Raw genomic sequence first — 64,378 nt, 5'->3', positions numbered from 1 at the left:
TAGTTAATGTACACATCACCATTTAGCTGTTAGTTAATGTACACATCACCATTTAGCTGTTAGTTAATGTACACATCACCATCTAGCTGTTAGTTAATGTACACATCACCATTTAGCTGTTAGTTAATGTACACATCACCATTTAGCTGTTAGTTAATGTACACATCACCATCTAGCTGTTAGTTAATGTACACATCACCATTTAGCTGTTAGTTAATGTACACATCACCATCTAGCTGTTAGTTAATGTACACATCACCATTTAGCTGTTAGTTAATGAACACATCACCATTTAGCTGTTAATTAATGTACACATCACCATCTAGCTATCAGTTAATGAACACATCACCATTTAGCTGTTAGTTAATGTACACATCACCATCTAGCTGTTAGTTAATGTATACATCACCATTTAGCTGTTAGTTAATGTATACATCACCATCTAGCTATTAGTTAATGTACACATCACCATCTAGCTGTTAGTTAATGTACACATCACCATTTAGCTGTTAGTTAATGCACACATCACCATCTAGCTGTTAGTTAATGTACACATCACCATTTAGCTGTTAGTTAATGTACACATCACCATCTAGCTGTTAGTTAATGTACACATCACCATTTAGCTGTTAGTTAATGAACACATCACCATTTAGCTGTTAATTAATGTACACATCACGATCTAGCTATTAGTTAATGAACACATCACCATTTAGCTGTTAGTTAATGTACACATCACCATCTAGCTGTTAGTTAATGTATACATCACCATTTAGCTGTTAGTTAATGTATACATCACCATCTAGCTATTAGTTAATGAACACATCACCATTTAGCTGTTAGTTAATGTACACATCACCATCTAGCTGTTAGTTAATGTATACATCACCATTTAGCTGTTAGTTAATGTACACATCACCATTTAGCTGTTAGTTAATGTACACATCACCATTTAGCTGTTAGTTAATGTACACATCACCATTTAGCTGTTAGTTAATGTACACATCACCATCTAGCTGTTAGTTTTTTTATTTTTATTTTTTATTTATTTCACCTTTATTTAACCAGGTAGGCAAATTGAGAACACGTTCTCATTTACAATTGCGACCTGGCCAAGATAAAGCAAAGCAGTTCGACACATACAACAACACATAGTTACACATGGAGTAAAACAAACATACAGTCAATAATACAGTGAAAAATAAGTCTATATACAATATGAGCAAGTGAGGTGAGATAAGGGAGGTGAAGGCAAACCAAATATATATATAAATAAATAAAAATATAAAAGGCCATTGCGGCGAAGTAAATACAATATAGCAAGTAAAAAAAGTAAAAAAACTAGAGATAGTAGAGATAGAAAAAAGTAGAGATAGAAATAATGGGGTGCAAAGGAGCAAAATAAATTAATAAATAAATACAGTAGGTAAAGAGGTAGATTGTTTGGGCTAAATTATAGATGGGCTATGTACAGGTGCAGTAATCTATGAGCTGCTCTGACAGCTGGTGCTTAAAGCTAGTGAGGGAGATAAGTGTTTCCAGTTTCAGAGATTTTTGTAGTTCGTTCCAGTCATTGGCAGCAGAGAACTGGAAGGAGAGGCGGCCAAAGGAAGAATTGGTTTTGGGGGTGACCAGAGAGATATACCTGCTGGAGCGCGTGCTACAGGTAGGTGCTGCTATGGTGACCAGCGAGCTGAGATAAGGGGGGACTTTACCTAGCAGGGTCTTGTAGATGACCTGGAGCCAGTGGGTTTGACGACGAGTATGAAGCGAGGGCCAGCCAACGAGAGTGTACAGGTCGCAGTGGTGGGTAGTATATGGGGCTTTGGTGACAAAACGGATGGCACTGTGATAGACTGCATCCAATTTATTGAGTAGGGTTTTGGAGGCTATTTTGTAAATGACATCACCGAAGTCGAGGATTGGTAGGATGGTCAGTTTTACAAGGGTATGTTTGGCAGCATGAGTGAAGGATGCTTTGTTGCGGAATAGGAAGCCAATTCTAGATTTAATTTTGGATTGGAGATGTTTGATGTGAGTCTGGAAGGAGAGTTTACAGTCTAACCAGACACCTAGGTATTTGTAGTTGTCCACATATTCTAAGTCAGAGCCGTCCAGAGTAGTGATGTTGGACAGGCGGGCAGGTGCAGGCAGCGATCGGTTGAAGAGCATGCATTTAGTTTTACTTGTATTTAAGAGCAAATGGAGGCCACGGAAGGAGAGTTGTATGGCATTGAAGCTCGCCTGGAGGGTTGTTAACACAGTGTCAAAAGAAGGGCCAGAAGTATACAGAATAGTGTCGTCTGCGTAGAGATGGATCAGAGAATCACCAGCAGCAAGAGCGACATCATTGATGTATACAGAGAAGAGAGTCGGTATCACCATCTAGCTGTTAGTTAATGTACACATCACCATTTAGCTGTTAGTTAATGTACACATCACCATCTAGCTGTTAGTTAATGTACACATCACCATTTAGCTGTTAGATCAGGATGTGCGTCCTGTGTTTAATGTGTGAGTCTTGATATGAGACAGACAGGGCTGTGGACGGGGGCTTCCTCAGCCAGAGTCAGTGGAACTGAACAGGCACATTCATTCATCCTGCTCCGCTGTGAGGTTTTAATGTCTGAATGTTTCCAGACTGGAGCCATCCAGCTAGCAGCCCAGGCAGCGTGTTCCAGCCCGTGTTACTGCTCAGTGCTGCTCACACACTGCTAACACTGTTACTGCCGGGGAGTACGGTTAAATCGCAAATAGCAACCTAATCCCTATATAATGCACTACTTTTGACCATGGCCAATAGTGTCTGGTCAAAAGTAGTGGGCATAGGGAACTAGTAGTTGGATTAGGGAATAGGGTGCCTTTTGTGACGTTGCATAGGACTATTAAATGAATGGTCTTTCCTTCACCTCACCTCACCTCCTTCCATCTTTCCTGATCTCTCTCTCTCTCTCTCTCTCTCTCTCTCTCTCTCTCTCTCTCTCTCTCTCTCTCTCTCTCTCTCTCTCTCTCTCTCTCTCTCTCTCTCTCTCTCTCTCTCTCTCTCTCTCTCTCTCTCTCTCTCTCTCTCTCTCTCTCTCTCTCTCTCTCTCTCTCTCTCTCTCTCTCTCTCTCTCTCTCTCTCTCTCTCTCTCTCTCTCTCTCTCTGATAAAGGGCCAACACGTCTTCAACACATACAGTATACAGGTATTTTAAATGCCTGGCTCCTCTCATTTACACAGAGAGAGATATCATCCTTCTAAAATATACCTAAGAAATCATTTCAAATTCTTTATATAAAGCAAACCAGATGGCATCATTTTCTTGTTTTTTAAATTTACGGATAGCCAGGGGCACACTCCAACCCTCAGACATAATTTACAAAGTAAGCATATGTTTAGTGAGTCTGCCAGATCAGGGGCAGTAGGGATGACTAGGGATGTTCTCTTGATATTTGTGTGAATTAGGCAATTTTTCTGTCCTGCTAAGCATTCAAAATATAACGAGTACTTTTGGGTGTCAGGGAAAATGTATGGAGTAAAATGTACATACTTTTCTTTAGCAATGTAGTGAAGTAAAAGTAAAAGTAGTCAAAAATATAAATAGTAAAAAACCGACTTAAGTAGTAGTTTCAAGTATTTTTACTTAAATACTTTACACCACTGCTTTGGACCCTTATGTAGATATAATAGACAGGCACCACAGGAACAAATGATGTTCCAGAGGCATGCAGCGTTGCATCCACATGTCGATCAATAAGCTCAATCCCCAAAAGCATTATTTTCCAGAGCTCAATATCTAGCCTAACCTCAAGCTAAGGGGTCAGTGAGTCAACGAACGCTAACAGCTAATCGAATCCTATTGTGATGCAGCGAGGGACACCATTTGGCAAGAGGACACTATTTGGCATGACAAGCTCCGAAGGCTGCATGAAGAACACAGCTTCTATGCTCTGGATCAGATTATAACAGAGGAACTTTAACACATGAGCTATTAGAAGTGACTACTGCGTTCTGCATGGCTATATAATAGATTGTAGATTCAATAACTTCTGCTATTTATTCATTCTCAAATGGGAAAGCATGCAGTATGTATAGTATGATTTCTGGTTTAATACTAAATCTTAGCTGTTTTCACAAGATAAAACAAAAATAGTCAATGATGTTTTCCAGGCTGTAGTCATAGTTACTGTATAAAGACATTGAAAGCTATCATGTTCAGAAACACAAAACAAATGCAACTCTGAAAAATAACAAATATATTACTTCATGGGCATTGCTTTATTTCTCTCTGTAAACTGCATTTTTTTTGTGGGGACATGGTAACCAAAATATTGCATGTGCTTATTCTACCTTTTCTAACCACAGTTGACAACCCTGTGTACACAAACTGTCACATCTTGACAATATTCAGTGGCGGCCACTGCAACAACATATTTGACAAGCCATTTAAAACACAACCTGGTATGTACCCACAGAAACACACTAACTAACAGTGACAGTCCCACGATAACGTTTGTAAAATCCTTGCAGCAATTCTGATCGTATATAAAGCCTATATTGAGAAAAACATATAAAATATGAAGCCTACATATTAGGCTTTTACATTGTTCAAGTTCAAGTCTATTCTTCATATACACATGATATACAGAACATGGCGTACACATTTGATACAAAGAACATGGGGTACACTTAGATAAAAAATGATTTAAGATCATTTGTATTTATTTATTTATCTTGCTCCTTTGCACCCCAGTATCTCTACTTGCACATTCATCTTCTGCACATTCTACCACTCCAGTGTTTAATTGCTATATTGTAATTACTTCGCCACCATGGCATATTTATTGCCTTAACTCCCTTATCCTACCTCATTTGCACACACTGTATATAGACTTTGTTTTCTTTTGTTCTACTGTATTATTGACTGTATGTTTTGTTTATTCCATGTGTAACTCTGTGTTGTTGAATGTGTCAAATTGCTATGCTTAATCTTGGCCAAGTCGCAGTTGTAAATGAGAACTTGTTCTCAACTAGCCTGCGTGGTTAAATAAAGGTGAAATAAAAAAAAATAAAAGAAATGATAGCGGACGATATTACCACTCCTAATTGCCATCTCTTCAGTCTAAGTCTATAGGAAAGTGGGTGCCCTCAGGCCTGGAGGGAAGCAAATGTCATTCTGCTACCCCAGAATAGTAAAGCACCCTTCACTGGCTCAAACAGTCAACCAATCAGCCTGTTACCAACCCTTAGTAAACTTTTGGATTACTTTTTTTCACCAGATACAATACTATTTCTCAGAAAACAAATTAACAACAGATTTTCAGCACAATTTTGGGGAAGGGCATTCAACATGTACTTACACAAATGACTGATGATTAGCTGAGAGAAATTTATAATACAAAGATTGTGGGAGCTGTTTTGTTAGACTTCAGTGCAGCTTTTTACATTATTGATGATAATCTGCTGCTGGAAAAACGTATGTGTAATGGCTTTACATCGTCTGCTATATTGTGGAACAAGAGTTACCTGTCTAACAGAACACAGATGTTCTTCTTTAATAGAAGCCTTTCCAACATAATCCATGTTGAGTCAGGCATTCCCCAGGGCAGCTGTTTAGGCCCCTTAATTTTTTCAATCTTTACTAATGACCTGTCACTGGCTCTGAGTAAAACCTGTGTGTCGATGTATGCTGATGACTCAACACTATACATGTCAGCTAACACAGCAAGTGTTATAACACAGCAAGTGTTATAACACAGCACTGCAACACTTAACAAAGAGCTGCAGTCAGTTTCAGAATGGGAGACAAGAAATAAGTTAGTCCTAAATATAAAAAATATTAAAAGCATTGTATTTGGGACAAATCGTTCACTAAACACTAAATCTGCATTCTTAACAATGCTATTAACAAGGCAGGAACTACAGGCCCTAGTTTTGTCGCACCTGGACTACTGTCCAGTCGTGTGGTCAGGTGCCACAAAGAGGGACTTAAATTACAATTGGTCCAGAAAAGGGCAGCCTGGCAGGCCCTTAAATATATATGGGGAGCTAACATTAGTAATATGCATGTCAATCTCTCCTGGTAGAGGAGATATTGACTTCATCACTACTTGTTTTTGTGAGAACTATCGACGTGCTGAATGCACCGAGCTGTCTGTCTAAACTACTAGCACACAGCTCGGACACCCATGCATACCCCACAAGACATGCCACCAGAGGTCTCTTCACAGTCCCCAAGTCCAGAACAGACTATGGGATGCGCACAGTACTACATAGAGCAATGACTACATGGAACTCTATTCCACAGTACTACATAGAGCCATGACTACATGGAACTCTATTCCACAGTACTACATAGAGCAATGACTACATGGAACTCTATTCCACATCAAGTAACGCAATAAAATCACATTTAAAAAAGATAAACATACACCTTATGGAACAGCGGGGACTGTGAAGAGACACACACACAGGCACAGATACACACACACACACACACACACACACACACACACACACACACACACACACACACACACACACACACACACACATTATAACATACGCACTATACACACACGTACACATGGATTTTGTGTTGTAGATGTGTGGTAGTAGAGTATTGGCCTGTGTTGTGAAATCTGCTGTGAAATGGAATGTTTTTAATTGTATATACCTGCCTTCATTTTGCTGGACCCCAGGAAGAGTAGCTGCTGCATTGGAAGGAACTAATAGGGATCCTGTCACGTTCCTGACCTGTTTTCCTTTGTTATGTATTTGTTTTAGTTGGTCAGGGCGTGAATTGGGTGGGTTAGTCTATGTTTTGTATTTCTATGTGGGGTTTTGTGTTCGGCCTGTTATGATTCTCAATTAGAGACAGGTGTGTATCGTTTGTCTCTGATTGAGAGTCATACTAAGGCAGCCAGGGTTTCACTGGTGTTTTGTGGGTGTTTGTTTCCTGTGTCAGTGTTTGGGCCACACAGGACTGTTTGAGGTTAGTCACGTTTGTTGTTTTGTATTTTGTAGTGTTTTCTTGTTATTTACATTAAACATGTACAATTACCAATCCGCATCTTGGTCCGATCCATGCTCCTCCTCGTCTGAGGAGGAGAACGACATTGACAACCTTAACAGATCCATAATAAACCCCAGGAAGAGTAGCTGCTGCTTTGGCAGATACATAATAAATATGAATACAGTGCAATGAAATGCGTACTTGCAGGTTCACCTCTCGACAATGCAACAACAATAGTCGAAGTAAGTTAGTGAATATAAAGAGTAACACAAATAAAACACTCAGGAGAAACACTTCTCTATAGTACAGTACAAGAAGGCAGTCAGATGAACTGAAGTAGGATGTTTACACATGCAGGGAGATTGTGCAATAGATTGTGCATTGATGTATCAACAGAGATAGCACTAGAACAGAATACTGTGATGTCTCATTGGGAAATTAGATTTCAGACAAAATACAGGCATAGCTTGCTACATGGTTTCCCAAACTGGTTTTTGCCCTAGAACTACACAGCTGATGCAAATAGTCAAAGCTTGAAGATGATTTGGTTATTTGAATCAGCTGTATAGTACTAGAGCAAAAACCAAAAGGTGCACCCAGGGGGGGCCTCAGGACCCAGTTTGGGAAACCCTGGCCTACTTGGTATACAGACATAGACACTGCAAGACATAAAGGCAAGACACACTAAATAGCACACAGTTCACTTTTGCACATCTATACTCTTATGACTCTTCTATGTATGTATTAACAGTGAAATAAAGCCTCCCTTGCTTCAATGAGCAACACTCACCGGTCCAGTGTCTGGGGGTAAGAAGGCAGACAATTAGGACAGGGTCGTAGTTCAGAGCAGTGTTTACATCTCTGATGAATGAAAGCCTCTGTTCTCCAAAACCTCATACAGAACCAACCAGGTCCAATCAGCACAACACACCAAGGTGCAGCCGTCGACCAGGCTACTTGTTATTGGGAGTGTGTGTGTGTGTGTGTGTGTGTGTGTGTCCACACCAAACTTGAGTGTGTCATGACATTCTATGACCTGCAAATTACAGCAGTGTTTTGTTGATAAAAGGCAACATGAAACTTCAACTCACCTGCCGTGCCGTGAACTTGGAGAAGTGGAGAAGAGAAATATACACTTCTCATTTAGCTAAATAACCCCCCGGACTAAACGCCCCCTCAACTACCATCATGCTGTTACCCCTCAACTACCACCATGCTGTTACCCCTCAACTACCACCATGCTGTTACCCCTCAACTACCACCATGCTGTTACCCCTCAACTACCGTCATGCTGTTACCCCTCAACTACCACCATGCTGTTACCCCTCAACTACCACCATGCTGTTACCTCTCAACTACCACCATGCTGTTACCCCTCAACTACCACCATGCTGTTACCCCTCAACCACCACCATGCTGTTACCCCTCAACTACCACCATGCTGTTACCCCTCAACTATCACCATGCTGTTACCCCTCAACTATCACCATGCTGTTACCCCTCAACTACCAACATGCTGTTACCCCTCAACTACCATCATGCTGTTACCCCTCAACTACCACCATGCTGTTACCCCTCAACTACCACCATGCTGTTACCCCTCAACTACCACCATGCTGTTACCCCTCAACTACCACCATGCTGTTACCCCTCAACTACCACCATGCTGTCTACCCCTCGACTACCACCATGCTGTTACCCCTCAACTACCACCATGATGTTACCCCTCAACCACCACCATGCTGTTACCCCTCAACTACCACCATGCTGTCTACCCCTCAACTACCACCATGCTGTTACCCCTCAACTACCACCATGCTGTCTACCCCTCAACTACCACCATGCTGTTACCCCTCAACTACCACCATGCTGTTACCCCTCAACTACCACCATGCTATCTACCCCTCAACCACCACCATGCTGTTACCCCTCAACTACCACCATGCTGTCTACCCCTCAACTATCACCATGCTGTTACCCCTCAACTACCACCATGCTGTTACCCCTCAACTACCACCATGCTGTTACCCCTCAACTACCATCATGCTGTTACCCCTCAACTACCACCATGCTGTTACCCCTCAACTACCACCATGCTGTTACCCCTCAACTACCACCATGCTGTTACCCCTCAACTACCACCATGCTGTTACCCCTCAACTACCACCATGCTGTTACCCCTCAACTACCGTCATGCTGTTACCCCTCAACTACCACCATGCTGTTACCCCTCAACTACCGTCATGCTGTTACCCCTCAACTACCGCCATGCTGTTACCCCTCAACTACCACCATGCTGTTACCCCTCAACCACCACCATGCTGTTACCCCTCAACTACCACCATGCTGTTACCCCTCAACTATCACCATGCTGTTACCCCTCAACTATCACCATGCTGTTACCCCTCAACTACCACCATGCTGTTACCCCTCAACTACCATCATGCTGTTACCCCTCAACTACCACCATGCTGTTACCCCTCAACTACCACCATGCTGTTACCCCTCAACTACCACCATGCTGTTACCCCTCAACTACCACCATGCTGTTACCCCTCAACTACCACCATGCTGTCTACCCCTCGACTACCACCATGCTGTTACCCCTCAACTACCACCATGATGTTACCCCTCAACCACCACCATGCTGTTACCCCTCAACTACCACCATGCTGTCTACCCCTCAACTACCACCATGCTGTTACCCCTCAACTACCACCATGCTGTCTACCCCTCAACTACCACCATGCTGTTACCCCTCAACTACCACCATGCTGTTACCCCTCAACTACCACCATGCTATCTACCCCTCAACTTCCACCATGCTGTTACCCCTCAACTTCCACCATGCTGTTACCCCTCAACTACCACCATGCTGTTACCCCTCAACTACCACCATGCTGTCTACCCCTCAACTACCACCATGCTGTCTACCCCTCAACTACCACCATGCTGTTACCCCTCAACTACCACCATGCTGTTACCCCTCAACTACCACCATGCTGTCTACCCCTCAACTACCACCATGCTGTTACCCCTCAACTACCACCATGCTGTTACCCCTCAACTACCACCATGCTGTTACCCCTCAACTACCACCATGCTGTTACCCCTCAACTACCATCATGCTGTTACCCCTCAACTACCATCATGCTGTTACCCCTCAACTACCACCATGCTGTTACCTCTCAACTACCACCATGCTGTTACCCCTCAACTACCACCATGCTGTCTACCCCTCAACTACCACCATGCTGTTACCCCTCAACTACCACCATGCTGTTACCCCTCAACTACCACCATGCTGTTACCCCTCAACTACCACCATGCTGTTACCCCTCAACTACCACCATGCTGTCTACCCTTCAACTACCACCAAGCTGTTACCCCTCAACTACCACCATGCTGTTACCCCTCAACTACCACCATGCTGTCTACCCCTCAACTACCCCCATGCTGTTACCCCTCAACTACCATCATGCTGTCTACCCCTCAACTACCACCATGCTGTCTACCCCTCAACTACCATCATGCTGTCTACCCCTCAACTACCACCATGCTGTCTACCCCTCAACTACCACCATGCTGTTACCCCTCAACTACCACCATGCTGTCTACCCCTCAACTACCACCATGCTGTCTACCCCTCAACTACCACCATGCTGTTACCCCTCAACTACCACAATGCTGTTACCTCTCAACTACCACCATGCTGTTACCCCTCAACTACCACCAGGCTGTTACCCCTCAACTACCACCATGCTGTTACCCCTCAACTACCACCATGCTGTTACCCCTCAACTACCACCATGCTGTTACCCCTCAACTACCACCATGCTGTTACCCCTCAACTACCACCATGCTGTTACCCCTCAACTACCACCATGCTGTTACCCCTCAACTACCACCATGCTGTTACCCCTCAACTACCACCATGCTGTCTACCCCTCAACTACCACCATGCTGTTACCCCTCAACTACCACCAAGCTGTTACCCCTCAACTACCACCATGCTGTTACCCCTCAACTACCACCATGCTGTTACCCCTCAACTACCACCATGCTGTTACCCCTCAACTACCACCATGCTGTTACCCCTCAACTATCACCATGCTGTTACCCCTCAACTACCACCATGCTGTCTACCCCTCAACTACCACCATGCTGTCTACCCCTCAACTACCACCATGCTGTTACCCCTCAACTACCACCATGCTGTTACCCCTCAACTACCACCATGCTGTTACCCCTCAACTACCACCATGCTGTTACCCCTCAACTACCACCATGCTGTTACCCCTCAACTACCACCAGGCTGTTACCCCTCAACTACCACCATGATGTTACCCCTCAACTACCACCATGCTGTCTACCCCTCAACTACCACCATGATGTCTACCCCTCAACTACCACCATGCTGTTACCCCTCAACTTCCACCATGCTGTTACCCCTCAACTACCACCATGCTGTTACCCCTCAACTACCACCATGCTGTCTACCCCTCAACTACCACCATGCTGTTACCCCTAAACTACCACCATGCTGTCTACCCCTCAACTACCACCATGCTGTTACCCCTCAACTACCACCATGCTGTCTACCCCTAAACTACCACCATGCTGTTACCCCTCAACTACCACCATGCTGTCTACCCCTCAACTATCACCATGCTGTTACCCCTCAACTACCATCATGCTGTTACCCCTCAACTACCACCATGCTGTTACCCCTCAACTACCACCATGCTGTTACCCCTCAACTACCGTCATGCTGTTACTCCTCAACTTCCACCATGCTGTTACCCCTCAACTACCACCATGCTGTTACCCCTCAACTACCACCATGCTGTCTACCCCTCAACTACCACCATGCTGTCTACCCCTCAACTACCACCATGCTGTCTACCCCTCAACTACCACCATGCTGTTACCCCTCAACTACCGTCATGCTGTTACCCCTCAACTACCGTCATGCTGTTACCCCTCAACTACCACCATGTTGTTACCCCTCAACTACCACCATGCTGTTACCCCTCAACTACCACCATGCTGTTACCCCTCAACTACCACCATGCTGTTACCCCTCAACTACCACCATGCTGTCTACCCCTCAACTACCACCATGCTGTCTACCCCTCAACTACCACCATGCTGTTACCCCTCAACTACCACCATGCTGTCTACCCCTCAACTACCACCATGCTGTTACCCCTCAACTACCACCATGCTGTCTACCCCTCAACTACCACCATGCTGTTACCCCTCAACTACCACCATGCTGTTACCCCTCAACTACCACCATGATGTTACCCCTCAACTACCACCATGCTGTTACCCCTCAACTTCCACCATGCTGTTACCCCTCAACTACCACCATGCTGTTACCCCTCAACTTCCACCATGCTGTTACCCCTCAACTACCACCATGCTGTCTACCCCTCAACTACCACCATGCTGTCTACCCCTCAACTACCACCATGCTGTCTACCCCTCAACTACCACCATGATGTCTACCCCTCAACTACCACCATGCTGTCTACCCCTCAACTACCACCATGATGTCTACCCCTCAACTACGACCAGGCTGTTACCCCTCAACTACCACCATGCTGTTACCCCTCAACTATCACCATGCTGTTACCCCTCAACTACCATCATGCTGTCTACCCCTCAACTACCACCATGCTGTTACCCCTCAACTACCACCATGCTGTCTACCCCTCAACTACCACCATGCTGTTACCCCTCAACTACCACCATGCTGTTACCCCTCAACTACCACCATGCTGTTACCCCTCAACTACCGTCATGCTGTTACCCCTCAACTACCACCATGCTGTTACCCCTCAACTACCACCATGCTGTTACCCCTCAACTACCACCATGCTGTTACCCCTCAACTACCACCATGCTGTTACCCCTCAACTACCACCATGCTGTTACCCCTCAGTTACCACCATGATGTTACCCCTCAACTACCACCATGCTGTTACCCCTCAACTACCATCATGCTGTTACCCCTCAACTACCACCATGCTGTCTACCCCTCAACTACCACCATGCTGGTACCCCTCAACTACCACCATGCTGTTACCCCTCAACTACCACCATGCTGTTACCCCTCAACTACCACCATGCTGTTACCCCTCAACTACCACCATGCTGTTACCCCTCAACTACCACCATGCTGTCTACCCCTCAACTGCCACCATGCTGTTACCCCTCAACTACCACCATGCTGTTACCCCTCAACTACCACCATGCTGTTACCCCTCAACTACCACCATGCTGTTACCCCTCAACTACCACCATGCTGTTACCCCTCAACTACCACCATGCTGTCTACCCCTCAACTACCACCATGCTGTCTACCCCTCAACTACCATCATGCTGTTACCCCTCAACTACCACCATGCTGTTACCCCTCGACTACCACCATGCTGTCTACCCCTCAACTACCACCATGCTGTCTACCCCTCAACTACCACCATGCTGTTACCCCTCAACTACCACCATGCTGTCTACCCCTCAACTACCACCATGCTGTTACCCCTCAACTACCACCATGCTGTCTACCCCTCAACTACCACCATGCTGTTACCCCTCAACTACCACCATGCTGTTACCCCTCAACTACCACCATGATGTTACCCCTCAACTACCACCATGCTGTTACCCCTCAACTACCACCATGCTGTTACCCCTCAACTATCACCATGCTGTTACCCCTCAACTACCACCATGCTGTCTACCCCTCAACTACCACCATGCTGTTACCCCTCAACTACCACCATGCTGTCTACCCCTCAACTACCACCATGCTGTTACCCCTCAACTACCACCATGCTGTTACCCCTCAACTACCACCATGCTGTCTACCCCTCAACTACCACCATGCTGTCTACCCCTCAACTACCACCATGCTGTTACCCCTCAACTACCACCATGCTGTTACCCCTCAACTACCACCATGCTGTTACCCCTCAACTATCACCATGCTGTTACCCCTCAACTACCACCATGCTGTCTACCCCTCAACTACCACCATGCTGTTACCCCTCAACTACCACCATGCTGTCTACCCCTCAACTACCACCATGCTGTCTACCCCTCAACTACCACCATGCTGTCTACCCCTCAACTACCATCATGCTGTTACCCCTCAACTACCACCATGCTGTTACCCCTCAACTACCACCATGCTGTTACCCCTCAACTACCACCATGCTGTTACCCCTCAACTACCACCATGCTGTTACCCCTCAACTACCACCATGCTGTCTACCCCTCAACTACCACCATGCTGTTACCTCTCAACTACCACCATGCTGTTACCCCTCAACTACCACCATGCTGTTACCCCTCAACTACCACCATGCTGTTACCCCTCAACTACCACCATGCTGTTACCTCTCAACTACCACCATGCTGTTACCCCTCAACTACCACCATGCTGTTACCCCTCAACTACCACCATGCTGTCTACCCCTCAACTACCACCATGCTGTTACCCCTCAACTACCACCATGCTGTCTACCCCTCAACTACCACCATGCTGTTACCCCTCAACTACCACCATGCTGTTACCCCTCAACTACCACCATGCTGTTACCCCTCAACTACCACCATGCTGTCTACCCCTCAACTACCACCATGCTGTTACCCCTCAACTACCACCATGCTGTTACCCCTCAACTACCACCATGCTGTTACCCCTCAACTACCACCATGCTGTTACCCCTCAACTACCACCATGCTGTTACCCCTCAACTACCGTCATGCTGTTACCCCTCAACTACCACCATGCTGTTACCCCTCAACTACCACCATGCTGTTACCCCTCAACTACCACCATGCTGTTACCCCTCAACTACCACCATGCTGTTACCCCTCAACTACCACCATGCTGTTACCCCTCAGTTACCACCATGATGTTACCCCTCAACTACCACCATGCTGTTACCCCTCAACTACCATCATGCTGTTACCCCTCAACTACCACCATGCTGTCTACCCCTCAACTACCACCATGCTGGTACCCCTCAACTACCACCATGCTGTTACCCCTCAACTACCACCATGCTGTTACCCCTCAACTACCACCATGCTGTTACCCCTCAACTACCACCATGCTGTTACCCCTCAACTACCACCATGCTGTCTACCCCTCAACTGCCACCATGCTGTTACCCCTCAACTACCACCATGCTGTTACCCCTCAACTACCACCATGCTGTTACCCCTCAACTACCACCATGCTGTTACCCCTCAACTACCACCATGCTGTTACCCCTCAACTACCACCATGCTGTCTACCCCTCAACTACCACCATGCTGTCTACCCCTCAACTACCATCATGCTGTTACCCCTCAACTACCACCATGCTGTTACCCCTCGACTACCACCATGCTGTCTACCCCTCAACTACCACCATGCTGTCTACCCCTCAACTACCACCATGCTGTTACCCCTCAACTACCACCATGCTGTCTACCCCTCAACTACCACCATGCTGTTACCCCTCAACTACCACCATGCTGTCTACCCCTCAACTACCACCATGCTGTTACCCCTCAACTACCACCATGCTGTTACCCCTCAACTACCACCATGATGTTACCCCTCAACTACCACCATGCTGTTACCCCTCAACTACCACCATGCTGTTACCCCTCAACTATCACCATGCTGTTACCCCTCAACTACCACCATGCTGTCTACCCCTCAACTACCACCATGCTGTTACCCCTCAACTACCACCATGCTGTCTACCCCTCAACTACCACCATGCTGTTACCCCTCAACTACCACCATGCTGTTACCCCTCAACTACCACCATGCTGTCTACCCCTCAACTACCACCATGCTGTCTACCCCTCAACTACCACCATGCTGTTACCCCTCAACTACCACCATGCTGTTACCCCTCAACTACCACCATGCTGTTACCCCTCAACTATCACCATGCTGTTACCCCTCAACTACCACCATGCTGTCTACCCCTCAACTACCACCATGCTGTTACCCCTCAACTACCACCATGCTGTCTACCCCTCAACTACCACCATGCTGTCTACCCCTCAACTACCACCATGCTGTCTACCCCTCAACTACCATCATGCTGTTACCCCTCAACTACCACCATGCTGTTACCCCTCAACTACCACCATGCTGTTACCCCTCAACTACCACCATGCTGTTACCCCTCAACTACCACCATGCTGTTACCCCTCAACTACCACCATGCTGTCTACCCCTCAACTACCACCATGCTGTTACCTCTCAACTACCACCATGCTGTTACCCCTCAACTACCACCATGCTGTTACCCCTCAACTACCACCATGCTGTTACCCCTCAACTACCACCATGCTGTTACCTCTCAACTACCACCATGCTGTTACCCCTCAACTACCACCATGCTGTTACCCCTCAACTACCACCATGCTGTCTACCCCTCAACTACCACCATGCTGTTACCCCTCAACTACCACCATGCTGTCTACCCCTCAACTACCACCATGCTGTTACCCCTCAACTACCACCATGCTGTTACCCCTCAACTACCACCATGCTGTTACCCCTCAACTACCACCATGCTGTCTACCCCTCAACTACCACCATGCTGTTACCCCTCAACTACCACCATGCTGTTACCCCTCAACTACCACCATGCTGTTACCCCTCAACTACCACCATGCTGTTACCCCTCAACTACCACCATGCTGTCTACCCCTCAACTACCACCATGCTGTTACCCCTCAACTACCACCATGCTGTTACCCCTCAACTACCACCATGCTGTTACCCCTCAACTACCACCATGCTGTTACCCCTCAACTACCACCATGCTGTCTACCCCTCAACTACCACCATGCTGTCTACCCCTCAACTACCACCATGCTGTTACCCCTCAACTACCACCATGCTGTTACCCCTCAACTACCACCATGCTGTTACCCCTCAACTATCACCATGCTGTTACCCCTCAACTACCACCATGCTGTCTACCCCTCAACTACCACCATGCTGTTACCCCTCAACTACCACCATGCTGTCTACCCCTCAACTACCACCATGCTGTCTACCCCTCAACTACCACCATGCTGTCTACCCCTCAACTACCATCATGCTGTTACCCCTCAACTACCACCATGCTGTTACCCCTCAACTACCACCATGCTGTTACCCCTCAACTACCACCATGCTGTTACCCCTCAACTACCACCATGCTGTTACCCCTCAACTACCACCATGCTGTCTACCCCTCAACTACCACCATGCTGTTACCTCTCAACTACCACCATGCTGTTACCCCTCAACTACCACCATGCTGTTACCCCTCAACTACCACCATGCTGTTACCCCTCAACTACCACCATGCTGTTACCTCTCAACTACCACCATGCTGTTACCCCTCAACTACCACCATGCTGTTACCCCTCAACTACCACCATGCTGTCTACCCCTCAACTACCACCATGCTGTTACCCCTCAACTACCACCATGCTGTCTACCCCTCAACTACCACCATGCTGTTACCCCTCAACTACCACCATGCTGTTACCCCTCAACTACCACCATGCTGTTACCCCTCAACTACCACCATGCTGTCTACCCCTCAACTACCACCATGCTGTTACCCCTCAACTACCACCATGCTGTTACCCCTCAACTACCACCATGCTGTTACCCCTCAACTACCACCATGCTGTTACCCCTCAACTACCACCATGCTGTCTACCCCTCAACTACCACCATGCTGTTACCCCTCAACTACCACCATGCTGTTACCCCTCAACTACCACCATGCTGTTACCCCTCAACTACCACCATGCTGTTACCCCTCAACTACCACCATGCTGTTACCCCTCAACTACCACCATGCTGTTACCCCTCAACTACCACCATGCTGTTACCCCTCAACTACCACCATGCTGTCTACCCCTCTGTTGTAGACATGCTGTAGACACTTCAGGGTCAATGCCAAGCACAATCAGCTGGCCGGAGATTCACTGAGTGGGACAATATTCAGTCTTCCGTGTCTATCTGCATAGAGAGACCATAGTTGAACAGGCGCACGCATACACACACACACACACACACACACGCACGCACACACACACACACGCACGCACGCACGCGCACACACACACACACACGCACACACACACACACAACACACATCACTGCTCAGACAGTGCTATTATGGTGGTGAAGTCAAAGGAGTTCACAGACACTCCTGGGCAATTCAGGCCCGTATTTTAGGTTAAGAGATGCTATTCAGTATGTGAAGAACAGGGCTGACACAACATCCCCTAGTTAAAACCCATTCAGGTGGTTGAGAGGGAAGTGTCTGAGGCCCAGGGATGTAGGCTACAGGCTCCACGAGGGCTGTTGAGTTCAGGCTAGTTAGCGGGACATTCACATCTCACTGCCAAGCAGGACACACACACAGACAGAACCATCCCAGTTCAGACTTCAAACCCCAAATCAAAACTCCACATACAACCAAGACTGCTTGATGGTTGACCTCTAAACACCATGTAGTCACTTAGGAAAGGCTCTCCAGTTGTACTAGCCTGTAGGGAGGTGTACCACCACGCTATTAAGACGCTATGACCCATTATGTAGCCTTATGTCAGCCTGTCATATCCAAAACAACACCTTCCACGTCCGTCTATTCCCTCCAAGGCCTTGACTTGCAACACATCAGAGGTTCTGAAAGATAAATAGATCCCATTGTTCAGGGGAAAAGTCAGTACAGAGGCTATTCAGAAGCCACATTTCATTTGAGATTTCCTCAGGAGGAGTTAATACTGTCTGCTGTACACTCCTTCTGGCACTCAGACTCTCTGCCCTACCCCGACAGGCAGGTACTCACCAAACGCTGCTTTGGCCTGAGTCTCGACTACAAGTCAGAACCCACAACCCCAAACTCAGACATACCACACTTACTCTCTAACAGTAAGGTTTTCACATCACTAACAGAAGCTAAAAATGGAAGTGAAGAATCAAATGAAATGATTCATGACAGAAATTTGATATGGTCCTGCCTTTAAACAAAATCTAGTCTGAAATCTACCAGTGACCCACAGGAGAAACGCTGTCTGTCCCAAATGATATCCTATTCCCTTTATAGTGCACTGCTTTTGACCAGAGCCCTGGCACTATAAAGGTAGCAGGGAGCTATTTGAGATGCTGCAAAGCTGTCTGAATTTTATTTAGATTTCAGAGGGCCAGCCAGAGGCTGGAGCACGATGAGGGGGAGAATTATATTATATATATAGGGTTTATGCTTCATTACATTTCATATTAGTTCCCCTGAATATTCCCACAGCTGCTGTTACAATATTATTTTCATTTAAAGATTAGCATAGCAATGACTTGTTGGGTACGGACAGACATAGACTTAGGAATCAGTTTATGAGAATTGGTATCTGATAGAACCTGTTCTATCCGATTAAATTATCATTATCCTACTATAGCTTGGCAAGAGTTTGTCCAGTACTGGCATCTAAAGAGAGACAGACTAGTGTTAACATGTTTAACTCAGTTACTGTACCTTCAAGTAGGTAGGAATTCACTTGTTCACCTGATAAATAACTCATGAGGCACCATCAATCTCTAGTGGCCATGCTGTGAAGGCTGAGATCACCCTCTAGTGGCCATGCTGTGAAGGCTGAGATCACCCTCTAGTGGCCATGCTGTGTAGGCTGAGATCACCCTCTAGTGGCCATGCTGTGCAGGCTGAGATCACCCTCTAGTGGCCATGCTGTGTAGGCTGAGATCACCCTCTAGTGGCCATGCTGTGAAGGCTGAGATCACCCTCTAGTGACCATGCTGTGTAGGCTGAGATCACCCTCTAGTGACCATGCTGTGTAGGCTGAGATCACCCTCTAGTGGCCATGCTGTGAAGGCTGAGATCACCCTCTAGTGACCATGCTGTGTAGGCTGAGATCACCCTCTAGTGACCATGCTGTGTAGGCTGAGATCACCCTCTAATGGCCATGCTGTGAAGGCTGAGATCACCCTCTAGTGGCCATGCTGTGCAGGCTGAGAACACCATCTAGGGCCATGCTGTGTAGGCTGAGATCACCATCTAGGGCCATGCTGTGTAGGCTGAGATCACCCTCTAGTGGCCATGCTGTGAAGGCTGAGATCACCATCTAGTGACCATGCTGTGTAGGCTGAGATCACCCTCTAGTGGTCATGCTGTGTAGGCTGAGATCACCCTCTAGTGGCCATGCTGTGCAGGCTGAGATCACCATCTAGGGCCATGCTGTGTAGGCTGAGATCACCCTCTAGTGGTCATGCTGTGTAGGCTGAGATCACCCTCTAGTGGCCATGCTGTGCAGGCTGAGATCACCATCTAGGGCCATGCTGTGTAGGCTGAGATCACCCTCTAGTGGTCATGCTGTGTAGGCTGAGATCGCTCTCTAGTGGCCATGCTGTGTAGGCTGAGATCACCCTCTATGTGGCCATGCTGTGTAGGCTGAGATCACCCTCTAGTGGCCATGCTGTGTAGGCTGAGATCACTCTCTAGTGGTCATGCTGTGTAGGCTGAGATCACTCTCTAGTGGTCATGCTGTGTAGGCTGAGATCACCATCTAGTGACCATGCTGTGTAGGCTGAGATCACCCTCTAGTGGTCATGCTGTGTAGGCTGAGATCACTCTCTAGTGGCCATGCTGTGTAGGCTGAGATCACCATCTAGTGACCATGCTGTGTAGGCTGAGATCACCCTCTAGTGGCCATGCTGTGTAGGCTGAGATCACCCTCTATGTGGCCATGCTGTGCAGGCTGAGATCACCCTCTATGTGGCCATGCTGTGTAGGCTGAGATCACCCTCTATGTGGCCATGCTGTGCAGGCTGAGGATCTTCTACATTCACACAACTAAATTCACTTCAACATTCAATGTGATTCTACCTCTAATCCACTGTGCAGAATTCTCATCCAGTCAGTAAATTAACAAAGCATTTTTTATTAACCACATGTCTGACAAATCAGGCAACGAATCGGCAAACTGATCACAATACTGTAGCAGTATCCTACATCTACACAAGAGGCCACACTGTGTACACAACACAATACTGATCACAATACTGTAGCAGTATCCTACATCTACACAAGAGGCCACACTGTGTACACAACACAATACTGATCACAATACTGTAGCAGTATCCTACATCTACACAAGAGGCCACACTGTGTACACAACACAATACTGATCACAATACTGTAGCAGTATCCTACATCTACACACGAGGCCACACTGTGTACACAACACAATACTGATCACAATACTGTAGCAGTATCCTACATCTACACACGAGGCCACACTGTGTACACAACACAAAACTGATCACAATACTGTAGCAGTATCCTACATCTACACAAGAGGCCACACTGTGTACACAACACAATACTGATCACAATACTGTAGCAGTATCCTACATCTACACAAGAGGCCACACTGTGTACACAACACAATACTGATCACAATACTGTAGCAGTATCCTACATCTACACAAGAGGCCACACTGTGTACACAACACAATACTGATCACAATACTGTAGCAGTATCCTACATCTACACAAGAGGCCACACTGTGTACACAACACAATACTGATCACAATACTGTAGCAGTATCCTACATCTACACAAGAGGCCACACTGTGTACACAACACAATACTGATCACAATACTGTAGCAGTATCCTACATCTACACAAGAGGCCACACTGTGTACACAACACAATACTGATCACAATACTGTAGCAGTATCCTACATCTACACAAGAGGCCACACTGTGTACACAACACAATACTGATCACAATACTGTAGCAGTATCCTACATCTACACAAGAGGCCACACTGTGTACACAACACAATACTGATCACAATACTGTAGCAGTATCCTACATCTACACAAGAGGCCACACTGTGTACACAACACAATACTGATCACAATACTGTAGCAGTATCCTACATCTACACAAGAGGCCACACTGTGTACACAACACAATACTGATCACAATACTGTAGCAGTATCCTACATCTACACACGAGGCCACACTGTGTACACAACACAATACTGTAGCAGTATCCTACATCTACACACGAGGCCACACTGTGTACACAACACAATACTGATCACAATACTGTAGCAGTATCCTACATCTACACAAGAGGCCACACTGTGTACACAACACAATACTGTAGCAGTATCCTACATCTACACAAGAGGCCACACTGTGTACACAACACAATACTGTAGCAGTATCCTACATCTACACAAGAGGCCACACTGTGTACACAACACAATACTGATCACAATACTGTAGCAGTATCCTACATCTACACACGAGGCCACACTGTGTACACAACACAATACTGTAGCAGTATCCTACATCTACACACGAGGCCACACTGTGTACACAACACAATACTGATCACAATACTGTAGCAGTATCCTACATCTACACAAGAGGCCACACTGTGTACACAACACAATACTGTAGCAGTATCCTACATCTACACAAGAGGCCACACTGTGTACACAACACAATACTGATCACAATACTGTAGCAGTATCCTACATCTACACACGAGGCCACACTGTGTACACAACACAATACTGTAGCAGTATCCTACATCTACACACGAGGCCACACTGTGTACACAACACAATACTGATCACAATACTGTAGCAGTATCCTACATCTACACAAGAGGCCACACTGTGTACACAACACAATACTGATCACAATACTGTAGCAGTATCCTACATCTACACACGAGGCCACACTGTGTACACAACACAATACTGATCACAATACTGTAGCAGTATCCTACATCTACACACGAGGCCACACTGTGTACACAACACAATACTGTAGCAGTATCCTACATCTACACACGAGGCCACACTGTGTACACAACACAATACTGATCACAATACTGTAGCAGTATCCTACATCTACACAAGAGGCCACACTGTGTACACAACACAATACTGTAGCAGTATCCTACATCTACACAAGAGGCCACACTGTGTACACAACACAATACTGTAGCAGTATCCTACATCTACACACGAGGCCACACTGTGTACACAACACAATACTGTAGCAGTATCCTACATCTACACAAGAGGCCACACTGTGTACACAACACAATACTGTAGCAGTATCCTACATCTACACAAGAGGCCACACTGTGTACACAACACAATACTGTAGCAGTATCCTACATCTACACACGAGGCCACACTGTGTACACAACACAATACTGATCACAATACTGTAGCAGTATCCTACATCTACACACGAGGCCACACTGTGTACACAACACAATACTGTAGCAGTATCCTACATCTACACACGAGGCCACACTGTGTACACAACACAATACTGATCACAATACTGTAGCAGTATCCTACATCTACACACGAGGCCACACTGTGTACACAACACAATACTGTAGCAGTATCCTACATCTACACACGAGGCCACACTGTGTACACAACACAATACTGTAGCAGTATCCTACATCTAGACACGAGGCCACACTGTGTACACAACACAATACTGTAGCAGTATCCTACATCTACACACGAGGCCACACTGTGTACACAACACAATACTGTAGCAGTATCCTACATCTAGACACGAGGCCACACTGTGTACACAACACAATACTGTAGCAGTATCCTACATCTACACACGAGGCCACACTGTGTACACAACACAATACTGATCACAATACTGTAGCAGTATCCTACATCTACACACGAGGCCACACTGTGTACACAACACAATACTGTAGCAGTATCCTACATCTACACAAGAGGCCACACTGTGTACACAACACAATACTGATCACAATACTGTAGCAGTATCCTACATCTACACAAGAGGCCACACTGTGTACACAACACAATACTGATCACAATACTGTAGCAGTATCCTACATCTACACAAGAGGCCACACTGTGTACACAACACAATACTGTAGCAGTATCCTACATCTACACAAGAGGCCACACTGTGTACACAACACAATACTGATCACAATACTGTAGCAGTATCCTACATCTACACAAGAGGCCACACTGTGTACACAACACAATACTAATCAAAATACTGTAGCAGTATCCTACATCTACACAAGAGGCCACACTTTGTACACAACACAATACTAATCAAAATACTGTACACACAGTAGTACATACAGCATCTGAGACTCCAGTCTAAGGGTCACATTTCATGACCTCTCTGAGGCAGACGGTAGCGTAGCAGGAAGAGTCCAGGTCAAAGTTCAACGTCAAACTAGGTGTGTCTGTGTCAGGGTACTGCACCGTTGACTCCCCCTGTCCATTACCCTGCACGCTCTCCCCTCCTCTCTGCCTCTCCAGACCTCCATGTCTAGTTGTGTCTGTGTCAGGGTTCTGTGGTACCGCTCCACTAGCATGCGACTTTCCATTACAATCCTGTTGCCTCTCCCCAGCTCTCTGGCTCTGCTCCAGCCTGTAGGTCAGGCTATGTGGGATGGCCAGTAAGGGGCGGTAGCAGCCAGGGAGGTTCAGTTTGAGAGGAGTGACTCTGAAACGACAGCTCTGTAGTCCGTCCCTCGCCAGTCTCTCCTGGTACCAGCCCCCTACAGGGTTCTCTGGGTACTTCACACTGTTGCCAAGCATGGGAAGAACCACCTGATGGAAGAGCACAAGAGAAGTGAACGATGGATTGAATAGAATCCTAATCCATGTGATTTGAGTAGTGTTTTGTGGATGTAGGTTTCACCGGGCTCGGCAACGCACTCAGACAACACACCCATGTTCGCAGAGTAGATGAATAGTTCAAATGGTACAAGGTACTGTACAACAGGGGAGTGGACAGGTGTGTGTGTGTGTGTACCTGTCCTAGTGAGTAGACTTCCTCCTCTGCAGCAGTAACAACATGAATCTGGGGGAGTAGAGAGTACAAAGGTCCATCTCAATACCATCTTTATGACTGGTTCAATCTCAGTGAGAGAGTATCACCGGGTGTCATACTCAAAGATAGAGCCTAGTGGCCAACTGTCTGCCGATGAAAAATGATTTACACAAGTGACTTTGACTGTGTATTTGACTGTGTATTTGACTGTGTATTTGACTGTGTTAAGTCATCCTGTAACTGAACTACCTGAGGTAAGCTGGTTTCTCCCGCCTCTATCCCCTCCTCTCCCCTCTGCTTCCAGACCAGATCTCCCTGCCTGGCCCTGTGGCCCAGCGTGGCCAGCCTGTGTGCAGCCGCCTCGTTCCAGACCCGGCTGCAAATCAAAACAATCTTTATTGATATAGTATACTTCAAACAAAGTGGGTGAAGAGGAAGTAGGAATACAAATGGAACCATAAAGAATAAAGGATTCAGAATATTGAAAGCAATAAAACAGGTGATATAAATCCCAGACCTGCAGTATGCGTGGGGGTAGAAGACCCTCATCCCATGGGGCAGGCTGAGCCAGGCACGGGTGCAGCCCTCTGGGCCCGTCCCATAGCGATGTAGGGCCCTCAGCATCATCCTCTCTCTGGCCTTGGACATGGGCATCAGAGACAGGGCCTCCTTGGCATTATCTGAGGAGAGGGAGGAGAGGGGTGGAGGAACAGGGTTAGAAGAGAAGAGTAGAACATGAGTAGAACATGAATTTCATGTACTGATTTCCTACTGTATTATTGACTGTATGTTTGTTTTATTCCATGTGTAACTCTGTGTTGTTGTATGTGTCGAACTGCTTTGCTTTATCTTGGCCAGGTCGCAATTGTAAATGAGAACTTGTTCTCAACTAGCCTACCTGGTTAAATAAAGGTGAAATAATGATTTTCAAATGGTTTTCATCTGAAAAAGGTTGATAAAAACAGAGAACATGATAAACAGGACATGGTGACTAGTGTAAGCAGGAACTTCTCACCAGTCTGGAGGAAGTGTCTCTTGGCAACACTCTGAGGGTCATCACCCTCTTCTGGTGTGAAGAACAGACGGACAGCTGCCACCTGAGACACATGAAAGACAACCCACACCACAAGTCAGACAGAACAAATAGAAACATTGACATCCACTGTTTTCAGTTTCTTGTAATATAAGAAGACAGAAGATGTAAATGTACCATTTCCCCTTTGAGCAGGGCCAGTCCGACGCGGTCAGACTGAACACTCTGTCCAGTCCCAAACCTCTGAGGTCCATAGTAGTTCACAAACCCCTTGACCTAAAAGAACTGACATTTAATAACTTCTCACTACAGATCAGAGAACAACACTCCTCAAGTACTCACAGTGCAGTGGAAATGACTATCAAAGTGCACAGAGAAATCTACATTTGTATCCAAGTTTGCGTCTGGGGACCAACAGGGTCTGATGTTTTTATTCAGCCAATCAAGCGCTTGTTGATTAGGTTGATTAGTTAAATTGAGTGTTTCAGTGCTGGACTGGACAAAACCCTGCATCTCTCCAGGACCAGGGTTGAATGGAGGCCACAGAATAGGAGTGTCTCACCTTTACGTTGTCCACAGCCTCCTGCACCAGTGAGTCCAGCTCCATCAGTGTGCCATGACCCTGGTGTGGTCTCAGGTCCCGTACCACCAGGTCAAAGTGGTTCCCCTGGAGTCTACCCAGATGAAGAGGCTCAGAGACGGAGCGGACGGAGGAGAGGACCACCCCCCTCTTCTCAAACTCACTGGCCTTCTCTCTCAGCCTGACAACACACATCCCTCCCATCAGCACTAGTCTGACCGGTCCCCATGATGAGGACAGGATATGCATCAGTGGACAGTGAACTCACTGGACTAGCATGTTAGAAATGCATGAATGTGGTGGTGGATGAGATGAGTTTGCCCCTAACAGAATGTAGCACTTTGTAAATATCCATCATTATCATCAAACCATAGCCAAGGATAGCCTGGTGGTCCAGTCTGTTAGTGCTTTAGTCAACTCTCTGTTTGTAGTCTAGGGGAGTTGACCACAGCACAAAGGCTAAGCCAAGGACTTAGAATGTGTTGCTGTTTCCATTCAATCTAACAACTGTACTGTATCTACCGTTGTGGTGAGATCTTCTTGACCACCATGGACTGGTAGGTGACGGCCCTCTTGTCCTTGATGCCGGCGTAGGTGAAGTCAGAGGGCAGCACCCCCAGGACAGCTGCCATGTAGCTGATAGCCTCCAGAGTCTCTAGGTTCTCCTTCCTCAGAGTGAACGCTGCAGGGGGAGGAAACCCATGGCAATAGTATCCACACTAACTTCCTAGAATACATGCCCAACACATTGCTGCATTCTAAGTAGTATGCAAGTATGGCCAAGGGAATAGTGTTATGAGTGGGATGAGGTTGGTCTTAGACACTGATTTAAGGTCAGTTTTGTGGGGTCCATGTTCAGGATTTGGGGACGATAAATCAAAGGATACGTTTATTTGTCACGTACAGTTTAAAGCAGATATATTAATGCTTACTTGCAATGCTTACTTGGGCTAATAACATTCTTCTTGCTGTACATACAGCATCATAAGAGAAAAATATATCAAGTAGGAGAGAGAAATAGAAGAGAGAGTAAACAGAGAGAGAAATAGGAGAGAGAGTAAACAGAGAGAGAAATAGGAGAGAGAGTAAACAGAGAGATATAGGAGAGAAACATAGTCTGTGAAGTTCTCTATAGACCTCTCACCTGTATAGACCTCTTCCTCTTTACTGTCATCAGCCGTCCTCTTCCTGGGTTTCCCTTTTTCTCTCAACCTGACCGTAATGGCCGTAGTCTTCTGCTGCTGGTCACTGAAGCTCTTAGTCTCCACCAGTTTACCAAACCGTCTACTGAGGAAGTGGTGCACTGCCGTCCTGTGCTCCTTACTGTCATCACCCCTGAACGTGTACACAGAGTTAGGCATCTTGGTGTCGATGAACCTGATAAAGTCTTCGGCCTCCTCCTCGGAGACCAAACCTGATAGGAGCTTAAAGTCAGGGTCCTCCTTAACCCTGATCTCTGATTGGTTGGTTACTGTCAACAGGAAGGGAAAGTTGTGTCGAACAGCACGGTGGACATTAGCTCTTTGGTGTTTGTCTGGGAATGAACCCAGGGATAACTCTTGACTGGCCATCTTCTTCTCACTGCCATTGGATGATTCTTGGTTGGCCAGATTCTTCTCAACGCCATCATTGGGACTTGATGACGCCTCTCTCAATAAAGCAGTGAACTGCTCTAGCTCTTCACAGACATCCTGACCCAGTATCGTGCTCAGGTCAAAACAGTCTTGGCTGGCGGTGGATGTGATGTCACCATTCTGACCGGGTCCAGGTACTGAATCCACACCCTTTACAACCGGAGGACAATTCTCTTCTTTGAGGTTGTGTTGATGTTTTGGGCTAATAATATTTGTCTTTCCTTCAGACTTGGCACCTGGGCATGCCTCAGTAATGTTGGATGATTGAGGAACATCAGATACACTGGGTTTAGTAACCATCTGGCCATGGATGTCTATCTCTGTGACTACAAAGTCTCTGGTGGAGTTCTTGATGGTTCCATAGAACCCTTCATGTTCTGAGATGTAGCACTCAGGGACACTCGGTGCTTCCTCCTTCATAGTCATGGTAGATAGACTGTCCTGTCGCAAAGAAAGGGATAAAACCAATATTATACCCCAAGTTATGTAAAATCAATGAATTGAACATCAGAAGCCATGTGTTAAGCCAGAGTAACGGTTTTACCAGTTATGTAATGTGTAGAGTGAAGCGCCCGTGCTACAAATATTTCATTTTCTAAACGAATCAATGTGACACCATAACACACTATAACATTGTAGCTAGCTAGCTAACACTGTTAGGATACGCTACTGTTTACCAAGCTCAACCAACAGCAGAAATCATAGTCTTTAAGCAATTTGTCATTTCACTTATATCATCTAATTATAAATGAATGCAATAATAAATGTCCTAAAACGACATATTTCTTGCAATACATGTCTAATAAACAAACACATGTGCAAACTGTAGCATGAGATTGTAATTCTTCCGCATCATGTCATGTGACGACAAGTTCTTAAAGGGAATGTGCTCTTTTATTTGTCTCAAACTACTGTTCTGGTCTTCTGATGACTAATCAGAATGCTAATCAGAATGCTACCTGTTAATAATTATATTGCACAGTATAGACTAGAGAGATATATCATAAGTAAATCATTAGTATTTTTTGACAAACAATTTGCATGTAAATGGTCATTTCTGATTTGCTGAACTGTATGAATAGGCTACTGTATTTAAGTTATGTGAGTCACAGTAAAATAATGTTCTGAGATAATTGGAAATACATTTTCATTGAGGTCTACATTACTACAACGTTTTATTACAGATTACGCATGCAGCAGGTATGGGTTTAAATTGTATCATCTGACAACAGCTGATCTGCAGCCAGCCAACATTACTTATTAATTGTAATCTTTTATGTGCCAGGCCAAAGGTTTACCCTTACCACTGGTGCCAATGAGTGGGATTACAACGTGATGGGAAATGCAGATTTGGCCTACTATTTCCCCCTTCACTGCCAACTCTATTCAGAGAGCAATGCTTTATTCAGTAAACTCACACCTCTCAGTGGTCAATAGGCTTGCATAGTCGTTCTGCCACTGCTACTACTAATAATATTAAATCAGCCAAGAAACACATTAGTGAATGTAATTTAAATATTTTCATTTATTTCATTTCCTTACACAATTTAATTCATAGAAAAAAAAACATTTGAGACATGACATAACATGATAGTTTCAACGTACTAGGACTCCTTCAGAATGACGTAATGTCATAGTAATCTAGTACAGGACGAACATGTCATAGTGGTTTGCCTTTTCACGGAATCAGTAGACAGATCCTCCATGACCTTTTACCTGGGAATCACAGTCCCTTCCCTTCATTGTGGTTCTAATAAACATCACATGCATACACACATTGTCACGTGGGGAAAAACCTGCAGCATTGTGGTTGAAAAGCATTGCATATTATGTGGGATTAATATCACTGATGTGAAATGCACAAACGAGCAACCCTGATTGACAAACAGGTCTGCGTCTGAAATGGCACCTGGGTCAAAAGTAGTGTACTATATAGGGAATGGGGTGCCTTTTCCGATGGGCCCTGGTCAAAAGTAGTGCACTATTTGGGAATGGGGTGACATTCCCGGATGCACCCAGGCACTCTCTCTCTCTCTCTCAAACAGACTGATAAACAGATAACGGTTGACACTCAACTGAACTCTCAATTGCAGAACGTCATACACACATACAGTACATCACAGACCTAGAAAAATACTTTCTATAGGATTTTTCATTCTTCAGTAAAATAACATGGAAAGAGAAATCACAAACTAGAATTTGGACTGACTTGTAATCATATAGTTGTTATGGACATGGTATTGGTAGTACAAATTAGATGCATACAGTAAAATGTATACAAAAGCATTAGGCTTTTTAACAACATCCACAGACTCACACATGGCCTCTCTTCTCTCCCAAATCAAGCTTCTACATCAGCATGGTGCTATTCATTAGGCACACCATAGCAAAACGTTTTCAAACATTTATCAACGGAAAGCGAAAACAAGCTATTCTTACTGGACAAGTCTAGGTGGTCCCTCTCTGGTTTCTCCATGTAGTGTCACATGAATAAGACCCAGTCCTCAACGCTGATCCTGAAGGGCTAGCGGTTGTGGAACAACATTCTCTATTGATTGACTTTACACAACGCATTACAGAACTGCTGAAACATGGTGGGCATTGGATCAGCACTAATAACAAGGTCACGTGGTCAGATCAGTATCACATTCTCACTAGAACAACCACAAGGTCTTTCCTCTCACACACCTCCAGAACCTCCAGCTCCCCAGAACCTCCAGCTCTCCAGAACCAGGATTGGGAACCATGTATCTTAAAAACACATCCAGCTCTCCCGAACCTCCAGCTCTCCAGAACCAGGATTGGGAACCATATATCTTAAAAACACATCCAGCTCTCCAGAACCTCCAGCTCTCCAGAACCAGGATTGGGAACCATATATCTTAAAAACACATCCAGCTCTCCAGAACCAGGATTGGGAACCATATGTCTTAAAAACTTTGTCAAAAATAATAAAAAAATAAAAAAATGTAGCTATAGCTCTAAAGGGAAATGTTCGCTGTCTCTCTCATTATTAAAACACAGCACCTACTGTCTGTCTAAATAACAAGCTACTAATGTAAGTAAGTTCACAGGTTTGAGTGTCATGGCTTATATTATATTAGTGTGGTGGTCTGTGTGTGCATAGTTCATATAGTCTACAGGCTGGTTGTCTATGAGGTTAAAGGGCATTAGGAGGGATTCATGTCAATGGTCTATATCCTACATGGAACCCTATCCCCTATATAGTGCACTCCTTTTTACCAGAGCCCTATAGGCCCTAGCTCAACAGTAGTGCACTATAAAGTGAATAGGGGGGCCATTTGGGACTCAAGCAGATAAAGGGTTCTTATATACTAAGCGGAATGTTCCATTGTGGACTAAAACGGAGGGGTGTTTTATTAGTCTTCTTCCCCATCCCCTGGTGGTCTAGTGATCCGGCGCCCCCCTTTCTTCCCCGCGGGGCCTTTAGGTTTGGGGAAGGCCTGCTTGTGTGCGTGCTGCTTAGGGTGGACCTCTTCGTACATGAATTCTGCGGTGAGCTCATCACCATTATCAATCTCCAGCTAGGGAAGGGAATCAGAATGCATCAGTTAGTAGGGATACTTATACTAATAGGAATACAATCAATCACATCACTGAGGGGCAAACTAGACGTATTCTATAAAAAATACATTGCAGCAAAAATCCAGTCTACATTGGCATAATGTTACAGTATTTTCACAGGATTGTTTTAAACTGTTGAAAGTCACCCTCTCATGTGACTCACTGCAGTGAACCTGAGTTATATTATTTGGTACCTAATGAATACGAGTTAACCAGAACTAAAACCCCACGTATTTTTGGTCAGATGCTTGTTTACGCAGTGTGTCCACGAGAGATCAGGTTCCAAATGAAAAGAAAACAGACTGAAATGGATGGACTATCTGACTATCTGTTGCAAAACATTTAGCTACAGTGTGATATAATGAACACAGCCACAAGGTAAGAGCTGGGTTATCTGGATGTGCAGGTTGTATAATGAACATGTCCCAGCTCTTACCTATCTGGATGTGCAGGTTGTATAATGAACGTGTCCCAGCTCTTACCTTTTTGGCTATCTGGATGTGCAGGTTGTATAATGAACATGACCCAACTCTTACCTATCTGGATGTGCAGGTTGTATAATGAACATGTCCCAGCTCTTACCTATCTGGATGTGCAGGTTGTATAATGAACGTGTCCCAGCTCTTACCTATCTAGATGTGCAGGTTGTATAATGAACGTGTCCCAGCTCTTACCTATCTGGATGTGCAGGTTGTATAATGAACGTGTCCCAGCTCTTACCTATCTGGATGTGCAGGTTGTATAATGAACGTGTCCCAGCTCTTACCTTTTTGGCTATCTGGATGTGCAGGTTGCTCTCCACAGTATCGATGAGAGGGTTCTTACAGCTGGAGTAGAGCATCCTCTCTCTGATGCTACATTTATACCCCGGCATGGAGTAGATGAACACTGCAACACACATAGGAAACCACTTTAAAATACCACCTTATCACATTGTTATTACATTAAAATAACACAATACAATTATGAATAAAAGTAGATCAAGCTAAAAAATGATTGTGTGGTATAATATCAACTTATTAAAGAAACATGCCGTAATATGTTTTAATGTGTTGTCTTTACCTGTAGACTCGAGGTAGTCTCCCTCGTGGGAATGCTTGTACAGGAAGAAGTGGTATCGGGCTGCATCCTTGGGGATCCTCTTGGGCAGGTCCTTCAGTTCTGTAGGAGTGGTGCTGGACAGCTTGATACACTCATTCCTAAAATCGATCTCCTGTTGATACAGATGATGATGATGATGACGGTGATGCATTTTTTCAAAAACAATCCTCAATAAGCTTTGTAATGTAAACCATCCAATACAATAAGGCTTTGAGTATCATGTTTCATGCAATGGTGATGTTTAGTTTGTGTTTTAGCTATCACATTGTAGTCTTCTCTGGCAATTATATGACATTGTTGAATCCAGAGACATGCTAGTCAGAGACTCCTACTGCTAATGAAACAACACCGTGATTGTCTGTCCCTGTGCTCTACTAAAAGGAGGGGAGACTGCCAGACAGTACTGACACTCTAGACTATGATGTACTATACTATATTATTTTATACAATATATATATAATATAGTATAATATAGTATAGTTATAATTATAATATAACTAATATTATAATATAATATAGTATAGAATGTTATATATAACATTCTATACTATATTATTATATACTATATTATTATATTCTATATTATTCTAGACTATATTATTCTAGACTATACTGTATTATTCTAGACTATAATATATTATTATATACTATGTACTATAATATTCTATACTGCACTATATTATTATATACTACATTCTACACTATATTATTATATACTACATTCTACACTATATTATTATATTATATATTATGATATTATGATGATTATGGTGATATTATGATGATATGATATTATGATGATTATGATATTATGATATACTATGATGTACTATACTATTCTATATCATTCGATTCTGCAATTCTATAATATACTATATTATTATATACTATGATGTACTATACTATAGTATTATATATCATTCTATTCTGTACTATTATTTTATACAATACCATTCTATACTATTATATCCTACCTAATATTGTACTATTATATACAATAATATGATGTAGTATACCCTATTATTCTATACTATGATGCACTAAACTATATTATTCTATACTAGTATATACTATTGTTCTATAATGGTGTACTATACTACAATATATCCTATATTATTCTACACTACTCTATGATGTACTATACTTTGATGCATTATACTATATTATTATACACTATGATGTACTGTAATATATTATGATGTACTATGCTATATTATGATGTAGTATACTCACCAGCTGTACATAGTTGATCTTCTTCTCTCTGAACTGTTCCAGAGCCTGGATGGCGTCTCGCTGCATAGGGAAGGCCACGCCCGTCAGAGTCTGCTGCTTAGTGTCCACGCTGATGTCTGTCTGTACCTGGACGAACACACATGGTCACTTGGTGTTGTTTTAACTAAATCACCAGGCTTTCTTTCTGAGAAGGGCCTAGGCCCAGACTAATGGTCTGAAACTAAAATAACACAACAATAAAACCATTAGGTGTCACAACCCCAACATTGGTCACCAGGCGGTGGTGGTCTGAGAAGGGCCCAGGCTAGTCTAGACTCACTACTATAACACTACTATAACAGGAAGTCTATCCTTACCCCAATTTTGTATTTGTGTCACCAATAATTTGCAAAAGATAAACAGAAAGATACATTCTTGAAATGGCACAAAAAAAAAACACATTTAACTTGATAAAATGAATTGATAAAGCTTGCGGTTACATTTCAAGTCTTACATGGAACTAAAATAACAACATTTACAGAACGATCTCAATGTAATATGAGATAAACTGTTCTGAATAATATCCAAGAACAATATAATGATAATATAATCCAATAATAGTATAATGACAATTTTATCTAATATAATATCCAATAATAGTATAATGATAATATTATCCAATATAATATCCAATACAAATAATAATACTTGAATAACATCCGTATGTAATAGGTCTACACTGCCCTTTCATGTGTTAGTACAGCCCTCATAACATTCACACTCCTGACATGCGATGTTCGGTTTGACTGAATCAGATCGCCACTGACCTGTTAATCTCTTGTACCTAAAGGATTGGGCTGCTACTTTTTCATCCATCTACTTATTACAAGCAACGGGTCTCTCAGCAAATGAATAATAAATATCTGAAAGCCTCTTTACTCACATGCGGATTAGTGGATAATCATCTTGCCCATACAGCTGGTGACTGGGAAGGGGATCTCAATATAAACCTCCCCAGTTGGTTGAGGCTACTGTATTTGTGAGGGTGGCTCTATGAAATAGGCCTACAGGGCAGAGGAAGAATGACCCTGTCCTTTTATGGAGTCATGATGGTGTATACACATCAAGCAATATAGTCTACAGAGACCCTGGATTCCACATTGTGTTATGTTACAGCCTTATTCTGAAATGTATTAAATCATTTTTTTTCTTCTCATCAATGTACTGTACACACAATACCCCATAATGACAAAGCAAAAACATGTTTGTACTTTGTTGAAGCACCTTTGTCAGCGATTATGGCAGAGTCTTCTTGGGTATGACGCTACAAGCTTGGCACACCCGTATTTGGGGAGTTTCTCCCATTCTCCTCTGCAGATACCTTGAAGCTCTGTCAGGTTGGATGGGGAGCATTTCTTCACAGCTATTTTCAGGTCTCTCCAGAGAACTTCAATCGGGTTCAAGTCCGGGCTCTGGCTGGGCCACTCAAGGACATTCAGATACTTTTCCACGCCAGTCCTGCGTTGTCTTGGCTGTGTGCTTAGGGTCCTTGTGCTGTTGGAAGGTAAACCTTCGCCCCAGTCTGAGGTCCTGTGCACTTTGGAGGAGATTTATCAAGGATCTCTCTATACATTGCTCCATTCAGCTTTGCATCGGTCCTGACTAATCTCCCAGTCCCTGCTGGTGAAAAACATCCCCACAGCATGATGCTGCCACAACAATGCTTCATCGTAGGGATTGTGCCAGGTTTCCTCCAGACACAATCCTGTCTCGGAGCTCTACAGACAATTCACTCGACCTCATGGCTTGGTTTTTGCTCTGACCTGCACTGTCAACTGTGGGACCTTATATAGACAGGTGTGTTCCTTTTCAAATCATGTTCAATCAATTGAATTTACCACAGGTGGACTCCAATCAAGTTGTAGAAACATTTCAAGGACGATCAATGGAAACAGGATGCACCCGAGCTCAATTTCAAGTCTCATAGCAAAGGGTCTGAATACTTATGTAAATAAGGTATTTCTTATTTTTAATACATCTGCTAAAATGTAAAAAAAAAAAAAAACGTTTCACTTTGTCATTATGGAGTATTGTGTGTAGATTGCGGAGTAAAAAAAAAACTTTTAAAATCAATTTTAGAATAAGTCTGTAATGTAATAAAATGTGGAAAAAGTCACAGGGTGTGAACACTTTTCGAAGGCAATGTAGGTATATTGACATAGGTAGACTCCATTCCACTGATACAGGTAGCTCCGCTCCACTGATATAGGTAGCTACACTCCATTCCACTAATACAGGTAGCTTCACTCCACTGATACAGGTAGCTCCACTCCACTGATATAGGTAGGTACACTCCACTGATATAGGTAGCTTCACTCCACTGATATAGGTAGCTCCACTCCACTGATATAGGTAGGTACACTCCATTCCACTGATACAGGTAGCTCCACTCCACTGATACAGGTAGCTCCACTCCACTGATACAGGTAGCTCCACTCCACTGATATAGGTAGCTCCACTCCACTGATATAGGTAGCTCCACTCCACTGATATAGGTAGCTCCACTCCACTGATATAGGTAGGTACACTCCATTCCACTGATATAGGTAGCTACACTCCACTGATATAGGTAGCTACACTCCACTGATATAGGTAGCTACACTCAACTCCACTGATGTAGGTAGCTACACTCAACTCCACTGATATAGGTAGCTCCACTCCACTCCACTGATACAGGTAACTACAATCCACTCCACTGATACAGGTAGCTCCACTCCACTGATATAGGTAGGTACACTCCATTCCACTGATACAGGTAGCTCCACTCCACTGATATAGGTAGCTCCACTCCACTGATACAGGTAGCTCCACTCCACTCCACTGATACAGGTAGCTCCACTCCACTCCACTGATACAGGTAGCTACACTCCACTGATATAGGTAGCTCCTCTCCACTGATATAGGTAGCTTCACTCCACTGATATAGGTAGCTCCACTCCACTGATATAGGTAGGTACACTCCACTGATATAGGTAGGTACACTCCACTCCATTGATATAGGTAGGTACACTCCACTCCATTGATATAGGTAGGTACACTCCACTGATATAGGTAGGTACACTCCACTCCATTGATATAGGTAGGTACACTCCACTGATATAGGTAGGTACACTCCATTCCACTGATACAGGTAGCTCCGCTCCACTGATACAGGTAGCTCCACTCCACTCCATTGATATAGGAAGCTACACTCCATAAATATAGGAAGCTACACTCCACCGATATAGGTAGCTCCACTCCACCGATATAGGAAGCTACACTCCACCGATATAGGAAGCTACACTCCACCGATATAGGAAGCTACACTCCACCGATATAGGAAGCTACACTCCACCGATATAGGAAGCTACACTCCACCGATATAGGAAGCTACACTCCACCGATATAGGTAGCTACACTCCACCGATATAGGAAGCTACACTCCACCGATATAGGAAGCTACACTCCACCGATATAGGAAGCTACACTCCACCGATATAGGTAGCTACACTCCACCGATATAGGTAGCTCCACTCCACCGATATAGGAAGCTACACTCCACCGATATAGGTAGCTCCACTCCACCGATATAGGTAGCTCCACTCCACCGATATAGGTAGCTCCACTCCACCGATACAGGTAGCTCCACTCCACCGATACAGGTAGCTCCACTCCACCGATACAGGTAGCTCCACTCCACCGATACAGGTAGCTACACTCCACCGATACAGGTAGCTACACTCCACCGATACAGGTAGCTACACTCCACCGATACAGGTAGCTACACTCCACCGATATAGGTAGCTACACTCCACCGATATATGTAGCTACACTCCACCGATATAGGTAGCTACACTCCACCGATTTAGGTAGCTACACTCCACCGAGATAGGTAGCTCCACTCCACCGATACAGGTAGCTACACTCCACCGATACAGGTAGCTACACTCCACCGATATAGGTAGCTACACTCCACCGATATAGGTAGCTACACTCCACCGATATAGGTAGCTACACTCCACCGATATAGGTAGCTACACTCCACCGATATTGGTAGCTACACTCCACCGATATAGGTAGCTACACTCCACCGATATAGGTAGCTACACTCCACCGATATTGGTAGCTACACTCCACCGATATAGGTAGCTACACTCCACTGATATAGGTAGCTACACTATATAGGTAGCTACACTCCACAGATACAGGTAGCTACACTCCACAGATATAGGTAGCTACACTCCGCCGATATAGGTAGCTACACTCCGCCGATATAGGTAGCTACACTCCGCCGATATAGGTAGCTACACTCCGCAGATATAGGTAGCTACACTCCACAGATATAGGTAGCTCCACTCCACAGATATAGGTAGCTCCACTCCACAGATATAGGTAGCTCCACTCCACAGATATAGGTAGCTCCACTCCACAGATATAGGTAGCTCCACTCGACTGATATAGGTAGCTACACTCGACTGATATAGGTAGCTCCACTCCACAGATATAGGTAGCTCCACTCGACTGATATAGGTAGCTACACTCGACTGATATAGGTAGCTACACTCGACTGATATAGGTAGCTACACTCCATTCCACCGATATAGGTAGCTACACTCCATTCCACCGATATAGGTAGCTACACTCGACCGATATAGGTAGCTACACTCCATTGATATAGGTAGCTACACTCCATTGATATAGGTAGCTACACTCCATTGATATAGGTAGCTACACTCTTAGAAAAAAGGGTTCCAAAAGGGTTCTTCGGCTGTCCCCATAGGATAACCTTTTTTGGTTCCAGGTAGAACCCTATGTGGAAAGGGTTTTACATAGAATTCTTTGGTGTTCTATCTGGAACCAAAAGGGTTTTACCTGGAATTAAAAAGGGTTGTCATATTTAATACAATTCTTTTTCTTTTTACATTTAACCTTAATTTATCATATAGGAACATCAGAAGAACTCTTTTAGGTTCCAGACACACTCTCAGAAAAAAAGGTGCTATGTGTTTTTGGTGAAGTAAATTTACATGCTACTTTAACTACGCTTCACAGTGTGAATGTTTATTTGGGAACGATAAACCTTTTAGTATGAAGTCTGAAATCTGATGGGTATCCAGGGATGAAGAAATAAACCAAATGGACTGGCAGAGAGGAGCTATCTGGTCTAGTCTCCTCCAGCCTACAGGGACAACCCATATCAACCTGCTGAGACTGTTTGTTTTTCCATCTCTCAGGGAGAGAGTGTGTGTATATGTGTGTGTGGGGCGGGGGGGGGGGGGGGGGGGGGGGTTCTTCTATTCTTGTGGTGACCGGAAATCCCCCAAAAGACCCCACAAGGACAATAGAACAAGGAAAATTCTCCCTCGTCGGGATATTTCCCACATCCCCATGAGGACAAAGGCTATTTTAACCTTAGGGGTTAGGTTTAGGGTTGCAATTAGGGTTAGGTTAAGAAGTTGGTGGTTAGATTTAGGAGCTAGGTTTACGGTTCAGGTTTCAGGTTAGGGAAAATAGGATTTTGAAGTGTTGGCCCCCCATGAGGAAAGAAGAACAAAATGTGTGTGTGACATCATCACAACAATATAAACCGAAAAATGCCTCATAGTATTATTATGAATGCATGCAGCCAAGGGAATCTGGGGCAGAAGTTGTTTAGTCTAGTGTGCAAACATCTTTCCACTTCATTGATCTGTTATTGATTGCCTGCTGTAAATTGCTCTATGCCTCTCTCTCTCCACTAAAGCCTAATAGATAAAAAAAATAGTCCAAACACGTCAGCTGCAAAGTCCTTGGGTTTGTTGTGGAAATTATTTTGTGTGTGTAAACTCTTAGAAAAAAGGATTCCAAAAGGGTTCTTCGGCTGTCCTCATATGAGAACACGTTTTTGGTTCCAGGTAGAACCCTTTTGGGTTTCATGAAGAACCCTCTTTGAAAAGGGCTCTACAAGGAATCTAAAAGGGTTCTACTTGGAACCAAAAAGGGTTCTTCAAAGTGTTCTCCTATGGGGACAACCCTTTTAGGTTCTAGATAGCACCTTTTTTCCTCAGAGTGTATGTACTTCTGTGTGTGTGTGTGTGTGTGTGTGTGTGTGTGTGTGTGTGTGTGTGTGTGTGTGTGTGTGTGTGTGTGTGTGTCTCTACCTCACTCAGTTTGATCTGCCTCAGCTCCTCCTCAGCAGCGGTCAGTGGTTGTGGAGCAGCCTGTGCTATCAGGTACTTCCTGTACCCGCTCAGAGACACATCATCCTGGGGAGAGAGAGGACCGTGAGAGAGGTGGACTGGAGCTCAGGGTCCGCATTTAGAGTAGCAGTGCATATATAGGATCCTCTCTTCACTCCCTCCCCAGCCTCTCCCCACTGCTGCAGAGAGGGAATTTATTAAATCACTTCCTTGTTGTTAAATGACCCCACAGATCTCCAAGGCATACGTAATATTAATAATTAAAAGAAAGTAAAAAAAATAGCATTTCTCAAAAAGCTATCTCCTCTATTTTTTGTGTGGTGTTTAATTATTTAAATCAGTTCCTTTTTGTTGTCCTTAAATGATTCTTTTTCGTTTTGCGTTGGATAATTTGTCATGAGAGAATGAGGGACAGCATAAACATGTCATGACGTCATCTAGCGACAAATGGAGCAACCAACAGCGACTTTCCTTGAAACATTATTGCCAAAACTGCAAGCCCACTTAGGCCAATAAGCCATAAAATAATGATGAGTTTCTTCAAAACTTGTCAACATACCTCCACTGTGCCAAATATTTCATCTTTAATGTGTCCACCCCCAAACTCCTTCTTCAGTGTAGCTCTTGTAGCAGCATATAACATCTTCTGTCTAACCTATAGAAATGGAAGGAATTCATGTTTTTAGTACTGCACTAACTGCTAAATATGACAGTAGATTGCAATCTAAACAAGAACACAATGCCATTTCATACAGACATCTCAGAAACATCGACCATTTTGGCTGTTTCATTGGGGTTTGAGATGGAAGCCAGGTTAATGCTTCCTGTCAGCTAACATTAGAATTGCAAATATGCTAGTTTAGCACAACAATTAGCTAGCCTTTTTGCTCAACAATCTCTTCAAAATGTTGGCATTAGCTAAGCATAAATAAACACTTTTTCAATGGGGGGCAGCTTTTGACATACTTATATGAACCATAATAGGATTTTCCCTCATCTAAAAACCTGTTTGAAGTAAACAGTTCTCTCACCCTGTGGTAAGGGTTCCTACTCTATAGTTAGCCAACCACAGACCAGATGTGTGTTTGAAAGCAGCACTGTGTGTGGCCTGTTACATTCTCCCTGTTGTGCTTTACCTGTAGTGTGGACTAGACTGTGTGTTCGTAGTTCTCTAAATAGAGTCTTATTGTATACAGTATTCTGGCTTATTAGACTATGGAATAAACAGAGAGACTTTTAAATGCCCTAACTGACACCATGACAGTTGTGTTAAGAAGGTGAAACAGTTGCTTAAGTGAAGTAAAAACTGTCATGTCTATGGCATTCCAGAAGTAGTCTTAACTAACAACAAAAAAATGAGAGAATTGTCTCCCGACCAATATATTGATAAATGAATAAAGTCAGAGAGAAACAGAGAAACATATCAACATACAGGTGAGCGGTCAGGTGACCAGGCCAGGAAGATCCACTCATATCCCTGGTTGTTAGTAGAGTCCAGCCTGTACAGGAGGTAGGAGGGCATGTCCTCCTGTAGGAGAGGCAGCACATAGGCATCATACTCCTGGTCCCACTTCTTAGACACATGCTTGGTGCCTCCCAGCACCAGAGTCTCTGGAATAACAACAGGGAGGGACATGGTGGATTTATTACAGTCATATACAATATGGAACTATGGGAACAGGGAAATATCAACATACATCAATTCAGTTCTATCTTTTCAGGTAAGATACACAGTATCTGAGATTGCAGTGAGGTAAAGGCAACCAACCAACAGATATCTTACAAATGACATGAAGTGTAATAACTAATACAGTACAATACAATAAAGCACAATACAGTATAATAAATGCAATACAGTACATTGCAAGACAGTGCAATACAATTCAGTACAATACAGTCTACTTTTCAGATCACACTATGTCTTCAACATCACAGTAAATATAACCAATCAACAAACTACTGAACTTATCTTTTGACCCATTGATCATGTTGCATACAGCGATGAGTAGGGCTCATCTCTGATCAATAGGTGTGATTGAGTTGATCAGCTGTAGACTAGGCAGGCTACATACTCACCCATCTCAATGACGACCTTCAGCAGGCGATAGGCTCCGTTCCTCGCCTTAGCAAAGATGTCTTTGACTTCGTCCGCAGCTGTGAAGTCAAAGCAAGCCAAGCGGTCACATTTTTATACACACACTCAAGAGAGACGTCAGCTATTCATACAACAGGGACATTCAGGGAACACAAGCATGGGGAATAGCCTATTACTTAACAATCAAGTGTAGAATATACTGGTCAAATGAAATAAGGATTGGTGTGTTTATCAAAAAAAGGTTTCAAGAAAAGATTAGTATTGGCAGCTGATCTATCTTGGGTCATTGACTTTAGTATAGAGACAGAGAATGAACGTCAAGTATTCAAGACGCATAAGAGCAAAACCAAAGGCATGCCTGACTTATATAGGCGAATCAATGTACCGTAGTTGTATAACACTTTGTCGTGCCATGATAAATAAAGATAGCTCTGATAGCCTACTGGCCAAAATAGGTGACCCACATTTTACTAGACAGCCAGTTGTTACATAAAAATCGACACAGTTGCATCAAACGTTATCTCATCCCAACAACAAACAAACATCAAAAGGGCAACAGTAATCTTGGCCATAAATGTCACCCAGATTAATGTGAGGCATTTGATGAATGGGCGGCTTGTTCCCTTGTAAAAGACCTTTGAAACGAGCGTTAGAGACCAGAGCCTGCTGCAGCAGCACCGAGCTTGATGACAAACTGCTAGTGTTTATGCGGCGTAACAATCTCAGTTGAATCGCAGCAGCACGACCATATTAGTACAACGCATCGCTGAATACACTTGTCATAGATTCTTCTCATTCGCCCAGTGCACCGTGAAGCCCGAAGCAACTTCTACAGAGCAGAAAGCACTGCTTATTCTCGCTGATGATGCAGAACGACACACATACAACATTCTTTTCCCCTATGACTTTAATCCTTTTAAATCAAATCTGTCATGGACGACGATCGCATCGTCTATTCTGTTGTGGTTTCAACAGTTGGAGACAATAAGCAAGAATGTGCGTATTTACCTTGTATGCCCGTTTGATGGGACATTATGCCTGTCTGCTTTGCTTTGCGTCGCCCGGGCCGGTAGATGACTGAAGGGAAAGAACAAGGAAGAAGAAACCGAACTACAGTAACTTGACCTGCCTCTAGCTGTGATGTCATCACGCAGCAGCAACTGTATCATGTGACGATGGAGCAGTAACGCGCACGTAGTTGATACGTTCCAATGTTGAATACTACTACTATATTATCATTATTATTATTATTATCATCATCAGGTCTCTCTATGATACAATGTTTTTCAATCATTAATTTTTGGTTATGATGAGGAGGAGAATGTGTACAATTGAACTGATTGTTACACTTCCACAGAGCACCAAACACACCAAGACAGTTGTGAAGAGATCACGACAAAGCCTATTCCCCCTCAGGAAACTAGAAAGATGTGGCCTCAGATCCTCAAAAGGTTCTACTGCTGCAACATCGAGAGCTGCTCGGCCTCAGACCGCAAGGCACTACAGAGGGTAGTGCGTATGGCCCAGTACATCACTAGGGCTAAGCTGCCTGCCATCCACGACCTCTACACCAGGCGGTGTCAGAGGAAGGCCCTAAAAATTGTCAAAGACCCCAGCCACCCCAGCCAGACTGTTCTCTCTACTACCGCATGGCAAGCGGTACCGGAGCGCCAAATCTAGGACCAAAAGGCTTCTCAACAGTTTTTACCCCAAGCCATAAGACTCTTGAACACGTAATCAAATGGCCACCCGGACTATTTGCATTGTCCCCCCAACCCCCCTCCCCAACCCCTCTTTTACGCTGCTGCTACTCTCTGTTCATCATATATGCATAGTCACTTTAACCATACCTACATGTACATACAGTGGGGCAAAAAAGTATTTAGTCAGCCACCAATTGTGCAAGTTCTCCCATTTAAAAAGATGAGAGGCCTGTAATTTTCATCATAGGTACACTTCAACCATGACAGACAAAATGAGAAAAAAAATCCAGAAAATCACATTGTAGGATTTTTTATGAATTTATTTGCAAATTATGGTGGAAAATAAGTATTTGGTCACCTACAAACAAGCAAGATTTCTGGCTCTCACAGACCTGTAACTTCTTCTTTAAGAGGCTCCTCTGTCCTCCACTCGTTACCTGTATTAATGGCACCTGTTTGAACTTGTTATCAGTATAAAAGACACCTGTCCACAACCTCAAACAGTCACACTCCAAACTCCACTATGGCCAAGATCAAAGAGCTGTCAAAGGACACCAGAAACAAAATTGTAGACCTGCACCAGGCTGGGAAGACTGAATGTGCAATAGGTAAGCAGCTTGGTTTGAAGAAATCAACTGTGGGAGCAATTATTAGGAAATGGAAGACATACAAGACCACTGATAATCTCCCTCGATCTGGGGCTCCACGCAAGATCTCACCCCGTGGGGTCAAAGTGATCACAAGAACGGTGAGCAAAAATCCCAGAACCACACGGGGGGACCTAGTGAATGACCTGCAGAGAGCTGGGACCAAAGTAACAAAGCCTACCATCAGTAACACACTACGCCACCAGGGACTCAACTCCTGCAGTACCAGACGTGTCCCCCTGCTTAACTTTCACATATTAACAAGTCCAATACAGCATATGAAAGATAAACATCTTGTGAATCCAGCCAACATGTCCGATTTTTAAAATGTTTTACAGCAAAAACACCACATATGTTTGTTAGCTCACCACCAAATGCAAAAAAGGACAGACATTTTTCACAGCACAGGTACCATGCACAAAGCCAACCTAACTAACCAAGAACCAACCAAACTAACCAAGAAACAACTTCATCAGATGACAGTCTTATAACATGTTATTCAATAAATCTATGTTTTGTTCGAAAAATGTGCATATTTGAGCTATAAATCAGTTTTACATTACAGCTACAATCAGAAATTGCACAGAAAGCAGCCAGAGTAATTACAGACACCAACGTCAAATACCTAAATACTCATCATAAAACATTTCTGAAAAATACATGGTGTACAGCAAATGAAAGACAGGCATCTTGTGATTCCAGCCAATATTTCCGATTTCTTAAGTGTTTTACAGAGAAAACACAATATAGCATTATATTAGCTTACCACAATAGCCAGAAACACAAGCCATTTCCCAGTAGCAAAAGTTAGCGATCGTAACAAACCAGCAAAAGATATATAATTTTTGACTAACCTTGATATTCATCAGATGACAGTCCTATAACATCAGGTTATACATACACTTATGTTTTGTTCGAAAATGTGCATATTTAGAGCTGAAATCAGTGGTTATACATTGTGCTAACGTAGCATCTTTTTCCCACAACGTCCGGATATTTTTCTGGCACTCACATATTCTGACCAAATAACTATTCATAAACATAACAAAAAAATACATGTTGTATAGGAAATGATAGATACACTAGTTCTTAATGCAATCGCCGTGTTAGAATTCTAAAAATAACTTCATTACGATATGCAGTTTACGTTATGGCGAGAGCGTGCCCAAAACCTGGCCGCAACCTACTAGTACAACATGTTCGACAGATATATGAAATAACATCATAAAATGGGTCCTACTTTTGATGATCTTTCATCAGAATGTTGTACAAGGGGTCCTTTGTCGGGAACAATCGTTGTTTGGATTTAGAATGTCCTCTTCTCCAGTCAATTAGCACGGAAAGCTAGCAAAGTGGCGCTAAGCTCTCCTTCCTGAACATACACAGACAACGCAACACGCCTAACGTCCCAAAAAAAATTCAATAATCTAATAAAACTATATTGAAAAAACAGACTTTACGATGATATTGTCACATGTATCAAATAAAATCAAAGCCAGAGATATTAGTCGTCTATAACGACAGCTGTACAGAAGGCAAAACCAGGTCCCTTCGCGCGCTCTCCAGAAAACAGGAAACTGGTGACACGTCATACAAAGAGGATTTATTCGAGCCAAGATCAAGTTATACACTCAATTTCTTCTCTCACTGCCTGTCGACATCTAGTGGAAGACGTATGAAGTGCATGTAATCTAATAAATATCAAGGACCTTTATAGGCAGCTCCTAGAAGAGAGCATCGATTTCAGATTTTCCACTTCCTGTCAGGAAGTTTGCTGCAAAATGAGTTCTGTTTTACTCACAGATATAATTCAACGGTTTTAGAAACTAGAGAGTGTTTTCTATCCAATAGTAATAATAATATGCATATTGTACGAGAAATAATTGAGTACGAGGCCGTTTGAAATGGGCACCTTTTATCCGGCTACTCAATACTGCCCCTTCAGCCCAAACAGGTTAAGCCAGTACATGTCCAGGCCCGTCTGAAGTTTGCTAGAGAGCATTTGGATGATCCAGAAGAAGATTGGGAGAATGTCATATGGTCAGATGAAACCAAAATAGAACCTTTTGGTAAAAACTCAACTCGTCGTGTTTGGAGGACAAAGAATGCTGAGTTTCATCCAAAGAACACCATACCTACTGTGAAGCATGGGGGTGGAAACATCATGCTTTGGGGCTGTTTTTCTGCAAAGGGACCAGGACGACTGATCCGTGTAAAGGACAGAATGAATGGGGCCATGTATCGTGAGATTTTGAGTGAAAACCTCCTTCCATCAGCAAGGGCATTGAAGATGAAACGTGGCTGGGTCTTTCAGCATGACAATGATCCCAAACACACCACCCGGGCAACTAAGGAGTGGCTCCGTAAGAAGCATTTCAAGGTCCTGGAGTGGCCTAGCCAGTCTCCAGATCTCAACCCCATAGAAAATCTTTGGAGGGAGTTGAAAGTCCGTGTTGCCCAGCAACAGCCCCACAACATCACTCTAGAGGAGATCTGCAGGGAGGAATGGGCCAAAATACCAGCAACAGTGTGAAAACCTTGTGTGAAAACCTTGTGAAGACTAACAGAAAACGTTTGACCTCTGTCATTGCCAACAAAGGGTATTTAACAAAGTATTGAGATAAACTTTTGTTATTGACCAAATACTTATTTTCCACCATAATTGCAAATAAATTCATTAAAAATCCTACAATGTGATTTTCTGGATTTTTTTTCTCATTTTGTCTGTCATAGTTGAAGTGTACCTATGATGAAAATTACAGGCCTCTCTCATCTTTTTACGTGGGAGAACTTGCACAATTGGTGGCTGACTAAATACTTTTTTGCCCCACTGTACTACCTCAATTAGCCCGACTCACCGGTGCCTGTATATAGCCTCGCTACTGTTATTTTTCACTGTCTTTTTACTGTTGTTTTTTTATTTCTTTACTTATGTTGTTCACTTAAGACCTATTTTTTACTTAAAAATCACACTGTTGGTTAGGGCCTGTAAGTAAGCATTTCATGGTAAGGTCTACCTACACCTGTTGTATTCGTCGCACGTGACAAATACACTTTGATTTGATTTGTTATACAAATCGATTCCATTACTATTGAACAGATTAATAATTGTCTTTCAACAAATAGGTCACAACAACAACTATCTCATTCTAATATCTGAATTGTATCCTATCTATCCAGTATAACACTGCTCAATATCAATACACCATGCATACTGCATACTGCAACAGGCCTTCAACCCCTCAAAGGATTTATATAATTTCACAGACTGTCAGAAGAGCTACAGCTCCTAGGAGTTTACACCACAGATTCCAACCAAAACGTTAGGTGTTGCCACGTCGTCCTCAGCAGCTACTAATCTAGTGGACCTGCTCAGATTCTACCATGTCATTTCCCCCTCGGATTCAGAGCAGCCGTGTGGTTTGAAGCTTTACCTCCACCCACTCCTCTTGCAGTCCTGGATCCACAGAGGCAGAGCAGGGTCATTTGAGCCCCAAGGAGGGAGTACTCAGGGTGGGGCACCTCCACCACACCCTGCCCCAGAGGGAGACCTGCTATTACTACTGTTCTCCTGAAGGCACAAGGACAGAGTGTAATACAGTCGCAGTCATGTAAATGGGTTCGACTCATAGACAAATATATTCAAACTACTATAGATAAGATGGGATGGTTTGTCAATGGTTGACTGTGTATTAACAATGTCAGGCACTTCATTGTTTGGTTGTTCACTTTGACTAGTGTGCCGGGACAAATCTGTTTTCATACCTACTGATAATATAGCCTGAAACAAAATATTTCAGTCTATTAAACACAAAAACAACTTTTGAGGTGAGAGTTTTGGCAGCTATATTCTCCCCTACAGTACCCAGTTGTCCCTGTCATACATCATGTTGGTGTTTGAACTCCACACTACTATGTCCAGCACCATACAGTACAGTCAGAGTTTTGAATAGTCCTTTCAAAAATGTCAGTTCACTCCTAATCAGAATATGCTTTAGATCCAGAACAATTAATTTTGAATTCAGAAGGAATGGTTTCAACAGAAATTGTGAAAGGGATTTATTAACAGTCCAGTGTACTCAATGGATGTACACAGTAAGCTTCTTACAGTGGATGTGTCTGCATGTCCACTATATGGGAGTGTCCCAGATGGCACCCTATTCACTTTATAGTGGACTACTTTAGATCAAAAGTAGTGCACTATATAGGGAATAGGGTGCCATTTGGGATATACACTTGGGTCTGTGACATCATGCAAAAAACACATTTGTCTAGTCATTATGTCTCTCGTTCTATTACAGTAGTAGTTGATGTTAATTTACTGTAGTATCTAAGCCTTTAAAGTCAACTGTACGTCACGTGGTCAAATGCATTGAGTAAAGCCATAGTAATGCAGTCATAGGTTGTGGAGTTGCTGCCAACTTAGGCAAGACAATGGGCGCGTTCGAGCAGATCACTTTGGTCGAGTCAGTGACCATCGTTGGCACCGCCTTTCAACGTGTGTTGCATTACGGTTACATTGTACGACTTGCGACTGCTTGTCGACTTCATGTCAACTCCATGAACTTTACAAAAATCATGTGATCAAAGGTCATGCAGTTTTTGATGAAGTCGCCTTTAAGTCTCTGCAGTTGCTTTCATGAGTCTATAGAGATTTTCTATAGGCATCCTCTTTAGCCTCATAAAAACATTGGCTGCGTCTCAATCTATACAATAAGTCTGGCAACACAGAAGATTGGCAAACATACAGAAAATAGAGAAATCACGTAACTAAACTAAACAAAAAGAAGAAGAAACTATACTATGGAACACATCTACATGATTTAAAGAATGATAGTAAAAAGCTCTGGAGTACCTTAAATCAAATTCTAGGTAGAAAAGCTAATTCAGCTCCACCCTTGATTAAGGCTGATGGCTCATTCATAACAAACCCTTTGATATGGCCAACCACTTTTGTTTTTGTTGACAAGATTAGCAAACAACAAATGCTGAGCCTTTATATTCATGCATAACGGACCAACTAATGAAAGACAAGCACTGTAGCTTAGAATTCCGCAAAGTTAGTGTGGAAGAGGTGAAACAATTATTGCTATCTATAAATAAGGACAAACCACCTGGAACCGACAACCTGGATGATAAATGACTGAGGTTGGTAGCGGAATAAATTGCGACTCCTATTTGCCACATCTTCAATCTAAGCCTAGAAGACGGAGTGTGCCGTCAGGCCTGGAGGGAGGTAAAGGTCCTTCCGCTGCACGAAAATAGCAAAGCACCTGTTAATGGATCAAACAGCAGACCGATCAGCCTGTTATCTCTGCTTAGCAAACCTTTTGAAAAAATCGGGTTCGACCAAATACAATGTTATTTTACGTAAAACAAATGAACAACAGACTTTCAGCATGCTTATAGAGAAGGGCCCGTGTGTCTATGTACGCTGACGACTCAACCATATATACACGTCGGCTGCAACTGTAAAATAAACAACTGACACCCTTAATATCGAGCTCCAGTCAGTTTTAGAATGGGTAACTAGCAGTAGACTGGTGCTAAATATCTGAAACACAAATCACTCGCTCAACCTTTAACCTCACCTGGATCTATTATTGAATAATGTGGCTATTGAGAAAGTTGATGAGACTAAACTGCTGGGTGTCACCCCAGATAGAAAGCTATCATGTCAAAACATATACTCAATGGTTACTAAAATGGGAAGAAGTCTGTCCATGAGAAGGCGTTGCTCTGCTTTCTTGATATCTCAGTGAACTAGACAGGTCCTACAGACCCTAGTTTTGTCGCACCTGGACTACTGCCCAGTTGTGTGGTCAGGTGCGGCAAAGAAGGTCATAGGTAAATTGCAGTTTGTCCAGAACAGAGAAACACGTATTGCACTTAGATGTACACAAATGTTAATGACATACATGTCAATCTCTCCTGGCTCAAAGTTGAGGAGTGATTGACTATATCACTATGGGTCTTTGTGCGAGGTGTTTATGTGTTGAAGGTACCCAACTGTCTGTTCAAACAGTTGGAACACAGTTCAGACACTCATCAGTACAACACAAGACATGCAATCAGAGGTCTCTTCACAGTCTCCAGGTCCAGAACAGAGGCTGGGAAACACACAGTCTTAAACAGAGCCATGACTACATGGTACTCTCTGCCACCCCAGGTCCCTCAAGCTAGCAATAAAACCAGATAAAAGAACACCTTACGGCACAACATGGACTGTGAAGAAACACACAGACATTTTGATGCATTATGTATTGTATTATGTATGATGTATTATGTATTGCATTATGTATTGTATGATGTATTGTATGATGTATTGTATTATGCATTGTATTATATATTGTATTATATATTGTATTATGTATTGTATTTTGTATTGTATTTTGTATTGTATTATATATTTTATTATGTATTATATATTATATATTGTATTATGTATTTTAATATGTATCGTATTATATATTGTATTATGTATTGTAATATGTATGGTATTATATATTGTATTATGTATTATGCATTGTATTGTATATTGTATTATATATTGTATTATGTATTGTATTATGCATTGTAATATGTATTGTATTATGTATTGTATTATATATTGTATTATGTATTGTATTATATAATGTATTATGTATTGTATTATGTATTGTATTATATATTGTATTATGTATTATGTATTGTATTGTATTATATATTGTATTATGTATTGTATTATGTATTGTAATATGTATGGTATTACATATTGTATTATGTATGTGATACGTGGTTGGGATACCACTGGGATACAGTTTGTGGTTGTCTCGCCTGTCTATCTCCAGGTAAATGCACTAGCTGTGGGTTTCTCTGGATGGGAGCGTCTGCTGAATGGCTAAATTGTCATGTAAATGTAGTGCTATGTATATTTATGTATATTATGGCTTTTATTTGTTGTGTTGTTTCCCGTTTGGACCCCAGGAAGAGTTGCCGTTGCCTCGGCAACAGCGAATTGGGGATCCTAAAAAACACTAAATACTAAATGGGACTCTATTCCCTCTGTAGTGCAAAACCTTTGACCAGGGCCCAGAAGGCCCTTAAGGCAACACTTGAATAGTCGAATAAGATTTCCAGAACGTCTGTAGATCCACTGTACTGCCTCATTCATAGAGGTGAACTGTTCTACTCCCCCTCTATTTCCTCCTCTGTTAACCTCCTGTGTTTCTCTCTGCCCCGACAGTGTTTTAATTTGTCGCCTGTGGCTCCTTCAGGAAGGATTCCTGCCCGTCTGCTTTGAGACAAGGAAATGAAGTGAAGTTTGTTGTGAAGGTGCATGGTAATGTACTGTATGGTCTCATTGGGATGTCAAGACACTTGACTGGTATTATAATAATGCAATGACAATATCTGTCTTTTTAATCTCCAAATGTCCTGTGTAATCTCTTCATTAATTATAATAATTTATCTTCCACTGTGGAGCCAAATACTACCAACTGCCATTGTTTATGTATCTTCATACTGTAACAGAATACATTTGTTTGTTCTTTTTGTTGCAATGACAGTGTGTTAACCCCATTGATTCTGTGGTGTGTGGAGTCCTCAGCCACTAGATGGAAACGTCCTCATATATGATATTGTTGCTGGATCTACAGCAGATCTTCCAGACCACAACACTGGCCAGAATATATAGAGAGCAGATGTTTCTGTGTCTACATTGTAATCCCAGAAGGAAGAGGCTGTTATTAATACTGTTGTAGAACACCTCTCAGGTGTTTAGGTTGTAACCCATAATACATGAGGCGTGGCGAGGTTCAAATACAATACAATTGGTCACATAATCATATTTAGCAGATGATATTGTGGGTGTAGCGAAATGCTTGTGTTCCTAGCGCCAACAGTGCAGTAATATCTAACAATTCACAACAATACACACACATCTAAAGTAAAAGAATGGAGTTAAGAAATATATAAATATTAGGACGAGCAATGTCTGAGTCTAGAGTATAAATAGATGGGATGTATAGACATTATGGACAGTATGTGGATAGAATATGTAGTATATCTGTAGAATACGTTGGATAGAATACTATATGTACGGTAATAGTTGAATAGGATGGTCTTGACTAGAATACAGTATATACATATGAAATGGGTAAAACAGTATTTAAACATTATTAAAGTGACCAGTGTTCCATTATTAAAGTGACCAGTGTTCCATTATTAAAGTGACCAGTGTTCCATTACTAAAGTGACCATTGTTCCATTATTTAAGTGACCAGTGTTCCATTATTAAAGTGACCAGTGTTCCATTATTAAAGTGACCAGTGTTCCATTATTAAAGTGACCAGTGTTCCATTATTAAAGTGACCAGTGTTCCATTATTAAAGTGACCAGTGTTCCATTATTAAAGTGACCAGTCTTCCATTATTAAAGTGACCAGTCTTCCATGTCTATGTACATTGGGCAGCAGCCTCTAAGGTGCAGGGTTGAGTTTGTGTTATGTATATGTGTGCGTGTGGGTGTGTGTGCGTGCGTGTGCGTGTGTGTGTGTGTGCATGTGTGTGTGAGGTGTGCTGTACAGGCCAGCACCGGCAGCGCGTGAAGCCATTCCAGTTGACAGTTGTCCTTGCCCTAATGGGACAATAAATAGACCAATCCCAAGCTGGCATGGGGTGTTTGTTCAGGGACCAAACTCACACAGGCCATAACAAGCTGCAGGGATAGCTCTCTGAGAGGGACACTTCAACAAACAAAGGCTCTCACTCACAACACACAGGGAGGGAGAGAGGGAGGGAGGGAGGGAGGGGTGACTGGACCACTGTGACTCACAACACACAGGGAGGGAGGGAGGGAGGGAGGGAGGGAGGGGTGACTGGACCACTGTGACTCACAACACACAGGGAGGGAGGGAGGGAGGGAGGGAGGGAGGGAGGGAGGGAGGGAGAAGAGGAGTGGAGTAGAGAGGGGAGGGGAACAGAGTGAGAGAAGATGAGTAGAGAGGGGAGGGAGGGAAACAGAGTGAGAGAAGAGGAGTAGAGAGGGGAGGGAGGGAAACAGAGTGAGAGAAGATGAGTAGAGAGGGGAGGGAGGGAAACAGAGTGAGAGAAGAGGAGTAGAGAGGGGAGGGAGGGAAACAGAGTGAGAGAAGAGGAGTGGAGCAGAGAGGGGAGGGGAGGGAAAGAGAGTGAGAAAGGTATTCAGGAACATCTGGGAGATAAATTGGTAGCAATAATAATAATAATTACACTGAATGCCTAATGTGCAAAAATATGGATTACGTTCAACCTCTCCAGTAGTCAATGTTGTTTAAGGTCATTCACTGTTTTACCAGTCCAGTATTCATACTACACCCCCCCATTCTGTTCACCCTCTCAGAGACTGATGTTATAATGTTTTACCAGTTCAGTATTCATAGTAGACCCCCCCATTCTGTTCACCCTCTCAGAGACTGATGTTATAATGTTTTACCAGTCCAGTGTTCATAGTAGACCCCCCCATTCTGTTCACCCTCTCAGAGACTGATGTTATAATGTTTTACCAGTCCAGTATTCATACTACACCCCCCCATTCTGTTCACCCTCTCAGAGACTGATGTTATAATGTTTTACCAGTCCAGTGTTCATAGTAGACCCCCCCATTCTGTTCACCCTCTCAGAGACTGATGTTATAATGTTTTACCAGTCCAGTATTCATACTACACCCCCCCATTCTGTTCACCCTCTCAGAGTCTGATGTTATAATGTTTTACCAGTCCAGTATTCATAGTAGACCCCCCCATTCTGTTCACCCTCTCAGAGACTGATGTTATAATGTTTTACCAGTCCAGTGTTCATAGTAGACCCCCCCATTCTGTTCACCCTCTCAGAGACTGATGTTATAATGTTTTACCAGTCCAGTATTCATACTACACCCCCCCATTCTGTTCACCCTCTCAGAGACTGATGTTATAATGTTTTACCAGTCCAGTGTTCATAGTAGACCCCCCCATTCTGTTCACCCTCTCAGAGACTGATGTTATAATGTTTTACCAGTCCAGTATTCATACTACACCCCCCCATTCTGTTCACCCTCTCAGAGTCTGATGTTATAATGTTTTACCAGTCCAGTATTCATAGTAGACCCCCCCCATTCTGTTCACCCTCTCAGAGACTGATGTTATAATGTTTTACCAGTCCAGTATTCATAGTAGACCCCCCCATTCTGTTCACCCTCTCAGAGACTGATGTTATAATGTTTTACCAGTCCAGTGTTCATTTTACCCCCCCCCCCCATTCTGTTCACCCTCTCAGAGATTGATGTGTTATAATGTATATGTATGACACCATTTTGGAAGCCAAAGCGCCCACCATTTGGCGTTATAGGCGCACGCACGCACGCGCACACACACACACACACACACACACACACACACACACACACACACACACACACACACACACACACACACACACACACACACACACACACACCCGCAAATGGACGGGCGCCTCTCGCCTCTCTCTTCTATCTCTGTGGAGAGAGAGGGGGAAAAACGACTGTGAGTTATTCACGTCCCATCTGTCGCAACACTTTCACTGGAATGGGTTTAGAGAGAAAGCCGTCTGTCTGTCCCCGTGTGGATCAGATTATTCCCACATTGACAGATGGACGGACCACTAGGTGACCCTCCACCCAACACATCTCATAACCTATGAAGCAAATGAGGGAAGAATATGACAATCTGACAATCTACACAGCAAATGATCCATTTGGTAATTAGTTCTGCTAGAATTAATAGGCCACAATCTTAGATAAATAGGAATAATATTTGTTTGGGTGCCTTGCAGACATCAGCTCATCAACACACGGCTTGAGGATTTTGCTCAAAGAGCAGAGAAAAAGAAAACACACACACACACACACGTACACACACACACACACAGTCTTGTGGGGACACACAATTCAGTCCCATTCAAAATCTTATTTTCCCTAACCATAATCTTAACCTGAAAACCTAACCCTAATTCTAACCCTAAAACTAATTCTAACCTTAACCCTAAACCCCCAAGAAATAGCATTTGGCCTTGTGGGGACTAATAAAATGGCCCCAATTGGTAAAATGTGTTTGTTTACTATTCTTGTGCGGACCACACACACACACACACACACACATACACAAAATCCAACAATCCAAAACACTCCAACATTTCTCACTGTAAATCAATTGTGCCATCAGCCTAAAGGGAGGAAGACTGTTGTCATGTATTCAGACAATCTCCTCTTGTAGCTGAATCAATCTCCTGCTCCACCAGAGGACATATTTCCCTTTCTAATTTGATTCTCAGATTCAACACCACAGGTCAAGAACGTCAACCAGATACAGCTGATTGACAAAACATTCCTCCAACAATAGAACAAAGCTGCTCCTGCATATCAATGCGTGTTGCTCTCCGGTGGCAATTCCAGAAACACTGATAATATTTCCTTGTACAAATGAACAAGGGTGAAAAGGTCAAAGGGGTGAGAGGAGTTTGGTACAGAGGGAGGCAGTCTACAGTATGGTGCATGAGGGGAGAGGAGCTAGGGACAGAGGGAGACAGTCTACAGTATGGTGCATGAGGGAAGATGAGCTTGGGACAGAGGAAGACAGTCTACGGCATGGCAAATGAGGTGAGAGGAGCTAGGGACAGAGGGAGACAGTCTACAGTATGGTGCATGAGGGGAGAGGAGCTTGTTACAGAGGGAGACAGTCTACAGTATGGTGCATGAGGGGAGAGGAGCTTAGTACAGAGGGAGACAGTCTACAGTATGGTACATGAGGGGAGAGGAGCTAGGGACAGAGGGAGACAGTCTACAGTATGGTACATGAGGAGAGAGGAGCTTGGTACAGAGGGAGACAGTCTACAGTATGGTGCATGAGGGGAGAGGAGCTTGGGACAGAGGGAGACAGTCTACAGTATGGTACATGAGGGGAGAGGAGGTTGGTACTGAGGGAGACAGTCTACAGTATGGTACATGAGGGGAAAGGAGCTAGGGACAGAGGGAGGCAGTCTACAGTATGGTGCATGAGGTGAGAGGAGCTTGGTACAGAGGGAGACAGTCTACAGTATGGTGCATGAGGGGAGAGGAGCTTGGGACAGAGGGAGACAGTCTACAGTATGGTGCATGAGGGGAGAGGAACTTGGTACAGAGGGAGACAGTCTACAGTATGGTACATGAGGGGAGAGGATCTAGGGACAGAGGGAGACAGTCTACAGTATGGTACATGAGGTGAGAGGAGCTTGGTACAGAGGGAGACAGTCTACAGTATGGTGCATGAGGGGAGAGGAGCTTGGGACAGAGGGAGACAGTCTACAGTATGGTGCATGAGGGGAGAGGAGCTGGGGACAGAGGGAGACAGTCTACAGTATGGTGCATGAGGGGAGAGGAGCTTGGTACAGAGGGAGACAGTCTACAGTATGGTACATGCTCAATTTTGATCTAATTCACCTGACAAAGGAAGATTAAAACTTCTGTATCAACCATTAGATGTTGATGATCCGTGTCCTTCGATTTGAAAACACACAATTGACATAATCAAGGGGTATTGGTCAGGTAGGTCACGCGTGATACAAATATTCAATGTCCATCCATGTCTGAGGAGGTTGGGAGATGACATGGAACCCGACCACCAGGGGCAACAGTGAGCACTGTTACCTTCAAGTAGGCTTTGGATTTCGTACAGTATGGAAGATGGGTGTAAAAGAACCAGACTTGTATAGCCATAACGGAAATGTTGGTGACCTAAGGGACAAATGTTGCATATTCAAATCCAGAGATTGAAAGTTATCTTTGTTTCAAGCCCAACCCAAACCTTAACCCTTACCTTCACCATTCAGAGTGTTGTGTCTTTGGCATCATTAAATTGAAGACTGTTATTTTATCAAATCAATTCTCTGCAATTATTATTACGTGATTAAACTAATCATGTAAATGTAATTAACTAGGAGGTCAGGGCACCAAGAAAAATCTTTAGATTACAAAGTTATAATTTTCCTAATATAAGTCTTCAGATATTTTAATATCTGATGTCACGATCGTCTTTTGGAGAGAGTGAGGACCAACATGCAGCGCGTGGAAAATACATCTTCTTTTTATTACAACGACGAAGATGAACACGTAACACTTATACAAACTAACAAAACAACAAACGACCGTGAAGCTACAAAACGAAAGTGCACGCACGCGCTACTAACGTTTAGACATAGACAATTCCCCACAACAAACTAAAGCCTATGGTTACCTTAAATATGGCTCCCAATCAGAGACAACAATAACCAGCTGTCTCTAATTGAGACCCAATTCAGGCAACCATAGACTTTCCTAAACATCTACACTCAACCATAGACACAGCTAGACAACTATACTAAACATAAACCCAACTACTCTAATAAACCCCCAAACCTTACAACTACCCTAGACACTACAAAACCCACATAAATTACCCATGTCACACCCTGACCTAACTAAAATAATAAAGAAAACAAAGAATACTAAGGCCAGGGCGTGACATAACCCCCCCCTTAAGGTGCAAACTCCGGGCGCACCAGCACATAGTCTAGGGGAGGGTCTGGGTGGGCGTCCTTCCACGGCGGCGGCTCCGGTACTGGTCGTGGTCCCCACCCCACCATAGTCACTACCCGCTTACGTAGCCTCCTCCAAATGGCCACCCTCCCCCTCAACCCCACTGGATTAAGGGGCAGCATCAGATTAAGGGGCAGCACTGGACTAAGGGGCAGCACCGGACTAAGGGGCAGCACCGGACTAAGGGGCAGCACCGGACTAAGGGGCAGCACCGGACTAAGGGGCAGCACCGGACTAAGGGGCAGCACCAGGGTAAGGGGCAGCACCAGGGTAAGGGGCAGCACCAGGGTAAGGGGCAGCACCAGGGTAAGGGGCAGCACCAGGATAAGGGGCAGCTCCGGACTGAGGGACGGCAGCTCCGGACTGAGGGACGGATCCTGGCTGGATGACTGCTCTGGCGGATCTTGGCTGGACGGCTCTGGCGGATCCTGGCTGGACGGCTCATGGCTGGCTGACGTATCTGGCTGCTCATGTCTGGCTGACGGCTCTGGCAGATCCTGTCTGGTTGGCGGCTCTGGCAGATCCTGTCTGGTTGGCGGCTCTGGCAGATCCTGTCTGGTTGGCGGCTCTGGCAGATCCTGTCTGGTTGGCGGCTCTGGCAGATCCTGTCTGGTTGGCGGCTCTGGCAGATCCTGTCTGGTTGGCGGCTCTGGCAGATCCTGTCTGGTTGGCGGCTCTGGCAGATCCTGTCTGGTTGGCGGCTCTGGCAGATCCTGTCTGGTTGGCGGCTCTGGCAGATCCTGACTGACAAATGTCTCTAGCGGCTCCTGACTGATTAACGGCTCTGACGGCTCGGGACAGACGGGCGGCTCTAATGGCTCGGGACAGACGGATGGCTCAGACGGCGCTGGGCAGATGGATGGCTCAGACGGCGCTGGGGATACGGATGGCTCAGACGGCGCTGGGGATACGGATGGCTCAGACGGCGCTGGGGATACGGATGGCTCAGACGGCGCTGGGGAGACGGATGGCTCAGACGGCGCTGGGGAGACGGATGGCTCTGGCCGGAATAGGCGCACTGTAGGCCTGGTGCGTGGTGCCGGAACTGGAGGCACCGGGTTAAGGACACGCACCTTCAGGCTAGTGCGGGGAGAAGTAACAGGGCATACTGGACCCTGGGAACGCACATTAGGCCTAGTGCGTGGTGCCGGAACTGGTGGTACCGGGCTGGGGACACGCATCTCAGGGCTAATGCGGGGAGCAACAACAGGATGCACAGGACTCTGGAGACGCACAGGAGGCTTGGTGCGTGGTGCCGGAATTGGTGGTACCAGGCTGGAGACACGCACCATAGGACGAGTGCGTGGAGGAGGAACAGGGCTCTGGAGAAACACTGGAAGCCTGGTGCGTGGTGTAGGCACTGGTGGAACTGGACTGGGGCGGGAAGGTGGCGCCGGAAATACCGGGACCGTGCAGGCGTATTGGCTCCCTTGAGCATTGAGCCTGCCCAACCTTACCTGGTTGAATGCTCCCCGTCGCCCGACCAGTAGGGGAGGTGGAATAACCCGCACCGGGCTATGCACACGTACAGGAGACACCGTGAGCTCTACTGCGTAACACGGTGTCTGCCCGTACTCTCGCTCTCCACGGTAAGTACAGGGAGTAGGCGCAGGTTTCCTACCTGACTTCGCCACTCTCCCTTTAATCCCCCCCCCCAGGCTTCCTACCGCTTCGTCGTGCTGCCTCCATCCGCTGGTATCCCTCCTCGCACTGCGCCAGAGAATCCCAGGCGGGCTCCGGCACTCTCCCTGGGTTGATCGCCCACCTGTCGATCTCCTCCCACGTAGTGTAGCCCAGATCCTTTTCCTGCCTCCGAGCTAGCTCCTCATATTGCCGCCTCTCTGCTTTCGCTGCCTCCAGCTCAGCTTTGGGGCGGTTATATTCTCCTGGTTCTTCCCGGTCCAGAATTTCCTCCCATGTCCATGAATCCTTGCGCTGCTCCTGTTGCCGCTTTTCGTGCTGCTTGATCCCGCATTGGTGGGGAATTCTGTCATGATCGTCTTTTGGAGAGAGTGAGGACCAACATGCAGCGCGTGGAAAATACATCTTCTTTTTATTACAACGACGAAGATGAACACGTAACACTTATACAAACTAACAAAACAACAAACGACCGTGAAGCTACAAAACGAAAGTGCACGCACGCGCTACTAACGTTTAGACATAGACAATTCCCCACAACAATTTAAAGCCTATGGTTACCTTAAATATGGCTCCCAATCAGAGACAACAATAACCAGCTGTCTCTAATTGAGACCCAATTCAGGCAACCATTGTCACGATCGTGTGGAGGATTTACGGACCAAAATGCAGCAGTTGGAAAATAAGCCATCTTCTTTTATTGAACAACACGAAGATGAACACGACACAAAACACTTTAACAAAACAACAAAACGACCGTGAAGCTACAAACGTTGTGCACATACATAAAGGCTACAAACGTTCTACATAGACAATTACCCACAACCAATGAGAGCCTATGGCTACCCTAAATAAGGCTCCCAATCAGAGACAACCGAAATCAGCTGTCTCTAATTGGGAACTCATTCAGGTAACCATAGACTCTCCTAGATAACTAACCAACATAGACAACTCTAGACATATACACTCAACACAAAACCATCTACTACACCCCATAACCCCTTTACCAAATAAACACCCAAAACCAACAAAACATAAACATTCCCCATGTCACACCCTGACCTAACTAAAATAATAAAGAAAACAAAGAATAATAAGGCCAGGGCGTGACATAACCCCCCCCTTGAGGCGCGAACTCCGGGCGCACCATACACAGTCTAGGGGAGGGTCTGGGTGGGCTCCCCTCCACGGTGGCGGCTCCGGCTCTGGTCGTAGTCCCCACGTCACCACAGTACCTAACCACCTCCTAGGCTTCCTCCAAACGACCCCCCTCCACCTTAACCCCATTGCATTCAGGGGCAGTTCCGGACTAAGGGGCAGTACCAGGGTAAGAGGCAGTACCAGGGTCAGGGGCAGTACTAGGGTCAGGGACAGTACCAGGGTCAGGGGCAGTACCAGGGTAAGGGGCAGCACCAGGGTAAGGGGCAGCACCAGGGTAAGGGGCAGCTCCGGACTGAGGAATGGCAGCTCCGGACTGAGGGACTGCAGCTCCGGACTGAGGGACTGCAGCTCCGGACTGAGAGATGGCCCATGGCTGGCTGACGGATCTGGCTGCTCATGGCTAGCTGACGGATCTGGCTGCTCATGGCTAGCTGACGGATCTGGCTGCTCATGGCTAGCTGACGGATCTGGCTGCTCATGGCTAGCTGACGGATCTGGCTGCTCATGGCTAGCTGACGGATCTGGCTGCTCATGGCTAGCTGACGGATCTGGCTGCTCATGGCTAGCTGACGGATCTGGCTGCTCATGGCTGGCTGACGGATCTGGCTGCTCATGGCTAGCTGACGGATCTGGCTGCTCATGGCTAGCTGACGGATCTGGCTGCTCATGGCTGGCTGACTGATCTGGCTGCTCCTGTCTGGTTGGCGGCTCTGGCAGATCCTGTCTGGTTGGCGGCTCTGGCAGATCCTGTCTGGTTGGCGGCTCTGGCAGATCCTGTCTGACGGACGGCTCTAGCGGCTCCTGTCTGGCTGGCGGCTCTAGCGGCTCCTGTCTGGCGGACGGCTCAGTGGGCTCATGGCAGACGGGCGGCTTTGCAGGCTCATGGCAGACGGGCGGCTTTGCAGGCTCATTGCAGACGGATGGCTCAGATGGCGCTGGGGAGACGGATGGCTCAGATGGCGCTGGGGAGACGGATGGCTCAGATGGCGCTGGGGAGACGAGCAGTTCAGTCATCGCTGTGCAGACGGCAGACTCCTGCCGGCTGAGGCGCACTGTAGGCCTGGTGCGTGGTGCCGGGACTGGTGGCACCGGGCTGGGGACACGCATCTCAGGGCTAGTGCGGGGAGCAGGAACAGGGCATACTGGACCCTGGGGACGCACATTAGGCCTAGTGCGTGGGGCCGGAACTGGTGGTACCGGACTGGGGACACGCATCTCAGGGCTAATGCGGGGAGCAGCAACAGGATGCACAGGACTCTGGAGACGCACAAAAGGCTTAGTGCGTGGTGCCGGAATTGGTGATACCGGGCTGGAGACACGCACCATAAGGCTAGTGCGTGGAGGAGGCACTGGTGGTACTGGGTTGGGGCGGGGAGGTGGCGCCGGAAATACCGGACCGTGCAGGCGTACTGGCTCTCTTGAGCATTGAGCCTGACCAACCTTACCTGGTTGAATGCTCCCCGTTGCCCGACCAGTGCGGGGAGGTGGAATAACCCGCACCGGGCTATGTAGGCGAACCGGGGACACCATGCGTAAGGCTGGTGCCATGTAAACCGGCCCGAGGAGACGCACTGGTGGCCAGATATGTAGGGCCGGCTTCATGACATCCGGCTCAATACTCAATCTAGCCCTGCCAGTGCGGGGAGGTGGAATAACCCGCACCGGGCTATGCACACGTACAGGAGACACCGTGCGCTCTACTGCGTAACACGGTGTCTGCCCGTACTCTCGCTCTCCACGGTAATTACAGGGAGTAGGCGCAGGTTTCCTACCTGACTTCGCCACTCTCCCTTTAAGGCCCCCCCAAAGAAATTTTTTGGGTTTTCCCACAGGCTTCCTACCGCTTCGTCGTGCTGCCTCCATTCGCCGGTATCCCTCCTCGCACTGCGCCAGAGAATCTCAGGCGGGCTCCGGCACTCTCCCTGGGTTGATCGCCCACCTGTCGATCTCCTCCCACGTAGTGTAACCCAGATCCTTTGTAGGTTCCTTTTCCTGCCTCCGAGCTAGCTCCTCATATCGCCGCCTCTCTGCTTTCGCTGCCTCCAGCTCAGCTTTGGGGCGGTTATATTCTCCTGGTACCTCCCGGTCTAAAATTTCCTCCCATGTCCATGAATCCTTGTATTTCTCCTGTTGCCGCTGGTCATGCCGCTTGGTCCTATGGTGGGTAATTCTGTCACGATCGTGTGGAGGATTTACGGACCAAAATGCAGCAGTTGGAAAATAAGCCATCTTCTTTTATTAAACAACACGAAGATGAACACGACACAAAACACTTTAACAAAACAACAAAACGACCGTGAAGCTACAAACGTTGTGCACATACATAAAGGCTACAAACGTTCTACATAGACAATTACCCACAACCAATGAGAGCCTATGGCTACCCTAAATAAGGCTCCCAATCAGAGACAACCGAAATCAGCTGTCTCTAATTGGGAACTCATTCAGGTAACCATAGACTCTCCTAGATAACTAACCAACATAGACAACTCTAGACATATACACTCAACACAAAACCATCTACTACACCCCATAACCCCTTTACCAAATAAACACCCAAAACCAACAAAACATAAACATTCCCCATGTCACACCCTGACCTAACTAAAATAATAAAGAAAACAAAGAATAATAAGGCCAGGGCGTGACAACCATAGACTTAAATTCCTAAACACCTACACTCAACCATAGACACAGCTAGACAACTATACTAAACATAAACCCAACTACTCTAAATAAAACCCTTAAACCTTACAACCACCCTAGACACTACAAAACCCACATAAATTACCCATGTCACACCCTGACCTAACTAAAATAATAAAGAAAACAAAGAATACTAAGGCCAGGGCGTGACATCTGATCAATTAGTCTTCCAATTAATGAATTACTCTTTACCTCACGTTAGTCTCATTCCAAACGTCATACATTTTTGGCTATCTGCACGAACCCAGCCTTTACTATGAATCATCCAGACACCAATTGTCTTAATCATTTATTTACTAACTAACTAAATAATCACAGAACTGCATGAACAAACAAACAGTAGATATGGTTACAAGGAAATGACAGGGGAGGTTCCCTAGTGGGCCAAACCGATATGACGGCTTGGTGGACAAATGAAAGTGGGTGTGGACTGAGAAGAGCGCCAAAGACAAAAGAGTCACTACACAGTTGATAATTATATTAATTGAAATGCTAATCCTTTGCACATGAACGCTCATTAATTCAGGAATAATTGCAAT

The 64,378-nt window shown here is 44.8% G+C and overlaps 2 protein-coding genes across 4 annotated transcripts; both read right to left on the bottom strand.

Moving 5' to 3' along the window:
• Positions 1 to 20,963: 20,963 nt before the first annotated feature.
• On the bottom strand, positions 20,964 to 29,044 carry LOC129864959 (pseudouridylate synthase PUS7L-like). Of its 2 annotated transcripts, none has more exons than XM_055937301.1 (10): positions 28,728 to 29,044; positions 27,694 to 28,624; positions 27,072 to 27,231; positions 26,532 to 26,730; positions 26,147 to 26,245; positions 25,952 to 26,033; positions 25,454 to 25,616; positions 25,186 to 25,312; positions 24,919 to 24,966; positions 20,964 to 24,713 (listed from the first exon to the last, which is right to left on the bottom strand). In XM_055937301.1, exons 2-10 carry the CDS (start codon positions 28,607 to 28,609, stop codon positions 24,255 to 24,257), a joined length of 2,253 nt encoding a protein of 750 aa, XP_055793276.1. In that variant the 5' UTR covers positions 28,610 to 28,624; positions 28,728 to 29,044; the 3' UTR covers positions 20,964 to 24,254. The 2 variants fall into 2 exon arrangements, with proteins under 2 accessions (XP_055793276.1, XP_055793277.1); XM_055937302.1 differs by having other exon boundaries at positions 27,694 to 28,619.
• Positions 29,045 to 29,690: 646 nt separating this feature from the next.
• Positions 29,691 to 43,538, bottom strand: LOC129864958 (twinfilin-1-like). Of its 2 annotated transcripts, XR_008761292.1 has the most exons (10): positions 43,403 to 43,538; positions 42,376 to 42,453; positions 41,732 to 41,910; positions 40,859 to 40,954; positions 40,261 to 40,365; positions 34,103 to 34,228; positions 32,831 to 32,981; positions 32,535 to 32,656; positions 31,076 to 31,728; positions 29,691 to 31,027 (listed from the first exon to the last, which is right to left on the bottom strand). XR_008761292.1 is itself a non-coding variant. In XM_055937300.1 (9 exons), the coding sequence occupies exons 1-9, from the start codon at positions 43,425 to 43,427 to the stop codon at positions 31,564 to 31,566; spliced, it is 1,047 nt and encodes a 348-aa protein (XP_055793275.1). In that variant the 5' UTR covers positions 43,428 to 43,538; the 3' UTR covers positions 29,691 to 31,563. The 2 variants fall into 2 exon arrangements, 1 of the variants encoding a protein (XP_055793275.1); XM_055937300.1 differs by having other exon boundaries at positions 29,691 to 31,728.
• Positions 43,539 to 64,378: the final 20,840 nt, after the last annotated feature.

This window comes from Salvelinus fontinalis, chromosome 11 (assembly GCF_029448725.1).
Source record: "Salvelinus fontinalis isolate EN_2023a chromosome 11, ASM2944872v1, whole genome shotgun sequence".
NCBI lineage: Eukaryota > Metazoa > Chordata > Actinopteri > Salmoniformes > Salmonidae > Salvelinus > Salvelinus fontinalis.
Note: the sequence above shows the minus strand (reverse complement) of the source record. Positions and strands in the feature narration are given on the sequence as shown.

What these genes read in the sequence shown, in the direction of transcription:
- LOC129864959 (XM_055937301.1), bottom strand. Translation starts at nt 28,609, where the DNA reads ATGACTATGAAGGAGGAAGCACCGAGTGTCCCTGAGTGCTACATCTCA. An exon ending in AGAGGAAGAGGTCTATACAG is followed by an intron (nt 27,232 to 27,693) that starts GTGAGAGGTCTA and finishes CTCCCCCTGCAG; the next exon opens with CGTTCACTCTGAGGAAGGAG. An exon ending in AAGAAGATCTCACCACAACG is followed by an intron (nt 26,731 to 27,071) that starts GTAGATACAGTA and finishes GTGTGTTGTCAG; the next exon opens with GCTGAGAGAGAAGGCCAGTG.
- LOC129864958 (XM_055937300.1), bottom strand. Translation starts at nt 43,427, where the DNA reads ATGTCCCATCAAACGGGCATACAAG. An exon ending in GGTCACCTGACCGCTCACCT is followed by an intron (nt 40,955 to 41,731) that starts GTATGTTGATAT and finishes CCATTTCTATAG; the next exon opens with GTTAGACAGAAGATGTTATA. An exon ending in AGATCAACTATGTACAGCTG is followed by an intron (nt 32,982 to 34,102) that starts GTGAGTATACTA and finishes CTGTATCAACAG; the next exon opens with GAGATCGATTTTAGGAATGA.